The sequence below is a fragment of the Cannabis sativa genome, chromosome 8, assembly GCF_029168945.1.
Source record: "Cannabis sativa cultivar Pink pepper isolate KNU-18-1 chromosome 8, ASM2916894v1, whole genome shotgun sequence".
NCBI lineage: Eukaryota > Viridiplantae > Streptophyta > Magnoliopsida > Rosales > Cannabaceae > Cannabis > Cannabis sativa.
Genome location: NC_083608.1, coordinates 37,644,419 through 37,716,025, shown reverse-complemented (window position 1 = coordinate 37,716,025; position 71,607 = coordinate 37,644,419). Strand labels below are relative to the sequence as shown.

The following is a 71,607-nucleotide window of genomic DNA, read 5'->3' as shown; positions in this document are numbered from 1 at the left end:
TTTAATCGTATCAATTGAATCAATATTCAGTGAGTTATTGTTGTTTTATTGAAGGTAGTACATGACCCAATGCCTAGGGGTGAGCAAAAAATCCAAGAAGCTGACAAAACCGAGTACACCGACCGCCCGAACACTGAAAAAACCAGCACCAAAAAACCAAAAACCGAAAAAACTGCCTTCGGTTAAAACTGCCTTCGCACAGTCAGTTTTACTATCAATGGCAAACCTACCGATTAAACTGAGAATCGACCGAACATATATATTATACACTATACATATATAATATAATTATTTTTGTACAATTTTAAATTATAATTTTATCAAACTAGTTTTACTTCTTATCTTTTTTATTTAAAGTCTCAATTATTTATTGTTTTATTTTATTCTAATTTGATGTATTTACGTATTATATACAAACATTCATAAAATAATACGAGTTTTTTAATATAACTCATATACCATATTAGTAGCACAAATAATTTGAGCAAATTTACAAAAAAATTATTTTACATTATTTATTTAACTAAGGAAGTTTTTGTTCTTAAATTTTATGATATGTGATACAATACTCTAATTTTTTTTAGTTTTCAAATAATTATAGTAAATTTAAAGACTTATTTTTTTAAAAAAAATGAAGCTCGATTTGGTCGGTTTAAATCGACCAAACCGTGAATTAAAACGGTCGATTTTCTTACATTTATATAATGGTCGGTCAATTTTTGGATTATAACCATGAAAATCGAAAACTGAATTTTGGATTTTCTTTTTTGGGTAAAAATCCCACCAAACTGACTGTTGCTCACCCCTACCAGTGCCTAGGTTGACTCCAGCGCCCAAGTTGACATCCCAGCACCCAGGTTGACATATGATGTCAACCTGAATGCTGGATAAGTGTAAAAACTTCCAAGGGGTGTACTTTAAGATGCCTAAGTGATATTTTGACATCACTTAGTTTGTTTCTATGTTCTAGCAAAGTTGGTCATCAATTCTCAGAGATGTTGCTATTCTACAGAAATGAGAGACTCGAAACTTTTCATTTCCAAGAGAGTTTCCCATGTTGGAAATGAGAAATGAGAAGTTGTGAATTTGACTTCTCTGACTTCATGGTCTTAGCTATTGTGAAAAACTAGATGGGCAGTCGAAATGGAATTAGAATTGGATAAGCAGAACCCAGCGCAACAGGTCATTTGTCAACCTGTGTGATGGGTACCCTATTCACAAGCTCCCGGGATCTCATTTTTATACTTCTAAGATTGTTGAACTTGAGGACGAGGTCTCCTTTCCCATTTTTGACCATTTTGGATTCATTGGTCGAATTAGATTTTGCATTTGAGTAATTGAAAGCACCGCGCGCCCCAGATTGATTGTCAACCTGGGTATTGGGCCCAGCACTAGGTTAACCTGGGTGCTAGCCCTATTTCCAAGAGCTTGGGTTTATGATTTTCTCCCCAAGTTTTTCTTGAATATTCATTATTTCTAATTACAAAAAAAAATCCAGAACACATTTTCATGAACTTGATTGGAGACAGCCCAGGTTGACAATATGTCAACCTACGCACTGGGCCTAGTGCCAGGTGTCAACCTGGGCGCTAGGTCCAAGTTATGGCCCTTCAAAAAAAATTAGTCTCTAAAAATAGTTGAATCTCAATCTTTTCTGAAAGTAGAGAAGATTCTCGGAAGAGTTCTCAGAAAACATCAATGAAATCAGCCCAGGTTGACAAAATGTCAACTTGGGTGTTGGGCCAGCCCCGGCTGGGCCTTATTTCTAACACCCAAGAATTGATGTTTCTTCCCCAAAAAGACCTATTTCCCCATTTTTGATGAAGATGAAGAAAAAGAAAAAAGTCAGATTGTCAATCTGATACCTGGAAGGTGCCCAAAGTGACAAATTGTTAACCTGGGTGCTAGGGTGCCCAAGGCCTTGGGTGCTCGAAAATGAACTTGCTCTAATTTTGATTCTGATGCCTCAAATATGTCCATCGTATGTCTAGTTGATGTCCAATGCAAGTTTTGACTCACTTGCACTAAAACGATCCCGGAAATTAAAACCCTAGTTAGGAATATCAACTTGGGCGCTAGGTGAAACCCTAAATGCCCAAGTTTGCGAGTTGCAAGTTCATGTAATTTTTTCTCCCAAGGCTTGGATTAGGTTTCTCCATGTCTTTATGCAACTGAATACTAAAAGATAGTGAGTTTGATCTAAGTTATTGAAGTCCGAGCTTCCATCCCGAAGCTCCCAAAGTCAACCTAGGTGCAGGGCTAGGGTCCCCTCCCAGGTCGATAGCTATGGCTTAGGTCTACTCAACTCAGTGACGTCATCCTCCTTGTCGTGTGTTAAAAATTGATGTCCACGTCACCAGAAAAAGTTTCCGGGTTAACATAAGGATTCTCCTCTAGTGGTGGTGAGCATTTGTTATACAAGCTTGAGAAGTTTATCTATGGATTAAAACAAGCATCATGCTAATAGTAATTAAAATTTCATGATGACATCTATTCCTTTGGATTTGAAAAGGAGGTCATGTATTACTGTATATATCTGAAGGTTAGTGGAAATAAGATTTATTTTTTTATGTTATATGTGGACAATATTCTTCTTGCATCTAATGATAAGGGATTGCTACATTAAGTGAAATAATTTATTTCAAAGAAATTTGAGATGAAAGACATGGGTGATGCATCCTATGTCATTAGTATTAAGATTCATTGAGATAGATACCGAGGTATCTTAGGTTTATCTTATGAAGCCTATATCAATAAAGTTTTAGAAAGATTATGGATGAAAAATTGTTCACCAAGTGTTGCTCCATTTGTTAAAGGTGATAAATCAAATTTGAACCAGTGTCCAAAGATTGATTTGAAAAGGAAGAAATGAAGAACATTCCCTATGCTTTTACTGTTGGAAGCCTAATGTATGTTCAAGCGTAAACAAGACCAGACGTTGCTTATTCTATCAGAGTGTTAAGAAGATTTTAGGGTAACCCAAGGATAGACCACTAGAAAGGTGCAAAGAAAGTTATGAGGTACCTTTTACTAAGGATTACAAATATATGTCCAAATGAATCGAAAGTCTAGAAGTAGTTGGCTACTTAGATTCTAATTATGCTGGTTGTACCAATTCACGTAAATCAACATCTGGTTATGTGTATACATCTGTTGGTGGAGTTGTGTCATAAAGGAGTAATAAGCAAACCTTGATTGCTACTTCTACTATGGAGGGTGATTTGTTTCTTGTTTAGAGGCTATATCAAATGGTGTATGGCTAAAAAATTTCATTATGGGCCATAGAGTTGTTGATTCCATATATAGCTGTTAGGCTAAAATTAGTCTAAGTTTCGGGTTAGTTTTCGGTTAGTTTTCACTCTTTGTTTCTAGTTTTAGGGCTATATTACGCTTGATTCTTTTGTTTCAGGTCCTCGGGCATTTAAAGAAAGTATGTATAAGAATTGAGGAAAAACGGTGAAAGAATCGAGAAGAAAAACCAAGATTGGTGTCGCTGCCTGTTCCCGTCGCGACGGGGAATTTGCCAGTCGCGACGGGAACTGGCAGGAAGTTTCAAAAATTCAATGCTGAACTCCCGTCGCGACGGGGGATTTTCCAGTCGCGACGGGAACTGACAGAAAATCTTCAAAAATTCGCTGCTTAACCCCGTCGCGACGGGGGCTTTGCCAGTCGCGACGGGGACCCTTATGACGGGATTTTTGGGCAGTTTCGTAATTTCACGAATTTTAAAGATGAGAATTGGTTTAAATAGCAAGGGTTCGTGAAAATTAGAGGGGATTCAGAATTGGAACCCTAGAAACAAAGGAGGAGGCTAGAAGAGCGGCTTGTGGCGACCCGGATCAATATCTTCAACTAGTTCTTTCTCTTCTCTTTAATTTTTCTATGTTCTTTTCTATTTCAATGTTAATTATGGATTTGATTATGGATGTTTTGAACTAAACTCCTATTTAGGGAGAATGATGAATGTTGTTTAAGTTTTTCTCTAGTTAATGAATAATTGCCATTCCTCCATCTTGATTGTGAATACTATTCATATTTGTGTTTAATTTCCATGTGCAAGATTGATCACCTTTTACATGTTTTATGATCTCAATTCAAAATCTGAAAAGTGAGAATTGAGAATGCTAAAATTGGATAGTCTAGGTTTTGATGTGAAACGAAAGTATTTACATAGCCTTTGTGACATTTAGATTATTGCTTAATGTTGATTTCATGTTATTTTAATTAAGAGATTAATTAGAGAGCATGAGATTTAGAACCTAGAAGATCTGAAAAGAGCTAGGTTAATTCATAATCTGTCATTCACTTCAAGAGAAGGATAGCAATTAGACATTAACATTGGTAACTTAACAACAGGATTCGTCTCCCTATTTTCTTATCTTGATTAATCTTCCTTTTGTTAGTTTTAATTTTCTGCATTGTTTTATTTAATTCATAAAAAGTATTCTTTTACCAGATAGAATTAATAGTATAATTTAGTAGTAATTAGTCCAATTCCCTGTGGTTCGACCTCACCTGTGTGAGTTTACTACTTGATTGCGTATACTTGCGTAGTGATTATAATTTTAGCAACAAGTTTTTGGCGTCGTTGCCGGGGAATTGTATAAAGATTGATATTACATAAAATTATACTAACTTCTACTTTGGTTAATTCTTTTTGCTTATTTCTAATCTGTTTCTTTTAGATTAAATTTTGTAATATTATTAAAAATTAAATTTTGTTCTAATTTGGTTTTTCTTTTTAGTTTTAGTATTAATTTTGTTGTTTCAAATTTTTATCTTTTAATTACTAATTTAGTTTTATTTTTTTTTTAATTTTACTAATGTTTTACTTATGAGTTTGACCTGCAAGACAAATCCAGATGCTATATCTTGAGGATTTTGCCCAACAACACAATGAACCATTCTATTCTGCTTGGAGGAGATTTAAAGAGCTTGGAGAGAGATGTTATCCCACTTTTTCAAGTGGATGTTTTACGTGGCTCTTTTATAATGGACTTGATGATGAAACAAAAATTTGGGTGGATTATGGAGCAGAGGTTACTGGAGAGCCTTTGTTAAGGAGAGGCCATGAAACAATAAATCTGTTGAATGATATGGCAGATTTTGATTATGATTGGCATTGGAATCCATCACTTCAAGGTTGGAGTCACCAATACCCACCTTATTGCCCAAATTCATCCCAACAAACAGAAAAAGAGGAGCAACTACTATCACTTCTACAATCACTTCCAGGAGAGATTAATCGCTTAACTGACATGGTGAGATCTTTATGTGATAATTCAATGACTCATGATTCAGAATGTAATAACTCCAATGATGAAAGTTACGAGAGTTGTTGGTACAATGAAGAAGGGTCATTATTTGAATACAAGGAAGATAATGAGCCTACAGTTGAAGATCAAGATCCTTGTGAAAAGGAAATCATTGAATATGAAATCATAAGTGAGGGTATGGATAGCCAAGTGAAGAGTGAGCAACAAGAAGAAGGATTGTTAGATGAAAGTGTTGAAACTGTGACATTGGAGGATGAGGAAGAACATGACATCATTGATTCAACTGCATCAATGATATTGACAAACAAACCACCAATGGATCCATATATTTCATCAGCACCATATTATATCCTCTACGAGCTTCGAAAGGCTTCTCCCCAAGCTCATCATCGAAAGTCTTGTGTTGTTGGTGTGGTTTTTGGTTCAAACTCATTACATGCCAAGCTTGAGGGCATTTTTAAAAACAACTTTCAAGTTGTCCAACATGATGCTTATTACGGGCGTCAACCGCTTGTTGATGTGGCCTCAGGTAAGTTTCCTTTCCTTTTTCTTTAATGTCACATTGGGGACAATGTCATATTTAGTTTGGGGGGAGAGACTTAAAATTTTTAAATTCTGCATTTTAATTATCTGTTTTAGTTTTTTTTGTTTTAGTTAAGGAATGGCAATAAGCTAGAAGATAATTGTGTGCTGCTGATTAGTGTGATGTGATCTGAAATTGTAAAATAACTGTGTGCTTGATTCTGTTAACTCTTTGGATTAGTTTGGATGCTTAGAAACCTGTGTTTATCTGCAAATATTCAATCTGTGAAAAATTGTTATAATTGTTCTACGATGGTTTGTGGTAAGATTGACAGGATAGCTTAGAACTTGCATGTTTATTCTTTTGAGACGAAATCCTTGATAGTGTTCAATTGGAATATGATTTAGGCATTTGTTGGATAGTTTGAGCCTTTCAAGCCTACCGTAATAAGATGTATCCATAGTTAACCTTTTGAGCCTAAACCTATTATGTTTTTCACCCATCGATTTAAAAAAATTTGTAACCACACTATTAATTTTTTTCTTCACCCTGTTATCCATGATATCATAAGCTACATAATTAGTTTGGGGGAGGAGAAACATTTAGTGTGAGGAAATAGTGAGAGGGAGAAAAAAACTTGTAAGATTGAGAAGAGGAAAATTGTGTAATTCAATGTCACTGAAAAAAAAAATGAAATATGATGAAAAGAAAAACACAATAAAAAAAAGTAAAAATATGTGTGAAAAAAAAAAGAAAAGAAAAAAAAATTCAGTGATGTTGAAAAATAATAGAGATGTCTTCTATCAATCTTGGTAAATTCGGGAATATTATGGGATCTTAGAAAAAAAAAAGTAAGAAGCTTGTGGGTTCTGTTGTGTGCTTATGATATCTTGAGCCAAAAATTGTCTTTTGCCTATCCCTGAATATCTGAGCCATATTACCTAAAGCATTGAAAAGACCTAAGGATTCCAAAGAATGTTGTCAACATTAGTGGAGAAAGGTAAGCATGCAAGCTTATGAATTATCGGGCTGTGGAACTGTTGGAAAGAGTAAAGCTTTTATAACAATGTTTCACATTTGAATAAATTTATGCAGATATACATAGTGTTATAAACTGAGCATCTAAATTAATTGTTAGAGTTGGTAGAATTGAAATTCTAGTTTGCGCAATAGAAGAGTACAACACATGAGGCAGTAGTATTATGATTATCTGATAGCGTAGTTAGTAGTTAGTTTTTTTTTTTTTTATCTTACTCGAGGGCGAGTAAGAATCTAGTTTGGGGGAATTTGTTAGGCTAAAATTAGTCTAAGTTTCGGGTTAGTTTTCGGTTAGTTTTCACTCTTTGTTTCTAGTTTTAGGGCTATATTACGCTTGATTCTTTTGTTTCAGGTCCTCGGGCATTTAAAGAAAGTATGTACAAGAATTGAGGAAAAACGGTGAAAGAATCGAGAAGAAAAACCAAGATTGGTGTCGCTGCCTGTTCCCGTCGCGACGGGGAATTTGCCAGTCGCGACGGGAACTGGCAGGAAGTTTCAAAAATTCAATGCTGAACTCCCGTCGCGACGGGGGATTTTCCAGTCGCGACGGGAACTGACAGAAAATCTTCAAAAATTCGCTGCTTAACCCCGTCGCGACGGGGGCTTTGCCAGTCGCGACGGGGACCCTTATGACGGGATTTTTGGGCAGTTTCGTAATTTCACGAATTTTAAAGATGAGAATTGGTTTAAATAGCAAGGGTTCGTGAAAATTAGAGGGGATTCAGAATTGGAACCCTAGAAACAAAGGAGGAGGCTAGAAGAGCGGCTTGTGGCGACCCGGATCAATATCTTCAACTAGTTCTTTCTCTTCTCTTTAATTTTTCTATGTTCTTTTCTATTTCAATGTTAATTATGGATTTGATTATGGATGTTTTGAACTAAACTCCTATTTAGGGAGAATGATGAATGTTGTTTAAGTTTTTCTCTAGTTAATGAATAATTGCCATTCCTCCATCTTGATTGTGAATACTATTCATATTTGTGTTTAATTTCCATGTGCAAGATTGATCACCTTTTACATGTTTTATGATCTCAATTCAAAATCTGAAAAGTGAGAATTGAGAATGCTAAAATTGGATAGTCTAGGTTTTGATGTGAAACGAAAGTATTTACATAGCCTTTGTGACATTTAGATTATTGCTTAATGCTGATTTCATGTTATTTTAATTAAGAGATTAATTAGAGAGCATGAGATTTAGAACCTAGAAGATCTGAAAAGAGCTAGGTTAATTCATAATCTGTCATTCACTTCAAGAGAAGGATAGCAATTAGACATTAACATTGGTAACTTAACAACAGGATTCGTCTCCCTATTTTCTTATCTTGATTAATCTTCCTTTTGTTAGTTTTAATTTTCTGCATTGTTTTATTTAATTCATAAAAAGTATTCTTTTACCAGATAGAATTAATAGTATAATTTAGTAGTAATTAGTCCAATTCCCTGTGGTTCGACCTCACCTGTGTGAGTTTACTACTTGATTGCGTATACTTGCGTAGTGATTATAATTTTAGCAACAATAGCCCATTAAGAATGGTCTGTGACAATTCAGTTGATGTTTTCATAGCTAAGAACAATAATAGTGGAATTTGAAGCAAGCACAACGACATTAAATACTTAGCTGTGAGAGACGTGTTAAAGAAAATAAAGTGGTCATTCAACACATTAGTATTGAATTGATGATTATTGATCCTATGACAAAAGGCTTGTCATCTCATAAATTCAAGGATCTTGTAGTGAACATGGGACTAGGTTCCCTCATGTAATTTATCCAAATAAAGTTATTATTAATGGAACTATTATTTTTATGTTTTCTCGTATTTATGTGCATCTTAATTTTTATTATAGAAAACTTTAGGAGACCAGAATAAACATAGGATTTATTTTTTGAAGTACATTGTTATATAATAAATATATCGTAATACATGGAAGATAATACTCGCCATATAATGAGGATCTATCGCTATGATTCATGTGTTTATTATATAATAAGAATAATTATTGGGTTTAAGAGGTAAATTTAAATTCTAATCAAGTGGAAGAAGATAAGAATATTTTATGATTCTATATAATAAATATAATCAGTACAGTCAATATGTGTAAATTGTTTATACGTAGAAAATCAATATTGATTATATTTGATCAAAGATTTTATATAATTGATTATTTGCTCAAAGGTTTTATATAATTGATTATTTGATATTGATTATAAATAATCTAATTATAGTTAGATTTTAATTTCCCAAATATTGTAATTAATCCATTTAATTTTTTGAAATAATTGTCAAAATATTGTAAAAATTAATATAGCACATATGCTCATAGAGTATCTCACCTATAAATATAGGGTACCAGTCTCCAAGCTCACAACTCAGTCTGTGTATACGGTAAATCTATCTAAAAGAGTTAGAGAGAGTTTCGAAGTATGAATACCCACACTAACACTCTTTTCAATTTTCAAATTATAGACCCAAAGCTCGTGGGATCAAATCTCAAAGAATTAATAGCTGTAGGCATTTCAGTCATTTTTTTCATCGCTCAAAGAACCATATGCTGAAGTTTACATTATAAATTCCTTACACAATTGTAAAAAAATAAAGTATAAAATTTTACTGAATGTCAAAGCAAACAGAAAGTGTATAGAACAACCTTATTGGGGATGTACTATAAGGATGTGCTAAATTTTTTTCAAAACAATATAAATTTTGAAATAACCTCAAAGAAAAAGTTTCAAGTCAAAATTGGTAAAATTTGACAATGTTCGTCAAGTTTTTTATACCTTCTTGTATGTATATTTTATAAATTGTGGATGTACTACAAAGTACTTTGTATTTATTGTGAGAGTTATTTTATACAGGAAAAAAATGATTGTAGTTTGTGATAAGATAACAAGTTTTCTTTTAAATAAGCAATTTATTGTTTTATTATATTGATTTTGTTCAAAATTGGTTCACACTAATTTTAAATGACAAATTTAATAAAACATGCTTAAATTAGATAAAAAAAAAAAATAACAATCTACACTACGGTTAAATCACTATTGACAATTTAAGTCTATTTTTTATATCTCTAAAAAATACCCCTCTTATATCAAAAGCTTTACCCACTCTCTCTTTCTTCTCTCGTCTTCTCACATTCTCGACAAAAGCAAGACCCGAATTGCACTTACTTCCAGACCCATCATTGTCTTCAAACCCACGACTAGTGGGAATCAAAGAAGAAAAAGGAATGGAAGCTTGGGCATGCGCGAATCGCGAACCCCCATTCACGATCCAAAAAATCGATAAATCAAAGAAACCACAGAGACCCTTTTCGCTATTGTTGTTTAGATTTGTGGTTTCTCTGTGTTGTTTTTCTTATTTTTAATTAAAAAAATTGAGTTTCGGTAAAATTTGTATTTTCTATGATTTTTTTGTATATGGTACAATAGGGTACGATAGCAGAATGACGGTGGATATAATAGTATTGTAATCTAGAGGTTAGGGATGAAGGTTTGATAGGGTACGATAGTAGTACAATGGGATACGATAGGGTAGAATATGGATTAAGTTGTTTCTTAAAATTTATGACATAAATTTTAAGCATCTATTGTATCACCATCGGGTCATATCATGCATTTATCAAATATCGTACCACTATCGAACCATATCATACCTTTATCATGGCGTAAATTTTAAGCAGCTATTGTACCACCATCGAACCATATCATAAATGTATTAACTATCGTACCACCATCGAACCATATCATACTTTTATCATAGCATAAATTTTAAGCAACTATCAGACCCCTATCAAAATATTATTATACCTTCATCACTAACCGCCAAATTACACTGCTATCATACCCACCATAGGACCACCATCGTACCCCATCGCACCATATACAAAAAAAAAATATTGAAAATGCATATTTTACCCAAATTTGATTTTTTACCAAACAATAAACAAAAAATACAAAGAAACCATAGATTATTTATATGTCCGTTTGACGGTGGTGGTCGTGGGTCGTGGGTGGTCAGCCATGCACTAGAGAGCACTAGAGAGAGGGAGGGTCATGGGTCTCTATCATGCAATAGAAAGAACTAGAGAGCACTAGAGAGAGGGAAGGTCGTGGGTCTCGATCATGCAGTAGAAAGAACTAGAGAGAGGGAGGGTCGTGGGTAGTGGTCATCGAAGTTTGAGTGTGGTTTCGGTGGTAGAGTTTGGTAAGAACCAAATAAAGGGGAAGAGAGAACGAGCTTGTGGGTGATAGAACTTTCTTTAGACCAGAATGTTTCTATCTACAATTCAACACGCTAAAAAATTAATCCCTCAAAAAGATTACTTTATTGATATTAGTAGCCAACATTACACCTAGCTTTCAAGAGGCTGGTCTCTCCAATTCAACCATTCGAGACAGTTATCTCTCCCAATTAAGTCATAACTCATCTAAATCCCAATCGTCCCAAGTTAGATTCTCAGCTTTCTATTTATAGGATTTGGCCAATAATTGAATTACAAGCCTTGCCCCCCTTATTACAGCCACCACTAAAACAAATAAGAAAATTAAAGGATAAAAATACTAAAAAACCCTTACATACTTAACAAGCCATTTTAACAAATTAAACTTTGGACTTATACTCATCACGTGGCCTCCTAGTATATACTAAGTGTACCGAAGGTTTATCAATACCCCCCAAAATACCTTCACCTTGTTCTCAAGGTGAAACAAAGGGAATTGATAATGGATGGTAGCAACCGGCTCCCATGTAGCTTCAAAGGCTGGTAGGTCCTTCCATTTAATGAGGACTTTAGAGGGAGTAGTAGCAGCAGCAATAGGGAAGCGGATGTCCAAAATAGTTTCGGGTTGCACTTTAAGTTCCAAATTAGCTGTTAATTGAGGGGGAATAGTAGGTGTGGCTTGTGAGGACGTGATGGCTCGACGAAGTTGAGATGTGGGAGACAGGATGAAGACGAGCCTGGTCCAAAATTTGGAGCTTGTAAGTGACATGACCAACTCGTTGAATGATGGGAAAAGGTCCATAGTACCTTACTGAAATTTTTTCATTGGAGCATTGGGCAAGGGACCGTTGACGATAGGGTCTTAACTTGAGATATACTTGCTCTCCAACAGCAAACTCATCTAGTAAGTGCTTTAAATCAACTTGTAGCTTCATTATGTGTTGAGATCGAAGGAGATGCATTTGGAGATCATCGAGGATGGCATCACGAGATTCAAGTAACTCGTCAACTGATGATACTATGGTGGTACCTTTTTGCAAGATAGGAGAGGTAGGGGGTCAAGCCCATATAATGCTCAAAAAGGGGTACTCTTTAGTGAAGAATGGTAAGAAGTATTGTAAGAGTACTCAGCCCAAACAAACCATTTAGACCATTGTTTTGGTTGTTGGCAAGAAAAACACTATAAAAATGTCTCAAGGTAGCAATTTAACACCTCGACTTGTCCATCCGCTTGAGGGTGGTAAGCAGTACTCTTTTTTAAGATAGTTCCTTGCAACTTAAAAAGACGACTCCAAAATAGGCTAAGGAAGATCTGGTCTCTATCAAAAACTATGGATTAGGGAAGTCCATGTAATCTAACCACCGCTCTCATGTTCGAATCAGCTACTATTGGAGCAGAAAAATGGTGCTTTAGCTTGATAAAATGGGCATATTTTGAGAGACGATCTAATACACCATTATTGTATTCCAACCTTTAGATTTTGGAAGACCCTCTACAAAATCTATTGTAACCTCATCCCATACTTGGGCTGGAAGGGCTAGGGGTTGGAAGAGACCCGCTAGTGAGGTTGTGAGCAATTTATTTTGTTAACAAACGGAGCAGCGTTGCACAAACTTATGAATATCCTCCCATAAACCCTACCAAAACAACTCAGCAGCCACTCGCTTATATGTTTTAAGCTCACCAGAATGCTCATTAAATAGGGCAGTATGAAATTCTTCTAATATTCGTGGAATCAAGGTGGACTTCTTGGGAATTACTAAATGATTCTTATAATAAAGGAGGTCGATGTGGACTTGGAACCCGTGATGTGGTTTGCTGCCACTTTTCACATCCTCATGTAATTGGGATAACATTGGGTCAGATGCTATTTCTCTTGCCAATTCATGCCATAATTGTCATTCCATAGTAACCATAGTGTCAAGGGTGGTTGGTTCGACTCGCCTAAAAAAGCATCAACCACTTTATTATGAGCTCCGGGCTTATATTCAATGTCAAAGTCCATTCCCATTAGTTTCAAAACCCATTTTTGATATTCAAATCTGATTACTTGTTGTTGCAAGAGATATTTCAGGCTTTGTTGATCAGTTCTAACTACGAACTTACGGCCTAATAGGTAAGGATGCCATTTAGCTACTACATAGACAATGGCAATAAGTTCATTTTTTATATATGTATTTCTTTATTGTACTCCCAAAACTTAACTGAAATAGGAAATTGGACGCTGGTTTTGTAAAATAACATCCTCTAATCCATGGCCCAATGTATCTGTTTCAATGGCAAATGGCTAAGTGAAATCGGGTTAAGCTAAATGGGCACCTTCATCATGGCTTGTTGAAGTTGTTGGAAAGCTTGCTCGGCCTCAACACCCCATTAAATTGGTCTTTCTTCAGTTGATTAGTTAAAAACTAAGATGTACGGGCATAATTAGCTACAAATTTGCAATAATACCCAGTGAGACCGAGAAACCCTCGAGGGCCTTTGATGATTTTAGGGGTTAGCCACTCAAACATGGCAGAAAATTTTTGGGGGTCAGTAGCTACCCCTTACTGAGAAATGATATGTCCCAAGTACTCTATTTTTAATTGACCAAAAATACATTTTTTCAGTTAGCATAGAGATGGTGCTTTCAGAAGAGCTCAAAGACTAGTCTTTAAGTGCTACTGATAGAGTTCTTGGATCTTGCTATACACCAATATGTCATCAAAAAATACCAACACGCAATCGTGTAGAAAAGGGCAAAACACATCATTCATGAGTGATTGGAAAGTGGCTGGAGCATTGGTCATTTCGAACGACATGACTAGAAATTCATAGTGGCCATCATGTGTGTGAAACGTTGTTTTATATCTTCTTGCCAGACTTGGATCTGATGGTAACCAGATTTGAGGTCCAATTTAGAAAAAATTAGAGCACTATGAAGTTCATCTAAAAGCTCATCAATAACAGGCATTGGAAACTTATCTGGTATTGTCACTTTATTTAGAGTGTGGTAGTCCACACAAAATCGCCACGAACCATCTTTCTTTCTGACAAGAAGAACGAGGCTACTGGTGGTGGGTTGAATTATTCCCACCGTAAGCATGTTAGACATTAACTTTTCAATATAATCTTTTTGAGAATAGGCATAGCGGTACGTTTAACATTGATTGAGGTTGTTTCGGGCTGTAGGATAATGGCATGCTCATGGGAACGGTTCAGGGTAGACCTTTACACATTTCAAACACATCAGCTGGGATTTGAGAATATTCTGGTACAGTTTGACCCACATTATCGGTATCATGGCATGTGTAATTGAACTCTAAAATGATGCCTTGTGGCTTAACTTGAATCTTTTCCATTATTTTGAGAGATACCAAAGACCAATCAAATGAGGGGTCCCCTTTGATTAGAACCCTTTGTTTGCCAAGATAAAATTCTATGGTTTATAACTTCCAGTCCACACTACTCATACCAAGTGTAGCTAACCATTGCAGCCCTAAGATGATATCGGCACTTTCCAAAGGCAAAGGCAAGAAATCATCCCAAACATTAATAGCCTAGAAGTGTAGATTCAGATTGCAAATTCCCTCACATTTCATCGAGTCTCCATTCCCCAAAGTAACTCTGTAAGCCTTAGTTTTCGAGATGGGAATGTTCAAATTGGAGACTAAAGCCTTAGAAATAAAATTATGAGTAGCTCGTGAGTCAATGAGAATTACCTCTTCTTTAGTATCGAGGTGTCCTTTGAGTTTCATGGTAGAATTTATATATAGGCCAGCCACGAATTAGAAAGAGACTTCAATTTTTTTTTTTTTTTTGCACTTTGGTGGATTCCAGCCCCACAGTCCCTTCCTCTTCCTTCTCGGAGTCTTGTGTTGACTCATCTTCTTCGATGTCTTTGGGTATCATAATCATGTGGCGTTCTTTCTTCTTACAACAATGTCCTAGAGACCACTTCGCTTCAATTAAATCTCAAAATCAGTAAGTTTGCAAATTTTTGTTGTAGAATTGGCGAGTGAAATTTGGGTTGAGGGTCTTTCATCCCTTGTTGCAGTGTCAGGAATATTCAGGCGGCTTGAGCTGGGGTAGTGCTACCATGTTTTCCTATTCTTATCCTCAATATCTTGGACAATTTCCATGGCTTCATTCACATTTCGAGGCCAATTGATTCGTAATTCGGCTTTCAACGATGGAAGTAGGCCATTTATGAATGTACTTAGTTGCACAGCTGGATCCACAACTCTTATTGGTGCCAGTTACTTGATAAATTGTTTCTTGTACTCTAAAATTGTCCCTTCTTGTCAAACGGTCAAGAACTGGTCAAATAATGACCCCTCGTGAGAATCTCAAAAATGATGGAGTAGTAATCTCTTCATTTCCTTCCAGCTATGAATCGTTCGCTTGTTACTTTCATATTGGTACCAAAGAAGGGCATCACCTGAAAAGGAGATGAACACTGCTTCTATTTTCTCATCATCTTCATACCCATGGCAGGCGAAGAATCTTTCAGCCTGTAGTATCCATCCATCTGGGTTTTCTCCATCAAAATAGGCATTTTAAGTTTTTTCAGTCAATTCTCATGATGATATCAAGTATCGTTATGATCCTTCTCTAAAGAAATCTTGGTAACACCTTGTTGCAAACAGAATTCTGATGTCAAAGGTGTTCCCATGGTTGTGCGGCAAGGTTCATGGAGACTAGTATTTTTTGAAAGTTCCAATTTGTTCACTGACCTTTCTGTCTCATCTTTTTGCTTGCTCCTAGCAGTTGCTAGTCCTTCTTCTCTGGTTTGTTAGACTGTTCTTGATCTTTCTTGAACTTCCAATAGCGCTTTGAACTATTGTTGAATCATTTCTTGAAGCAATTCTTGAAGTTGTAGTTGAATTCACAGAGCTAAACCCTTAAGCGAATCATTGAGACAATCCTTGAGTCCTAAAACCTCTGACTTTAAGGCCTCAAATCCTCTTCAAACACCATGATTGTGTTGGTTTCTTAGGCATCGTGTCCGCAGTCACCGCACCGAATTGATAGAACTTTCTTTAGACCTGAATGTTTCTATCTACAATTCAACACACCAAAAAATTAATCCCTTACAATGATTACTTTATTGATATTAGTGGCCAATATTACACCTAGCTTTCGAGAGGCTAGTCTCTCCAATTCAACCATTCGAGAGGATTTTCTCTCCCAATTAAGTCACAACTCATCTAAATCTTAGCTATCCCCAGTTAGATTCTCAGCTTCCTATTATAAGATTTCGCCAATAATTGAATTTGACCCCTGCCCCCCTTATTACAGCAGCCACTAAAACAAATAAGAAAAGTAAAGGATAAAAATACTAAATGACCCTTATATACTTAACAAGCCCTTTTAACAAATTAAACTTCGAATTTATGCTCATCACGTGGCCTCCTAGCATATACTAAGTGGAATGGAGGTTTATTAGTGGGAAAGAAAAGGCTGAGAAAATTTAAGTAGTATTTTTAAATGAAATAAGTAATTTAGGGTATACAATAAAATGTGAATATATTACAAATATTGAACAACTTAGGTTTAAGTTTTTATTCTTAACCTATAACATGAATAAAATCAAATTTCTCTTTCAAACTCTATTGGAACATGTCCTTGAATAATAATGTTAGTTCGAACTTTAAACTTGAGTTGGGGGTTAGTGAATGAAAGTAAAATTATAATTTTGATATGGTTTGAAATTTGAACCTACTTCGCACTTCACCACTGAGTTCCAAAAATGCTTGAATTACTTCTATACTTATTTTTCAAAACACAACTTTAAAAATAAAATCAAATATTATTGTCAACCAAAGCTAAAATATTCACATGCTTATTAACGAAGATAGTGTTTGGTAATACTTTTGTTTTTAAATTTTTTTAATCACACAAATTAAATTAAATCCTTTAAATTTATTTTTGAAAAACAAAAAATATGTTTTATAATTACGTTTATTTTTCAATTTAAAAAACAAAAACAAAAGTGTCCTAAAAATATCATTTTTATTTGTTAATTTTATTTAAATCGCATCTGGGTTCAGATTCAGGACCAAAGTTAAATTCGAGCTTGAGTCCGAATCTAAATCTAGATCTGAGTCCGAGTCAAAATTATCTAAGACCCGAGTCAGTTACAAAATCCGAATCCGAGTCAGGGTTCTAAAATATTGATTAAGGAAAAAAACTAATTAAAAAATTTTAAAAGTGATTTTTTTTTTCAAAATTTTAATTTTAATTTTAATTAAAAAATGAAAACAATTTTATAAAATATGATTTTACAAAATATTCACCTTTTTTTATTTTAACAATACATAAATATATAAACGCACCAAAGAAAATAACAAAAAAAAAACCATTCAAATAAAATGTTAGTATGGAAGGAAAAACATAATAATTATATAGTATGAGAATATGAGATGGAAATCAAAATAGCCCATGGTGCTTCACAAAAAAAAAGACTATTGAAAAACGATTATGTATGAGCACCAGAAAATAGATAGTATAGGAAAACAATGATGTAAACGTGGAAAGGGATACACACGTTGCCAACCTCATAAAGAACAACCTTTTATGTAAACGAAACAGTTTTTTGTGATGTAATCATTTAGTCCTATAACATAACGGGCATGAAGACAAGGGAACATATTGAAAAATGCATATCTTTTTATTCTTTTCAAATAGCTCTTCGTTAAAATGGGGTCGTAATGTTCCACTAACGAAAAAAAATCTTGGAACATAGAAGTAACGATCCATATTGTTCTAGGTCACAATTGCAGAAACATTGGTATCTGCATTTTCTTATACGCAATATCAAACATCGTTGGTTTATTAATCATATGAAAGTCAATGATACCAGAATAACAGGCCAATGATACTAATGATATGAATGTTCAAGCCGAGCGGGCAGTCTCTCATTCATTAGGGGTTGCATCTTCAGATGGAACACTTGCTCCATCTACAAAAATATAGCAAAAGATTGCTTCAGTAATTTCTGAGATTGCAGAAAATAAAAAGCTTATAGCATCAGTACTAACCAACAAGATTTCTAACTGTTATACCTTCATTAGCGGTTGCATCTTCAGATGGGGCACTTGCTCCATCTACAAAAAATAAAGCAAAAGATTGCTTTCAGTAATTTCTGAGATTGCAGAAAAGAAAAAGCTTATAGCATCAGTACTAACTAACAAGTTTTTTAACTGTTACCTTCACCTGTAGGGGCATAAGGGGACTTTCGGTATCGTGTCTGTTGTTGTGTGGGCTGCAAACACAAGAACACATCACAATTTAGTGAATCGAATAGCATTAAACCACAAAAAGCAAGCACTTCATCTTTTTCCTATCCTAACCAGGAAGGTAGGAAGACACACTGCTGGCAACGGATTGATTTGCATCGAGCAATGAGCATTCTTTTCACTTAAGGAATAATTGTGAAACTAAGGTCATGTTCTGTTCTATAACTGAAATATACAGTTGTTTATCAGAACCTAACTTCCAACACGGTTTGCTCTGATATGATAAAGAATAAGATTTACTGCACCACCTTAGGATGACTGGATGGCACAAAATCAACTATTCCCCTTAATACTCTGAATTAACTATATTCAGGCAAACAGAAATCTGATCAAGACTCTTGTTTGCTATCTAAAACAACTGATTAGTTCACAGCTGTCTAGGTTAGCATTACAGAGTTTGTAATTCTTTTTTATATAAGCCATGCTCAGTAGATGCTACAAATTTGAAACTACTCTAAGAAAGTAAACTACCATGCCTTGTGAAATGTAGCATGAAAGCTTATAAATAGCAATAAATAAATATATTTGCAACATGATATAAAACAGCTCAGAGGACTGTTATTTTGACAAGGGAATGGAAGAATACCTGCAATTTTGGCCTAAGGGCTTCCAGTGGTCCTTTTGGCTTCTCAACACCTTGCTGTTATCATAGAAAATACGGGGTAATTAACCTACTAGGTTCTTTGATTCTGCAAAAAAATCAAGTCCCTATATAATGTTGGTGATACAAGAATGATACCTTTCCAAGTGCCCAATCAGCAGAATCAAAGTACGCACGTTCATGGTCCTGACACCATTCCAAAGTCTTAGATGAAGCCAAAATAATAAGAGAAACTGTTTTAATCCATTAATACCAGAGTTCAAAAATCACCTTTGAGATGAGTGGTGGTTTCTTGGGCATAATTCCACCATACTTTTTCTTTACAGCTGCCTCCTACAAGAAGTAAGAAGTTAGAGTTAAATGCAAACTTTGAGAAATTTATAGCAGCACCATAACAATATAATTTCAGCATGTATTTCACTAGTGGTAGTTTCCAATTTAATCGTTCAAAAGAATCTCAAATATGAACCCAACCTCTTCTTTTGGTGATGGCATGACTTTTTCAGACTCTTCTTGTTGCTGCATTTTTGTATCATCTTCTCCTGACATAATGTCTTTGTGCCACAAAAGCAAGCAGCTTCAAAATTAAAGAAATGATCAGTATTCCATGGATGCGACTACCTTCTTTCATGGATCTCATTTAAACATAAAAAAAAAGAACAAAATGAATGATAAACTTATAAATCCCATCTACAACTTGATGTGACATGCTTTTGTAACCACAGTTGACAATGAAGTATAAAAAGCTAAAGACATAATTCAACAGTAGTATTAGTTCAAGTATCAAAAATGTGAGAATAGAGTAAAAAGATAAGAAGATGGGCCTAACATAAGAAGATGGGCATAACTCATTAGTTCAATCTTCCAGCTTTAGAACAGAATACCCTCAAACCACTATTTTTCATATTCCCCAAGAAGCAAACAAAATAACAGTAACAGCCTAAACATTTGAAAAACATATATAAACACTCAAACAAATCCAAGTATTCATATCTTGTTTATGCCAAAAGGCATAACTTTCTTTAGCTCTGTATATCTAGCAATAACATGTCAACACCATAACTTCCTTTTCATTTGAATTTCCTGAAAGTTCATATATATTAGATATCTACTAGCGTTGTAGCTCCATAAATTATTGCCAACATGTTCATAGATAGTAGATTCGAGAGTTTGAATTAAATCACAGCTACTTTTCTTTATTATAGCTGCTGTTTGTTAAGGGGAAAAAAAGTACTCTAATGAGGGTTTTCTTATTTTCTGGGGAGTACTTTTACGTTCAAAAATTCCAATCTCCAATCGCTTATGTTGTTGTTGTTTTCTTTTCCCTTATTATTTCTTCACAAGTTTTGTTAAACCAATTATCTATTTTCTATGTTATATTCAAAATATGTTCAATACAATAAAAACCTTTTTAAAGCAAAAAACAAAAAAAAAACTTGATTTTAAACAGCTATAGCAACATTTCACCAGCATTCATCTTGAGAATAAATCATAATTGGATAAACTGAACAAATAAATTACTATATTAAACAACAAAAAATCCACGAACCATCGATTTTTCATCCCAACGAAAGAAAGCTAAATTGATTAAAATACATACATATTGCAAATCAGTGAACTACATATAACCTGAAATTTGGTTAAAAACCTAATTGAAGCGAAAGAACGCAAGATCTATAATGAATCATTTTAAATATATGACTACAAATAAATTTCAGAGCCAATTACGAATGCTAATCGAAAACAAACCGAAAATAAACAGTAAGGTCCTTACCAGCAACAGATCGAAATCAGAAACAAAGGGAGAATGATTGATCAGAAGAGAATACAGAGATTGAATGTAAGAGAGAGAGAGAGAGAGAGAGAGAGAGATGGGGTTTGTTGGGGGAGAAGACGTGACATGGTTGTGGTGCAATAACTATTTATTTAATATCTTAAATTTTAGGGTGCTTATATGATACAACCCTTATGGTTGTATTATAACCTTAAATTTTTATATGATAATGTATTATAGTTATTTATATCATTGAGACATAAGACAATAGCCAAAATATATGTTTCTCTACAGTTACATAGTCATGTGGCTAAATACAATTACGAGGAATAAAACTAGTGCTCCAGTACTAGTCCCACTCCAAGAACAGATTATCATAAAAGCCATACTATACCATACAAATGGCAATCCCATACAGATGGAAGATATAATAAATATGGCATATCATCATATCATCAAATAAGAACGTAAATTTAAACATAAAACAAAAGAGAAAAAGTAACAGGACCATAAAGTATTCTTCAGTATTCTACTATCATTTAAACAAAAATATTATCACTTTCTAAGGACACCCATTAGTCCCAAACCAAATATGTCTTTATGGAATAAGAACATGTAAAAGTTAGTACTGCCCATGGCTTTTCATTGCTCTAATCAAATCCACTCTTTCTTCTTTCCTGGTGTAAATAGTTACTGCCCAATGCCCACCTTCACCTACCTACTATAAAAAAGATAGCCTTACCAGATTTTTAGACTTAAATACGAACACAATTCTGACAACTGAGTAAATAATCTGACAGAAATACACCAGAAAAATTGGCCACAGAAAAACAGAGAAAAGTAATGAGACCCATCAAGCGAATAAGAATGATTTCAAAATTATATTGATGAACCCAAAAACCAAACCACAACCAAATCAATTGCGCAAACACACTCATACAAAAAAAAAAAAAAGACCCAACAAATTTCTATGGAAGAAAAATGACCAAAGAGAAAAAGAGAAACAACACAAAAGGAAACCCAACAAAAGATACAAATAAAAATGCAACAATTTCATGTAAACAGCTTCAGATTTCAACTTGATTAGCATGAAAGTATTCTGCAAACATATCGATAATCAAAGACAGTGACTATGTCTTCCCTTCATTATATGCAGGGACAGATAATCAAGTTAAGATTCAAAAGAACAAATTAATATTCAAAAAAAAAAAAAAAAAGTCTCAATTAGCTTATAAAGTTCTCAATCTTCTTCTCGTAATACCAAGAGCAAAAAAAGACTATGGAGATGAGGAGTTCCACTGAGAAATCAAATCAGTACTTTCAAAGCTTCTAAATCAGATCCAACAATATAATTTCAGACAAACAAACTTTACCAAAAAAAAAACAAATAATTTAAGAAGCCATGTATACCTCTGATTCTGAGCTACCTTTGAGCGTGAGAGAGAGCTATGGAGATGAGGAGTTCCACTGAGAAAACAAAATCAGATCTAAATCCAAAAAAAAAACCAGTTAAATAAATGTGTAATATAGCTAGACACACACATACCAGACGAATTAGAGAGAAAGAGAGAGAGAGAGACCACATACCAGACGAATCTGAGAGATCGATCTCGACAGAGGGCACAGTGAATTAGGGATAGATCTGCCGGAGAAGATGAAGATGCTCTTCACCGAGAAATTCAGTACCGAACGGAAAAATAGAAGAGATTCGGGTGAAGGAGAATATCGGCTAATACGCCAACCCCCCAAAATAATACAATTTATCCTTATATACTTTTTTTTACTAATAATACAGGATAGATTAATAGATTGTATTAAAAATTAGAATAATTAGCAATTTTATTCTTTTATTTTTGACTTTACTTTTTTTTTTTTTTAGAAAAATCTGTTAATATTAAAAATAAGAGTCATTAATAACAGCAGAGTAGATTGTAGAAGGAATTTTCCCAACTAAGTAATAATTTCATTCAATCGAAGAGCAAATTTAACTAAAGCATGAGTTGCTTTATTAGCATCTCTTTTAACATGAGATACTTTTGCTCCAGAAAAAGAGAATAAAAGATAAGCAATATCATCTACTAAATCATGAAAATATATTATAAATCTAGTAGAAGACATATGATTAACAGCATAGGCATCTAAAGGGGAATCTGTCTTAAATTTGCAGCTGGTGCTCAATTGCCCATTTCACACTATAGAACATAGCAGCAGCCTCCATTTCTTTGGGAGAAAAGCATCCACGGATAAGCTTTGAAAAACTAGCAACAATAGTGTCATCGTGGTCACGGATTAGAGCTCCAACACCTATGATAGCCCCTGCTTGATCCCTTGCTGCATCCATATTTAGCTTGAAAAAATCAGCAGCTGGTGGCTGCCATTTAGGCAAAGACCTTGCAGCCACAGATAGATGTGCTTGAACATTGTGACAATCAGAATCAGTTACTGTTGGTTTATGAGTTGTGGCCTTGTGATATTGATTCAAATGAGAAGTAAAGAAAGAACAGATAATATCTGCTGGTTTGGGCTTCGTACCATGTATTTCTTTGTTTCGTTCTGACCAAATACACCACATTAGACATATGATCTTCTCTAAATCAGCATCATTGTGAGCAGCAGCAATGTGGGAGAAGATATCATAACCTTTAATGTTACCAATATTCGGTATAGATACATGGAAATTGAACTTTCTCCACACAACCTTAGCACGATCACATCGAAATATTGCATGTCCAACTGATTCCCACGCGCACTTACAAAGTGCACAAGCCGTAGAAGAGGTGATCTTTCGGTGATAAAGATTCACAGAGGTAGGGAGAGCATCATTTATGAAGCGACAAGCAAAGATTTTAACTTTTTTGGGCAGCCTTAGGGACCAAAACCTGTTCCACCATTGACGGTTGGAAGATGATGAAGAATGTACATTCATAGATTCCAAACTCTTAGCTAAGTGGTAGCCAGATTTGACAGTGTATAATCCCATGTCAAAATGATGCCAGATAAGCATATCCTCTCTTGGAAAAGGACTTAGAGGAATTGAAAAGATACGTTTAATATAAATAGCTCCAAAATGATGTTCTAAGATCCTTGCATCCCATTGCCTATCAGTTGAGATATAGTGGGCTACCGTGAAAAGAGGATCACCACAGTATGAGTAAGGGGTAAATGTAGTATTGCCAGGTAACTATGGGTCCGAAGCACATCTAATCTTATTCTCTGTGCCAATTTTCCATCGCAGGCCTTTCATCAATAGATCTTTACCATCACAGATACTTTGCCAAGTGAGGGCAGGTAAAATGTCTTTTTGAGCCGAAAGGAAGTCACCATTCTTGAAGTAGCAGGCTTTGAGAGCTCTTGCCAGTAAAGAAGAAGGATTCTCCAATATCCCCCATGCTTGCTTCGCCAAAAGAGCCTGATTAAAGTAGATGAAAGAACGAAATCCCATACCACCATCAGCTTTCGAAGAACACATGAATTTCCATTTCTTCCAATGGATCTTAGAGTTGTTCGTATTAGATCCCCACCAAAAATTAGCCATCATAGATTCCAGTTGGTTAAATATTTCTTTGGAAGGCTGAAACAGCTCGTGGCATATGTTGGAATTGATTGAACCACTACTTTTAAAAGTACTTCCCTACCACCAATTGAAAAAAGTTTCGCATGCCATTGATTCATAAGCTTCCAAATACGATCTTTGATTCTACTAAAAAGTTCCTTCTTGTCTTTTCCAGCATACGAGGGAAGACTAAGATATTTTTCATGCAGAGCACAAATAGGCATACCCAGTACACTATTGGATCGATCTTGGATGACTGAAGTAACATTTGGTGAGAAAGACATGACGGTTTTATCAGTGTTGAGAAGTTGTCTTGACGCTCTATGATAAAGATCTAAGGCCATGTTGACTGCTTGGCATGAGTCTTTGGTTGCTTGACAAAATAGCAAACTATCATCAACAAAAAGAAGATGAGATACAGCAGGGGCTCCTCTAGCTATTAATAATCCATTTAGATGCCCCAAAGTTTCCTCATTCTTTAACAAAGCTAAAAGTCCTTCAGAACGGATAAGAAATAAGTATGGTGATAACGGGTCTCCCTGACGAAGACCTCTTTTAGGAACAACAGAACCTTTGACCGCACCATTCAGATTGAAAGAAAGCTTCGCTGATGAAACACATTTTAAAACCAGATTGACCCAACTAATTTCAAAGCCCATCTTGATCATAACCGCTTGGAGAAAGTACCATTCCACTCTATCAAAAGCTTTACTCATATCTACTTTTAGTGCCGCGTAACCCATTTGACCTCATTTCTTGTTTTTGAGACAGTGAACCAATTCAAATGCAAGAAGTACATTATCAGTGATGAGTCGATTAGGGAGAAAAGCACTTTGATTTTCAAAAATAACATGAGGAAGAGCCTCCTTGAATCTGGCAGCAATGGCTTTGGAAACCAACTTATAGAGCACGGTATACAAACTGATAGGTCTATAGTCACTCACAAATTTAGGGATCGATCTTTGGAATCAATGTAATCAGGGCTGAGTTAATAGCTTCCATATTATCCCCCTCATTCAAAATTCTAAGAGTACTTTGAGTAACCAATGGCCCAACTATATCCCAATGATGCTGGGAAAATATGGCAGACATACCATCAACTCCTGGAGACTTGTCTGGAGCCATAGAATTGAGAGCAGATTTAACTTCAATAGCAGTATAAGGCTGAAGCAAAAAGTGATTCATCTTTGGTGTGATGGCAGTATTAATCGTGGCAAGAACAGAATGCAAAACATCATCATCAACGCCATTAGAAGAGAACAAATTAGAGAAATAATTGTCAATTTCAACAACAATTTCCTCCTCTGTTTGCACCATACCACCACTGCTGGTTTGTATTTTTTTGATCTTGTTTGTAGCATTTCTAGATTTAGCTCGAGAGTGGAAAATTTTGGTGTTGGAGTCTCCACTTTGGAGCCAATCCACACGAGCACGTTGATGCCAATAATGCTCTTCTTTTTCTAGTTATTCATCCAAAATTTTGTCAACATTCTCCACCCTTTGGATATGTTCAGATGAGATGTCCCTACTGTTATGCAAAGTTGCAGAAATTTTATGTGCTTCAGCAATGTCTCGGCTCATGCTACCATACTTAGAAGTGTGCCAGTTTTGTAAAGCAGTAGAGCATGCTGCAATATTTTGCAGCAGGGATACCGATGGTTGGCAATGAGAAGGGACATACCAATTCGATTGGACAATGTCTCGACATTCCGAGTCTTTGAGCCAGAATCGCTCAAAACAAAATCTGGTTTGTCTCTTGTGATTAGTAGCAGGCAGATTAGGAGTAGAGACGACATATTCAATCGCTCTATGATCTGAGTGATAAAAATCAAGGTGAGTAACACGAGCTTCGATGAAAAACTCAAACCATATATCATTGAAGAAGCCTCTATCAAGCCTTTCCCGAACAAAATTCCCATTATGATTCATATTAGTCCAAGTAAATTTGTCACCATTGAATGGAATGGCCCGAAGTTTACAAGTATCTATGGTTTTCCGAAAATTCCCCATAAGAATATCACTTTGTGGAGGCCCCCCCTCTTTGTCCTCATTTGAAAGCAACTCATTAAAATCACCAAGAACCAGCCATGGTATGCTAGGATCATTTGAGACAAGACTACTCAATAAGTTCCAAGTATTGATTCTTAAATGAGTTTCAGAAGCGTCATAAAAGGCTGTGAAATGAAATTGGTGGCAATTATCCGACGAAACAAAAATATCAAAGTGGTTCATTGAGTAAGAATTAAGAGTTACATCTACATTCACCATCCATAACAGCAACAATCCACCCTTTAAACCCATCCTAGGGACTTCAATTCTATTACTAAATTTAAGAGAAGAATGAATACGATCTATAGAATTACATTTCAACTTTATCTCCATAAGAAAAAGCAAATCAGGACCCTACTCTTTGATTAGCAGCTTTAGATGCCTGAATGCCAAAGGTTTCCCAAGGCCCTGTTATTCCAACTTATTATTTTCATGGATGAGGGTGGGGTTGCTTAAGTGCAACCTCCGCTGAACAAGATGAATTCACATCAGTTGAATATGTGGACACACTAGAAACATGCTGAAAAGAAGGATCATCAACACTTGAACTCTCTTTTTTGTTGCTGCAACATCTCTTGAGAACACTTCAAAAATTATCAGGGTCCACTTGCCTCTTAAAAGATTTGCAAGTATCATTAATATCTTCACTTGCCTCAGAAAAAGCAACTGTTTTTCCTTTCTTTTGTGCAACAGCAGTATAGGCATCAATGTTATTGGTGAGTGGATCATGAAGGGTAGGATTAATGGGAGGATGGATAGTTTCTTGGGTATGAGATGTTGGTATCACAGGAGTCACCTCAGGAGGGAATGTGGTGGGAATGTAAGAGGGAAATGGCAAAGGTAATTCAGGACATTTTTCTTTTTGGTTAGTAACCGTAATTTCTGGTTTAGAGGATTCAACAATGGTTAAGGATTTTGGTTGTGGTGAGGTTCCAATAGCCAAATTTCGATGCGTGTAAAGGGAGGGAATAGATGAGGCGATAGTTTTCCTAGTTAAGCGGGTTAAAAGAGGATAAGCATTGGCCTTTGAGAAATCGTTTCAGTATTGATCATATCCTGAAGTTGGGAGTTTGTCACCAATCATTTGTGGGCCATATGGGAGTTCAAGATCCACTCCATTATCCACCAATTCCATAAAAGCCAAGCATTTGTCAAACGGGTGACCAAATATACCACAGTGAACATAGAACACTGGGAGGTTTTTGTAGCAAAACTCGAGCCAATGTTCATCTTCTACCTGAGGCAGAGTAACCATTTTCCCTCTCATTAGAGGTTGAGTGACATCAATTCGGACTCCGGTACGCATGAAAGAACCTCAACCCTCATGGAGTGAGTCTTCATGGACATCTATGAATTCTCCCACCCATTTTCCAACTTTCTTAGCCAATGCTCTAGATTTGCTTAAGAAAGGAAGACGATGGGTTTGAACCCAGAACTGAGCATGACAAAGGTCCTCCTTGGTAACATTCTGCAGAGATGAATGAGAGTGCAGCAGTATAAGTTGATTAAAGAAATGTCATGGTTCACCAGAGAGCACTCTTTGTTGATCGCCTGTACATGCCAAAGTTAAAAGAAAAAGGTCAGAATGCATTTTCGAAACAATGACTTCAAAACGACACTTATTGCTCCAAAATTCTCCCATCTTTTTTATGAAGGTCTTCGGGTTGACAGAGTTAGAAAGGCATCTAGGCACCAAAAAGAATTTAGATGAGTGATTAGGATCATTGAGATCAGATTCAGAAAGGGTATGCACTATTCTCTCTTTCTCAGATAGGTTAAGAGTTGAATTCATATCTTTAATAATAGATTCCATACAAGGCCAAGAAAATGAAAATAGAAAGCGCAAGAATAGATCATAAAGGTTGTGGTGGTATTTATATATGGGTTTATGACACAACATGTAGATCATGGAGTTGGTATAAACTGAAAAACTTAGAAGAATGAGGGTGGGAAGGTGGGTAGTTAACGATGGACATGTGAGAAATGGAGAAGAAGAACCCAAAAAACTGAAATAAACTACTACAGAGGAAAACCCCACTCAGGCACTTTTTTTTTACTTTACTTTTTTTAAATATACTAATTGTTAAAAAAAAAATAAATTTTTATATTTATAGAAATTTAGTTTTCTGTTAGGTTCCGTCCTATTATTTTATTTAAATGTTAAGTGTCTTTATAAACTAGCAACTCTACCTCATAAACTTTGACGATTATCAAATTATACTCCTCAAAATAAAAATGAGAAATATTCAACATTTTTTTAATAAATCTTAAAAAATTAATTTAGATCTTAAAATAAATCATTTTGAATGATTAAGAAAATTAAGAAAAATTAAAATTTTAAAACTAATTAAATAATTTAAAAATTATTTATTTTTTATTAAAAAACTCATTAGATATTAAAAAAAATACATTAAAAATTTAATTTTTGTAAAAACTAAATTTTACGGGAACAAATTTGAGTCTATTTTATTTTTCTGAAAAAAATGTAGATTTATTTAAGTAAACATAACATTTTTTAGATTAATTTCTAACTTTTTTTTAGAATAATTTTATATTTTTATCAAATTTTTAATTAATTTTCTTTATTTGTTAAGATATGAGTTTATAAAAATAAATAAGTTTGATTTTTTCTTCAAAAAATCTTACTTTATTTAAATTATTTATTAGATTCTCAATAATTTTGGTTTGATTTTTATGATAGGTGTTTATAAATAAAATTAAGTTTGAGAATATTTTTTTAGAAATAATTTAATTCTTTATTAAAATAAAATTAATATTTTTATCAAGTTTTTAATGCATTTTATTATTTTTTTTTTCAGAATTAATAGAATATTATAATTTTTAAATTAATTTTTTTAATAAAAGGGGGCAAAATTTTATATTGGTCAAAGTTCGGGGAGTAAAAATATTAATTTTTGACGGTAAAATAAACGGAACCTAACAGAAGGGACATAATTATGTAGCTATTATATTTTAAAGAGAATTTTGAACAAGTCATAGATTTTAGGAGGCAAAATCACATAGTACCGAAAGTTTAAGAGACAAAAATGCTAATGATTCTAAAAATTATGGATGCATTTTGATAAAATAAATAAATAAATAAAATTAAGAATGTATTACAATACAATGGTATTATAATATACTCCAATCGAAAATTAAGAGGGTATTTATATATATAAAATTTTCTTAAATTTTCTATTATAAAAAAAAAACTTTTTTCATGTATATACTAAAATGGCAAAATTATTACACAAATATATTGTGCAGACCCTAAAACATTTATATAGTCCAGCAATAAAAATTTACAAAAATACTTCTTGCTCTAACCATTCAACCTCACGAATCACCTTCTCTAACAACGACAACTTTCAACAAACAAACCAGTAGGCCAACTAAAAAAAAATCAAGCCAGACGAAGAATCACCATAAATTTCTTGAGAAGAAGACCGTAAGAAATCTAAACACATACAATTTCGAATTTATGCAAAATTGGGCAAAAAAACTAGTTTGAAACTTAAATTCAACCCTGATCAATCCAAATCAGGTATAAACTGGAAAAAAAATATTTCAATACACTAGCTAATGTTTCTCCTATTGCATTAATGTTGTTTTTCAAATTTTCAATGGTAGATTTATTCATGTCAAATCACAAATAACGAAAAAAAATTTCATTTATCTAGAACCACGTACATATAGAAACATTGTTCTAGTAGTTTTTAAATTCATGCGCAGTTGCATTGCAATTGCATTAACATTTTACTAACGCTTTGAAACTACACATATCAATGATTATAAACTATCAACTAGAGTTGTACAAGAACTTTTATAAACAGCCCAACCTGATTAACCCGCCCAAACCAGACCGAAAAAACCGATTAAAAATATAAACCGAAATAATCCAACAAAATTCTAAACCGCCAATCAGTTACTTGGGCGGGTTGAAAATAGACCCAACCCGCCCAATTAAACCGACTAAACTGATTTAACCTGATTTTTAGTTCTTATATATATAACATTAACATTAATATAATAATCATTTAAAAAAACATTAATATAATATATATATATATATATTAAACAAACAGGCCAAATTAACAAATAAACCCTAAAATCCTATTTCTTCACAATCAAGCCACATCTTAGTGAAAAATTCATAAATAAGACATAGTCTATTAGAATTATAATTGATTGATTAAAATCAATTAACTGAGTCTTATAAGCAGTTTGTCTCAACTAGTATGGGGACCATGGGCCTATATAACCGAGCTTCTAATAAGCAGATCTAGAATTTATCAAGTAAATTCCCTAACTTATTAATTCCTCCTTGCACCATTATAGATTTGGAATTGCACTCTCAATTATATAGAACGCTCTATATGTTCCACGATATAGATACGTTATGAATTATCCATTTGTTATAATCTTAATAATCAATGATTCTCTATAGATGATCTACACTGAGTAGGAACAAATTTATCGTTACACCCTTCAATGTATTTTATCCTTAAAACACTTAGCTACCTATAAATGATAATTCAGTGAACTAATATAATCACTGAAATGAGCGCTCAATCATTTATCTTTATTAAGCCAAGCTCGAAGGAAATCATCATTTCACTTCTATGTCTAGATAGAAGCTATAGATTCCGTATCTATGATTAGCGCTTCCACTCAATTAAACTACCATGTCCTTAATTTATATGTCACGAGAAGAACTATTGGTCGACTTTAACGAACAGATTGAAGAACACAAATAATGCAATCGAACTAGAACCTAACCATCTCAGGATTGAGATCATTTGATCTAAGATCAACTAAGTAATATTGAATTGAATAAATATTACGGTAAGTTTATTATATCTGACCCAAGTTCAATATCGGTCCCTTCCGATGCATACTCCATACATCCAACCCAAGCTTACTTTAACCAATCCCCTGAAAAGGACAGAACACTTATCCAAGGTGCAAGTAAACTACATTGTAGATTATCCTATCAGTTAAACCCTGTGTACTGGTAAATCATAGGAATACATTTAATCACACAATCTTGATTACTTTCCACTGTGTTGACAACATAATAAACAAGAATATCAATGTGATAAGGATTTGGATGAATTTACAAATCAAATAAATAAATAAATGATCACATGAACCAAATAACACATTAAATAAGTAATGAAAATAAATACGTTTCTTTATTGATAAATGAATATAAAAGATTATATTGAAATAAAATTTTATTTAGAGCACATAGCCCAACAATAGGGTCCTCACTACCTTCTCCTCTTTTGGGGCATGCACTGGCTGGTCAGTCAATGATTGTAGATCCTCCATTGAGGAGGACTCCACCTCCACGCTAGTCTTTGGGCAAGGGGGCCCCAGAAGTCTGGCCGTGGAGCATGCTCAACCAGACTATTTCAGGAAAGCATGGCACTAATTTCTCATTATGGTCTTGTGTTATATCAAATGGATTAAATTGTTGTTATGACAAAAGTTATGTGGTTCAACCAGAAAACTTTGTGTCTAAAGATCCAAAGAATATGATTTGCGTATTAGGAAAATCCATGAATATACTCAGGTAAGCTTCTCGCTAATGATAACACAATTTTCATTAAGTACTCTCATTTGGTTTTGAGATAGAAACTTTTAATGATTGTGTACACATCATGAAATCAGTAGGAGTAAGAATATAATCCTAGTATTATAAATTGGTGAAAAATTACTTGCCATTAATGTTATACCCATTTTGTATTAAGGATTCAAATTATGTTGAGATTGCTCTTGAGATATTTTTGAATTATAATAAAAGAGATATATCAATAAAGTATTCAAGACTGTTGGCATGAAAGATACTATACCACGTGATAGACTTGTAGCTAAAGAAAATAAGTTGTCTAAGTTATTGCCCTAAAAGCAACCTTACAATTCAAGAAATATAGGAGATTTTTTATTTATATAATCTATTATATGCTCAAGCATGTATACAAATTTTTATTTAACATACATATCAAGAATGTTGGATAAATATTTAAGTAATCTTATAAATAACTTTTGGTATGCAGTCAAATGAGTTATAAGGAATTTATGGAGAACAAAAGACTACATGTTCACTAATCAAAACTTTCAAAATTTTGGAGATCATTAAGATTTTTGATTCCGATCTTATGATTTTAGTAGTGAGATTTTTGTCACATATGGCTGCAAAATTAGAAATGGTATTGAAAACTATTAACAATATATGTTGTGACAATAAATCGATCAAGTTGCATTTTAGTAACAACATAAGCTCTACAAGGTCAAAGACACATTGACTTTGAACTAATTGTTATTAAAAGATTTTTTTGCGGTAAAATCCTCCCAATTATTGTTTCACTTGCATTTAACCCTCTAAACTCAAATTTTGGCGGTAAAACCCTCCAAACTACTGAACTAGTATCAAATTTAAGGTGTCATTCGGTTAACTGTCACTATGGGCTGCTTATGTGTACACTCTTGTACACATATTACGCTTATATTGGTACACTTAATATTATTATTTAAAAATTATTTTCAAAATTCATTTTAAAATTAAATAAAATTATAAAAATAAAAATATTATAAATTTTGAAATAATTTATATACTTTTAAAATAATAATATTAAGTGTACCAATATAAATTTGACACATGTACAAAAGTGTACACATAAGTAGTCTATATTGGCAATTAACTGTAAAAAATAGATGACACCTTAAATTTGCATGCAATTTAGTAGTTTGGAGATTTTACCGTCAAAATTTGAGTTTAGATGGTTAAGTGCAAGTGAAGTGATAGTTGAGAGAATTTAGCCGCAAAAAACTCTTATTAAAATAAAGTTCAGAGTAATAATGTGTCTATAAAACATATAAGGACAAACTCCATGTTTTTAGATCTAGATCATTAAGGATATACAACTTAAGACTTTTCAGGAGCTTGTTGCTCGTATATAGATGTAGTATTATTTAAGATTGTGCTAGTTTAGTAGGAGTTTGTATTTAGGGTGTTTTATCAAGCAAACATATATTTATAGTTTAATTCTGCAGATAAGTATAGATTTAAGTTTTGAGTACGCTAATTGTATTCTTTCTATTGATGTTTAATATAAAGATCTCCATTAAGGAGGACTAGTTGGATATTGGCATGCTAAGATCATATTTACATGTAATTTTCATGCTACGCATTCATAATTGATCTTTGTCATTTGGTTATATTGATATGTGTGATCATTTATTGGTTTAGCCACGCTAAATGTGGCGAAAACTGCTTTGATCATATCCAGGGCCGGCCCAAGCATTGGGCAGTTTGGGCCATTGCACAAGGCCCCCATTTTTTTAAGGTCCATTTTTTTTTTTAAAAAAAAAAAAGCCTTTTTTCTTTTTTTTTTACTATTATTTATACATAAATAAAAAAAAATTGAAAATTTATGAAGCAATTTTTTTTTTTAAAAAAAAAAAAAATACTAATAGAATTGTAGTTTTAATGTACATAGTTTTTTTTTTTAAAGGGCCAAATTTAAAAATTTCGCACAAGGCCCCCAAAATGCTTGGGCCGGCCCTGATCATATCTTAGTATAATCAATGGACGAGATTATTTGAAAATACCTATAATTATGATAGGAAAATTAAGCGCTTATAAAGTTACACACTATAAGAAAAGATATATAGCTCAAGTGGGAGATTGTTGGATTGAAATCTATAATGTGAGCTCATATGTATTCGTGTGTATTGCTATATAAAGTTTAACCCAAATAAAGTGGTCGTTTTAGTAATTATAGGTCATTAAGTATTAAAGTATCATGGGCTAAATGAATAAATATCTTAAGGGATATTTCTAATTTATTGAAAAACTAAATTATAAATACTAAAATTAATAACCTTTAAGGTTATATAATGATAGTTGTCCTTAAGAAAAAAGAGCAATTATATTCTCATCTTCTCTCATCAAGAGAGAAAATTTAAAAATTCTAAGTCTTGTTTTTTTTAGAAAATCATTACTCAAAATTACCACAAAGATTATTTCTATTAAGATAGATTAAAATCATCACTATTTATGAATTAAGGTACGATTCTGTTATTCATGTTCTTCTTCTCCTTGAATCAATAAAGATATTATTTAAATCTATATTTATATATTTATAATTATATGTAATATATTATTGGTGAAATTGAATCTTATTATTACATATTTTTATGAGTAATAAAAGAATTATAACATCTTATCCTAATATAATATTCTATCTATTAGAATATAAAATTTTCCAACAATAAATATGTATTAGTGTCTGAATTATTCACTTTCCACTTGTTGAATTACACTTTGTAAATTACACTCATTAAAACTTAATTCAATTTTGTTTGATTAATAAGAATTTAATTAATTTGATAATATAATTAAGAGTGCCCTAACACAGTAAAAATAACAAAAGCATATGTTCCCATAATTAAGTATTAAACAAGGAATAATCCGAAAAACAAAATACAAATACTAATTTTGCTTTACCTGCTATCCACGTAAGTTTGTTTTTGGCATGTTATGCACTTGTAATAATAATAATAATAATAGAAAATGGTTTTGGATAATCCCACACTGAACTGACTGTGTAGTACCTCTCTTTCTCACTCTCTCTCCTAAGTCAAAAGAGATGAGATTGAAGAAGTGGAAATACCGCGTATCCGGACAAAGCAGGAGACAACAGGATAATAAAGCTCTCATATCATATCTGGACCCAATTAATTCCGCTACATCTTATTCCACGCGCTCATTCACTCACTCTCCTCTACTAACACGTAACTATCTTCTATTCACGTGGTACGGTACTACTTCTACATCTACTACAACAATCTACTACATACTCAACTATTACCCACCTAAGTCTCTCTCTTTCTCTTAAATATAACCAAAAACCAAAAATCTTCGAGTTCAAGAACTATCACAGAAAATAACAATCCAAAGGAACACAGGAAAACTTTATACATAAATAAAAATACCTAAAGCATTACCTCTTCAGAGAGCGAGTTTTAGCCACGGCAGCGTTAAGCGCGTAGCAGAAAATGGCGATAATGGCCATCGCCGCCGCCACAATCAACGACCTACCGGAGGTTATTCTTTCGGTTATCTTCTCCTTCATTTCTGACGTCCGGAGCCGAAACCGCCTCTCCTTGGTCTGCCAAAGATTCCGGGCATTGGAAAGAGCCACGCGCACCTCCCTCGCGCTCCGTGGTAACGCGCGCGACCTTCACCTGATCCCTCGCTGTTTCAGCTCCGTCACCCACCTCGATCTCTCCCTCCTCTCGCCGTGGGGTCACGCGTTGCTTTCTCCAGTCGCGTCCTCCATCGACCCGAATCTCCTGGCGCGTCGCCTAGAAGTGGCGTTCCCTTTGGTGACCTCACTCGCCGTCTACGCGCGATCAGCAAGCACGCTACAGGTTTTGATACCTCAATGGCCTGGATTGCGCCACGTCAAGCTGGTCCGGTGGCATCAACGGCCGCAATCACAGCCCGGCGACGACTTCGTCCCGTTATTTGAGCATTGTCATTCGCTAACGACTGTGGACTTGTCGGAGTTCTATTACTGGACGGAGGACCTCCCTCCGGCTCTACAAGCCTCTCAAACCGTAGCCAAATCCCTCACCAAGCTAGATCTTCTGACGACGTCGTTTACGGAAGGGTTCAAGGATGACGAGATTCGTGTGATCACGGAGGCTTGCCCTAACCTCAAACAGTTCCTCGTCGCTTGCAGGTTCGATCCCAGGCTGATTGGTTTTGTCGGCGATGAGGTTCTCCTCACCATAGCCGCCAATTGTCCCAACCTTTCGCTTCTTCACGTGGCAGATACTTCATCGTTCTGGAACACGCGTGGCAATCCCGAGGACGATGGGTTTACCGCGGAGGACGCCAGAATTAGCCGCGCTGGCTTGGTTGATTTCTTCTCGGGGCTTCAATTTATTGAGGAGTTGTTTCTGGATGTTTGCCAGAATGTCAGGGACAGTGGATTAGCTCTGGAAGTTCTTGCTCGGAGATGCCCTAGGTTAAAGGTTCTGAAGCTCGGCCAATTCCATGGGTTGTGTGCAACGGTTGGATCGCAGCTGGATGGAATTGCTCTTTGCCAAGGGCTGGAGTCGCTATGGATCAAGAACTCGGCGGACTTGACGGACATGGGGCTAATTGAGATAGCTAGAGGTTGTTGTAGGTTGAAGAAGCTTCATATCTATGGGTGCAAGGGGATTACAGTAAAAGGGTTGAGAACACTGGCTTGCTTGCTCCGGCGGACCCTCGTTGACGTTTCCATCTCTTGTTGTAAGAACCTCGACGCCAAGGGGTCGTTGCAAGCTCTGGAGCCAATTTGCGATCGGATTCAGCGGCTCCACATCGATTGCATCTGGGAAAATTTGAACGATTCTGATGGAGGGTATTATAATTTTGATTTAATTGACTCTATCGAACATAATAAGGGCATTGACTACGACGAGTACGAGCAGAGAAGCAAAAGATGCAAGTTGGATGGAGACGCCATGGCCAATAGCTCCTATGACGGCGATGGGTTTTGGTGCAGCAAGAGCTGGGATCGTCTAGAGTATCTCTCTCTATGGATAGCCGTGGGAGAGCAACTATCGCCACTAACAATGGTGGGTCTGGAGGACTGTCCAAACTTGGAGGAGATTAGGATAAAGATTGAGGGAGATTGCCGGAGAAGAGCCAGACCAAATCAAGAATTCGGGTTGAGCTCCCTCACTATTTATCCAAAGCTAACTAAACTAATTTTGGATTGTAGGGACACCATAGGCTACGCTTTGACTGCGCCAGCCGGTCAAATGGATCTAAGCCTTTGGGAGAGGTTTTTTCTTAATGGAATTGAGATACTTAGTCTTGACGAACTTGATTACTGGCCGCCTCAGGACCAGGATGTGAACCAGCGCAGCCTCTCTCTACCAGCTGCTGGGTTGCTCGCTGAGTGTATCACGTTGAGGAAACTCTTCATCCATGGAACCATTCATGAGCATTTCATGAATTTCTTTCTCAAGATACCAAACCTCAGGGATGCGCAGCTCAGAGGAACTTACTATCCTGCGCCCGAAAACGATACAAGTACGGAGATGAGAGTTGATTCTTGTTGTCGTTTTGAAGATGCACTCAATAGTCGTGTCATTGAAGACTGACAAAGAAAACTAATAACAAATCCTTGAAAGTTTTGCCGGGAAACTAATGAATGTGCAATGTAATAAGTTTTGAGAAATTTTCACAATACGATATATTATTATATCTTTTTTTTAGTTGTCGAGTTCACACGTACTAAATCCAATTACAATGAAGCTGGCTAAAAATTGCATGTAAATTTCTTTTTTCCCTTGTGGGGTTAAGGAAAATACTCGTGGAGCTTGAGAAAGTGTGGAAAAGAAATTGAATTCAACTTTGCATATAAATTTCTCTTCTTTAATACTAAAAAAGAAAATACTCGTGAAAAAGAAATGGAATTCAACTCAACTCTTCTTGCTCATTCAACAAACTCTGATTTGATTGCACAAAAAAGGATGGATGGGTTTGCACCATTGGAAAGGGGAAATGAAACAAAAAAGACAACACTTTATGATTGTACAATGGTAAGAAAACTCATGACAGTGTACAACTGAAGCCGAGAATACAAGACAGTACCTCCCTACCCAAGGTTTTCTATACAAACAACAGGCTCTATCAGCAAAGAGAATACTCGCAGTCCAGCAATCGGGTGAGTATCTCCTCACAGTTTGGCCTTTGATCTGGTTCTACCCAACAATCTGTTCAGTAAAGGAAAATAAAATGGTTTTAATTTTTATATACTGAACACATAAAATGAGAGTAATTTAAGCACCAACTCCATTAAAGTTAAATTATCCATCTCTAACCTGAAATCAGCCTGCCTAGTGGACCTTCAGGAATCTCCAGCCTGGACCCCTCATTAGCAACAGCATAAACTACCTGTAGAACGGTAGATCATGCTCAATTCACCACTCAACAATTCGAATATAGTTCTTGAAGAATAAGAAAAGTAATGTGTTATAATCAAAATAATTGAATGGACAGTATATACTGCTGGCATATACCCTTTCTGGTGGTACACCTTCCCACGGTCTGCTCAGAGTACAGAGTTCCCACATTATGACCCCTAGACTGAATATATCACATTTTTCACTGAAGGGTTCATTTCGAATTAGTTCAGGTGCCATCCATTCTGGAGTTCCTGCAGACGAGGAGTCCTTAATGGGACTCTCAGTCATTATTCTTGATAGCCCAAAATCACAGATCTTGACTGTCCAATGCTTATTCACAAGACAATTTGCACTTTTTAGGTCCCGATGAACTATCTTCATTCGGTGTATGCACATCAACCCCCTGTTCAGAAGATATTAGTCAGCACACGGTAGCATTCCTTGTCAATTAGAAAATGAATGAAAGAGAAAAAGCTCATAAATTAGCAAGTTCATTTTAAGTAGTCGGTAAACAACAGATGATATCAATTATCATCTGAACTAGACGTAGCATCGCCTGCACCCGACTAATTTCATGCAATACAAGAAGATTCAAAAAAAACTAATAACTTCCAATGATATGTCTAGGAACAATAATTACTAAAAAAGGGAAGAGGAAAAAAAGAGTACACAAAGAGAGAAAATAAATAAAATAAAAGGTACCAAAGGTTCAAGGAAACGAGGCAATTACATGCATGAAATTGTAAAGTTAAAAAAAGTACAGCAGATTTAAAAGAAACACAGCCCAGATTCTTGGACCGTTCAAAACCTACAAACTATATACCCAACGTGGGAGGAAAAAAAAAGTAGGACGCTGGACAGACCTGCAAATGTCTCGCAACATTTTTAACCTTCTACGCCAGCTAAGCTTCTTCTTTTGACCACTAGAGTGAATAAGATAATACAAGGATCCTGTCTCCATGTACTCAGTAACCATTGACAGACGTGGAGGCTTCGTACACGCACCCAGAAATAAGATAACTGCAGATACCAACACCCTCCATCACAAATTGTTGAAAACAATGTGAACTAGATCAACTAGGTATGCTACATCCAACAATTTAAATAACATATAGAGATTAAAAACTTGAAAAATAGAGCCGTCAGGTAAGTACCATTTGGATGTCGAAGTCGGCTTGATAACCACACATACCAACATAAAGAGCAGGATGTTAGAAACAAGATAGTAAACAAAATATACCAAAGAACATAACATATAAGATAAAAATTAAGAACGCTATAAGAATAAGTGTGCTCAGTGAATACCTAAGAATGGATATCTCATTGCAGAAATCTTCCATGTTTTCGGCAGTTAAATCTTGCTCTAAGAAAACCTTAATTGCTACATCTGTTCCATTCCAAATGCCGCGGAAGACTTCTCCAAAGAAACCTAGATGTGAAAAATATACAAACATCAACAAAATGAAAAGACTTGACCTTGAGTAACTCCTTTATATGAAAAGGAGAAAACAAAGTATGTTGCCCCAAGATGGATGAACTGTTTTTGTCATGTCATTGTATATAATGTTTGGGTACATATTTAGGATGTACATATCATTGCTCTAAACCAAGTTGTTAAAGTTAGTAAAATGTTTTACATAAAGTGGCAATTATGATTCCCAATAGTTCGATTAATGATGGAAATACAGATAGGAAAGAGAATAATGAAGGCCTAAACTATTTATAACAATTTCTAGCTATCATCCATAACTTTCCAATAAATCTATACAGTATACTATTGACCTTCAACATTCATTATAGACAAATTCATTTTATTCACCAAAGATTTATATGTAAATATCTAGTCCATACACCCATTTCAATTGCTCAATACATTCTCACAGAAAGCTTACAATTTAAAAAGTCTGGATATATGACGAGGAAAACAAAAAGTGGCTTCAAGCCAAAATTGCAGAAAGTTCTAAAATTATACTTACCAATACCAACACGTGTTCCAACAGTCAACTCTGAGAAATCAATATTCCATTCATTGTAAGGTAATAGAGGTTGGTTATTAAACAACGAAGACTGAAGAACTCTATTCCATGTTGAGACCAATTCCTCATTTACTACATAACCAGAGTGCCCACTTCTGTTGGAATTTTGACTTCTATAATCATGGGGAGATGAGGGCAGTGACATTGCCTTCTGAGAACCAATTGTGTCCTGAAATATAGAAGAAAGAAAATTCTTCACTGATAACTATCATGTCATGAAGATACTTAGCATGAAGTGGCATGTAAAGAAATTAGCATTCAGGAAAAAAGCTAGAATGCTTAAATCAGTAGCTTATCAAAATTTAAATATAAAGAACTTCAAAAAAAAAAAAAAATTGCCCTGCATAAATCAATATGATGTCATGAAGATACTTGCAGCATGAAGTGACGTGAAGAGCAACTAACCTTCATGAAAAAAGCTAAAATGCTTAAATCATTAGCTTACCGAAATTTCAAAATACTGAATTTTAAACAAATTTGCCAAGTAAAACAATATTATAACTTTTCATTTTCCAATAAAAAAACTTAAAACTACATAAATATACATGTGAACATCAAAAACTTCATTTGGCTCATACTAATAACTCAAATTAACATAGACAGCATCACAAACCAAAATTAAAAAGTACATGTTAATAGTTAATACTGCTCAACTGATTGCAACCACCCTCCCAGATTCCTTAGCAAGTGTGCCAAACAAATCTCAGTATACATATACAAAATGAACTAGCTATTAGCAATGATGATAAATCAGATTTTCCACATCCTGAGCTTATCCACTATACATATAATAATTGAATAGACATAGAGGAAAGGCATAAGATAGACTTCTTAGCAAGCGTGCCCATTATATAGGTTTACACATACACACATGAAACAATCATTAACATAGAGAACAAATCAAATATTTCCACGTACTACAATTTTGCAAATTAGGCTGTCTTTTGCTACCAAAGTAAAAGAAACATACGTTCTGTAGATTAGAAATATTTCTGTCATCTGAAGGATGTGAAAACGATCCATCCTCACCCCGCTCTCTCAAAATACGATTTTGCTTCAATGTGTCATTCATAGCCCGCACAGCCCTTTGATGGTTCAATAAAATATTATTATTCTCCACAATTAAACAAGATTACAATATGTAAAAAGTAAAATAACTCTTGCCAAATATAATTTTAACATGCAACATATACCTAAAGATTCCAAATCACGACCAAGACAAAGACACTACTAAAACAGAACACGTTGTCAATTATTATAGAATAATTTTTACAGTTATCCATAGCAGATGCCAAAGCCCTAATTACGTATACAAATATGACTATTTTGAGACCATAATAACTAAAGTCAATCTCCAACCCCAACAAAGGAAAAACCCTCCACCCTTCAAATCTTTAAACCCATCAATAGCAACATACAAAACATGAGGAAGACAGAGATACTTAAAAGGCTACTCCATCAGTCCATTGTATGTGTAACTAAATTTCTTTTGACATTATTTCCCACACTAAATGCTCTCCAATATTAGTTACCTGAATACTACAGAATCACAACTGAACAGAACAGAAAAAGGAAAAAAAGATCTATAGCATATACTTAGTTTATTAACCAATCATTATTATTTTTCCAAAGAAAACTCTCTAGCTCATTAACCTCCTTAAAATATCTAGAATTGAGGTAGATAAAAAGAAAACAGAAGACTTCCTTTTTCGAAAGAGGGAGAGGTAGGACAGAAAAGAGTGGGGATAGAGCAAAATCCATTTTTTGGCAAAAGGGAAAGCGGGAGGGAGATGAAAGATAGAGGGATGAGGCTGACTTCCAAATCTGCCAAAATTAATCCCTCAAAAATATGGAAGGATGAGATTACAAAACAAAAAAAAAATAATAATAATAATTACTCTCTGAATAGTTTAAATATATATTTTATGATAAGTAGTGCAGTAATTTTCTATTGAAATATTGTATCCAACCTTTCCACTCTCCTCCCAACATGAAACGACATAGAGAAGAATTATTATCTTCTCAATCCTTCTTACCAAACATAGTGTTGCAATGCAAAAAAAAATTAGCTGATTCTTCAGTATCCCTTCATACATCTCTGCAAACTATTCCTATCCAACCTTTCCACTCTTCTCCCAACATATGAAACAATGTAGAAAAAGAGTTACTATCCTCTCAATCCTTCTTACCAAACATAATGCTACAGTGCAAGAAAAATTAGCTGATTCTTCAGTATCCATTTATCGATCTCCTCAAACTATTCCTATCCAACCTTTCCATTGTCCTCCCAACATTAAACAATGTAAAGAATACTTATCATCCTCTCAACCATTCTTCCCAAACATAGTGCTACAGGTACAAGAAAAATTAGCTGATTTCTTAAGTCTTCCTTTATCCATCTCCTAAAATTCCTCTCCATAACAAAATCAACAAAGATCAATTGCATGATAAAAAGCTTTCTAAGAATGAATTTTTAAATTGATTCCCTGTTTATAGAAGAATTTACAATAATTTCGCCACTCATAAAATACAAGAATGACATCTGAAATCTCCTTGACTGCTGTACACCTTCCTTCCAAGATTCAAATTTTGCTCACCTAAATTAATCATCCACTTCTGACCACCTAGCATTCTTCACTTTTTATGACCACTAACAGCATTGTCGTATCTTAATAATGTTAGTAAACAACCTCTCTTGATCATGTCCAACTTTCAATTTGCTATTCTTACCAAAACCATGTTAGTATAACAATCTATTTCAATTATAATGCACTTCTTATTCCCATTAGTCATCCCCTACCCCCACCAATAAACCAAAGCAAACAAATGTCAAGAAGAGACTCTTCAGAGAAACAGATAAAAGGATTATTGAACCTGAACTAAATAAAAATTTGTGTAGAAAGAATGCAATCAATGCACTTTGTCCAATAAAAAGCCGGAAAATTCACTATTAAAAAAAATAAATATAACTAAGCATAATGAAACAAACACCAACCTCACTATATCATCACCGATTTCTGGTGTGATGCTAATGCTTCTCCTTCTAATCCTACGAGCCTCTGATGTCGATGCACCATCTGACCTGTAACTACAATCAACAAAATGAAGTTTCAGAAAACAAATAATTTATAGCAAATACCAAATTCAATGATGAAATAAAGCCCCAAGATTAACATTCCTCCAAATACCTATACAGAAAAAGTGAATCAGACAAAAAAGAACCTAGTTAATCACTTCATGCTTGTGTACCTGCTGCTAAAAACGTAGCATATATAATAGAATTTAGGAGTATAATAATCGTAATGATATGTGCACCACTTTTTACCCCAAAACACTAGGTGTTTGGTTTGGTGGAATGTAATAGTCATGGTTATAAAAATGGAATAATGATAGTAACGAGAATTGATTACTATGTTTGGTTTGTTGTTGGAATAAATATAGAAATTAAAATTGACAAAATTCTCTCTCCACCTTAATTTTTATATTTTAAAAGAGAGGGTAGTAAAATCATTTTAGCTTTATTTGATCCTTCATGATGTACTTCTCATTACATTAGCTATGTAATAAGCATTCACGTATATAATGTAATTATCGTTACAATGTTATCCCATTACAACACTAAGTGAACCAAATATTGTAATGGGCAGTTTGATTCCATTACAACACCTATAACAACAAACCAAACATGCATGGCGAATTTTCAAGAAATTAAATTGATTTAAGATGTGTCCCACTAAATTAAAACACATTGTCACATAGGCAAGTAAAAAGTGTGTACATATCATTACTAGTATGATAAACTATCATTGTAAAAGATATAACAGGATAAAAAACACAGATAAAGACCTTGATGCAGACATGTCATCAGCATAATCTCGAAATGATTTTCTATCACCACTAAGCATGGACCTCCCACGGGCTCGAAAAGATGGATGTTCTGGACTGCAAAATTATAAATAGATTAAAGTCATTCCAAAGGTAAATCCATTTCAATAAATAACTGAAATGCATCTTGATAAGTAACATTTAACTTCTAAAATGCATTATGATCCCATTTTGTAAAGACGAATCGCATATAAAATCCAAAATTAGAAAAAACCTTGAACTAGCAGTCCGCTGTTCTGCAATGACCTTCCTCCGACTACGCCGCCAAAATGTAGTTGCAATGTTAGGTTCGCTATGAGATAAACTGCTAAATTGAAGAAATAACTTCAATAAGGATCATAATATGTACTTTCAGGGAGTATAAAGTTAAGAAGAATATAGAAAGGTAATCACAAAAATCATTATACATGAAAATGTAAAGGTAAAGAATGAATAATATTACTTTAATTTCCTGTCAATAGAGGTAGCAGATCGCAGCATCATATTTCGCAATGACAGACCTGGTACATTTGAATCAAGCCTTCTTTGAAGTTGAGCATTTTCATCTTTTTCAGCACTGGTGACAAAACAATAACTAATTGTTATCAACTTTATGAAGCAAAGACAAATATTGACTAGAATCATCAGTTTGAATGAAGTGAATCACATGTAGGTTCAAGATATGCAACCATCTAACCTATCAGGATCAACCCTATCTGAGAACCCATATAGAGGACTATTTGGTTCCATTGGTGAATCACAAGAGTCATTTTCGGCAGAATCACTTTCCCCAGCTGCAGAAATATGGCTCATGAAAATTGCCTTTGTTGACCGGCGCAGAAGCTGGCCCGGAAACCGCATGAGATCAACCAAGTATTCAACAGAATTCAATTCAACTATGACAGACATATGCTTGTATGAGTCTGAATACTCAACAACCCCATCACTAGGCAAACCCTGATAAAAACATAACCTTCAAATATTAGCTAAAATTATCAGCAATTAATCACACAGGGCAAATTTGTTTTCCTCAAACTGTAGTCAAAGTTGCACTGATACGTGATAATACACAAAAGCCAATAAAACAAGGAAAAAAAAAGTAATACCCCACCTCACCAAACAAAGTTTAAACTCACCACAATGATCGTACTTTCAAGTTCTACAGTATCCGCTAAGACTTTAAATAAAATTGCCCGAGGACGGCATGAACCATGCTTTATTTGCCCCAACAGCTGCAGACCACGATTCTCAAACATATGGGAGGTGTCTTCTAGTGCAGCTTTTGCTGGACTTTCTAAATTTGGTCGTTTATAGAAATCAGAAACCTTCACATAAAAACAAGCAAAACAGAATTTTAAGTAATTCTTCCTTAGTAAGTTTTCAGAAAAATGCAAAAGCCTAAAGTTATCTGTCTGGATTGAGAAATAAAAGATAAAACTCAGCTATAACCAACAAAAGAAACCTGATGAGACAAATATATTGGCAAGTAAAGTAAACATGTTGTACATTTATGATTCAAAAAAAATTGTAACAATATCCCACAAACATAATGCGTCTTTGCACAAACTACATAAATAATGTGAGAAAGTTAACCGTGCCTAAACTAATATTTCTCCACATGCAGCCTCATTAGCATCATGACAAGAATATCACATAGAATAAACAAGTTGTGTGGTGGATTGTGTGCCATATGATATAACAAATTAAAATCATTTCTTCGTCTTACACTATATTTGAAAAAACGTGAAAAACTAAAATGTTACTAATAAATTCTCACCAAGACTGCAATCTTTTTTATCATGGCAGCCGGATTTGAGTTTAATCCTTTCACTAGGGCCATGATTAGTTGCTTCAGCATAGAGAGTTTCTTATCTTTAGAAGCATCTACAAGAATGATATCAGCTTTATAACCTTCTCCTCTCAATGCATGAAGCTCATCAAGAGTAGGAATATCATCAAAAGTATCCTTAAGCCTTTTCTCCTGTATATCGTTGCATAACAATAAAATCAACAAAATTATATTACATATCTGCTTTCATGATTTATAGCTTTTAAGCACTAGTTCATCTAACAAATTTAGAAGATCTAAACTAAAGAAAATCTACATTTAGTGAATTATTTATGCCAACATAACTACCAGCAATCCTCACCGGAACAACAGAATAGAAACCATTTGGAATTGGTTCAGAAAGCATTCCACTGTGCCATAGAATTTGAGATGCTTTCTGAGATGATAATACATCTTGATCAAAATGTCTAGGTGATTCAGTATTGCTCAAGGTCTCTTCCTGGGATCCCAAAGTAGCAGATCCAAATTTATCGATGAAATCTGATGGCCACCATGAAGCATTTGAAGGCCTATGCTCAACTGGCCCTGCGTCATCTCGTGTCTCCTCCATGTCTTTAAATATTTGGAATGCAAAACCATTTCGCCCCCACTTCTCACCCCATAAAAGATTTCTCAAGCGAAGATTAATTCTTAGGCAACGCAACAAGACTTGACAACTTTAATCCTACTGATTTCTTCAAGCTGGAGGCCATAGGACCTATACAAGACAAGTTCACATCAAAACAAATAAATAAATAAAAACAGTTAAAAATGAAGCCATCAAACATTTCTAGACTGAAAGATACTGTTTAGGATGAACAATATACCAGACTATTGCAAGATCAATAAAGATATGCTACAAGCGCATTACAGCAATAAAATGATATTGAATATTTAATATAAGAAGAAAATAAAATACAAAAATAAAAGTAAATAAAAAAGAGCAATTAGCTCTTCGTATCAACAAATCTAATGGCTCAATCTTGATATAATACATCTCAGTGAAATTTGATAGCCTAACATGACTACAATAACACTAAAACAAACCTTTAACCCTTTTTTTATCTTACTTATGTTTAGTACCCTCCCTTTCATGGATCTAATTGAGGACAATTGTCCTTCATTATAGTCACTCGTTAAATTTTTATGACATAATCAACTTCACCCATTTATCATCAATCAATTCCACAAAAAATAAGCAACTTATATCATAAATCTCAACAATAATGTTAAGCATAAGAAAAAAGTGGGAATTGATGGTGTGCCCATTGTTAGTGAAAGTACAAACTTCTTTCCTGGTACAAAAGCGATGTACACAAAAATACATAACTGTTAAATACTATTGACACGTTGGTACTATTCCGAAAATGTTGAACATCATTCATTCAACATCACATAAATGACCGATAGATAGACAAGTTGGTACTATTCCAAAAATGCTCAACATCATTCATTTCAACATCACATAAATGGCCGCTAGATAAACAAGTTGTAATAAAAATGGCTAACTTTCACTTTTCTTCATGAGAGAGAATAAGGTGACATTTACTTGTATATTCATGAGACAGAACAAGGATATTATGTTTCCTAAAAATTACAAACAATCAGTCTCGTACTTAGCTTGGCACAAGTTGTGCATAACTAATCTTCATTGCTATTTAATCATGCAGTCATTTTGAAGTTTATAAGTTCTATTTTATTATTTGTTATCAAACAATTATCCACATGTTCTATACTTCAGCTATGTATGTAACCCACATACTTTTTTTTTTCTTTTAACCACACATTTCATAGTTTTCCATTGGCACATAATGCCTAAAACACAGTTTAACTGCTTCTTAATGGCTTAAAGCTTCTACATTTCATTCCACCCTATCAATTCTAGTACTTCGTGTCATCAACTAACTGCATCTTTTGAAACATAACAACTCTCTGACAAAATATATAAGCAACAGATAAACTAACAGTGATCACTTTCCAGCCCCAGAAGTATCTCGTTTAACTAACCAAGTCCCAAAAAAGCACTTGAGATAAGCTTAAATCCTCCAATTCATGCTGATGCCAATGCAGCCAATGAAAACCAGTACAATCACAATTGGAACGACTTCCCACAACTAGGTCCAACAAATGTCCCGGATTATCAATCACGCAAGCTCAAATAACCCAACATAAGAAATGAAACCTAAATTAGAGTGAATTCCCAGATCTCTAACCATAACCCATTATTCCTAATTTAAAATAATTTAACGCCGATGCCTCCATACCGCAACACATTACGATTTTGACACCGAATTTCTATGCAAATCTACATCTTAGCTTAATTAATCAAAATGAGAATCATATCAATTAAAAGTAAATAAACAAAATCAACCATCATCACAATCACAACAATAAGTAATTTCACCACGGAAGCAATCGCTAATACAGAAATTGAAACAACTAAATTGAACAACACGATTACCGCCAGCAGATCCAGGCATTAGAAATCCAATCTGGTTTTGCACACAATAGCATTTGAATCTCATTTGGTCCGCATCCGAAGCATCATCCAAACACCAAAACCCCTAACATTACGAGCAAATCCTAATACATATAACACAATACGATATATACGTCTGTGTGAAATGTATCGAAGAATGAGGAAAGGAAAGACTTGATGAAACAATATAAGAAGAAAACCTACATAAATTATATTTATATGAGAGAGAAAGAGAAGAGTGATGGAAACGAGGAAGAGAGAGGCAAAGAGGGAGGGAAGGAGGGAGAGGGATTTGATTTTTTTAGGTTGTTTGGATTGATATAATTGATCGACGAGGAAAGCGATGGCCTTTTAGAGAGAGAGAGAGAGAGATGAGGAGTGAGGTGGTAAGTCACGTGCAGAGCGAGGGGGAGAGGGATCTGGGGACCTCCCCCCGACAGCCAGCTGGCAAGGGGTGGCTCACCAACATCCACACACCTTCATACGCGTGAAACACTACCACCACCAGCCCTTTTTTTCTCTCTTTTCTTTAATGTCCCTCCAACTAAATAAACTAATGCTCATAACACTAATCTAGTAAGGTAAATTCTTTTAGAATAAAAATGTGCATTCAAATTCAAATTCATGTTCTTGCTGTTATGTAGTGTGTGATATGAATTAATGACCTCAAATCACAACCACATAAATATTGTGCTACCAAGAATAATTTTTTCTTTTTTTTTAGTACACTACCAAGAATAATTAGACTCGTAATGCTATAGAACCTAATTTTGAAGGTTCACAACAACTAAAATCAAAGAGTATGTTTGTGTCCCGCTAAGGAAAGATGTTGGGGTATCACCAATGACCAATGAGTGAGGTACCTTTAAACGTAGCTCGTCAAATGTGTGCTAAATAATGGTTAGGTGGATAAGAGTTAATTGTTTGTGAGATAATTATGGAGATTTTTACACCTCATGTCAAAATTGACACCTTTTTTACATTTTTATCCTTACACGGTTTTTTAAACATTTTTAACTTTTACATTTTTCAATTTTACTTTTCAAAAAGTTTAATAATTATAATTTTACCTTTTCCCTTCTTCCTTACACACGTACACGCACGCCACCTCATAAATCCTTTCTTTTTTTTTTTTTTTGAATTTTTCATCTACCTTATTCAGCCACTCTTCAAACAGAGCTTCCCACGATCACCATTATCAAGCCCTAACCAATTTTTTCTTCCCACGATCACCTTCTCCAAGCCCTCACCCACGTTTTCCTCAACCTACATTGTCTTCCTCCTCTATTTTTTCTCTATATAAATGGCAACCACTAGAAGTGGTTCGAAATCACCATCTCCGGCGAAGAAAGTTTCTAAAAAATCGAAGAAGGCTCCAGCTGTTACTTCCAAAGTCGAACCTAAAATGGGGTTAAAAAAAATTGCTAAAAATTTAGTGGCTGATGTTCCAGAGACATCGGCCTCTAAGAAAAGAGCCCTTCCTGTTAAAGTAGATGCTCCTAAGACTAAGAGAGCAAAAATTTCCAAGTCTGCACGCGATGTAAGTTTCTCTTTGTTGTTTTTAAATTTTTCTTTAGTTTTTTTCTGGTTGTTTTATTTCTGGTGTTACATTTGATGATTTAAAGTTTTCCCCATTTTTTGTTCTAGGTTTCCTCAGATTCCGATTTTGAGGATGAAGTGCATGGTGAGGACCAAAAGCCCAAAGTTGAATCAAAGGTAATTTAAATTTGCTTGGTTTCATTTTATTGTGTTAATTTTTACATGAGCTTTTTAGGTCACTGGTTTAGGTGTTTATTAGGATGTTTTTATGTTTTTTTGGTGTTCTTTATGTATTTCTGTCATGTATTGTGGTTGATGTTGTTTTGTTGTTTTTATTCAGTTGTTGTTTGGTTGTTGAAAAAAACCCGGTTCAATTCGTATTTTGTCACAGTTTTGAATTGCTTTTCCCCATTGGTTGGTTATATGTTTTTTGTGAATTTGTTTTCGGTTGTTTTACACACTATTGGTATTGAAAAGCATTTTACTAATTTCAATTGCAACCAGATCTTTCAGTTTATTCTTTAGTTTTGTATATGTTTATTGTCAGTTTTTTCTCGGTTGTTTGTCACACTACTATTATCGACTACCATTTTCGAAATTTCATAACAACGAGTTTGTACAGTGTTGTTTTTATTTTAGTTGTTTATATTTTTTTGAAAGTTGTTTATCTCTTACATTTATCATACTGTAAGGGTTTAGGAAAACGTTGTTTTTAGGTTTTTTATTGGCTGTAATTTGGTTACTACATTTTCATATATTCATTGTTATTGTATCTAAGATTTGTTGCTTTTGTTTTTCTTTTTTGTTGCAGGTCCATGCTAGGACCTCAGTGAAGGTTGAAGGATTTGACCTACCAAAGAAAAATCCTGCTAAGGTGTCTTTTTTTTAAAAAAAAAATATTATTTTTATTATTTGTTTTCTATTTTTTTTTTAGTTTTTTTTGTTTTTGTCCTGATTTATTTTGTTTATATTGCTACAGGAATGGGATTATATATATGACCAGAAGAATCGTTCATTGCTAAAGCCTTTTCCACTGCTACTTTCCGAGTGATAGAGAACATTAAATCTTGTCTTTCAGATGTACAGCTTGAAATCTTTTCAAAAACCTGTTTTGGTCATTTCCTTGACCTTCCCGATTTTAAAGTTCAACCCCAAGTGTTTCATGGGTTGTTGCTCCGAGAGGTTCAGCAACCTAATGATGCTGAGTTGTGGGTTATGATACGCGGTGTTAGGCTTAGGTTTAGCATTGAGGAATTTGCATTGATTACTGGGTTAGACTGTGAAGGTGACTGTAGTGTCTTAGATTTTAAGCAAGAGGTTAATAGTCTTTGTGAAAGATATTGGCCAACTTCGTCCTCTATCACTAAGGAATCTGTTAGGGAATGTTTTACCACCAAGAGGTGGGGTGATTCTGATGAGGATGCTGTGAAGTTGGCAGTTTTGTATTTCGTGGAGTGGTTCTTGCTTAGTGGCACTAAGCATAAAAATGTACCCAAGTCTATTTTAGATGTTGTAGATAGTGGGAGGTACAATGAATTTGCTTGGTAGGAGTTCTTTTGAATTGACTATTTCCTCATTGAAGGGTAAGCTTGATAGTTGGGTTGAGGGGGTTAGGAAGGCAAAGAGTTCGGGAAAGAGGCCGAGTGTTTTTTACACTTTGATTGGTTGTCCTCATGTTCTTCAAGTTTGGTTCTACGAGTGTTGTAAGTACATGAAAGGTAAGTACTGCCAAAAGGAAAGCTCTCGTATTCCAAGGATCACTCAGTGGACATGCAATAGTCAACCTACTTTCAAAGTTTTGAAGACTACTATCTTTGATGTTTCCAAAGATAAGGTATATCTGTTTGTTGTAATTTGGTTTTTCAGTAGTTGTTTTTGTGTTGTTTTTTATTATTATTAATCTTTATAATTGAAATTTTAATTTTGGTGTTTTTTGATCGAGTGCAACTTTCAAATATGAGGCCCACTACCGGTGAGTTCAAAGCTTTGAACCGAGCGGTTTCAAGTTCGACACCGACTTCAACTCTTACAAGAGTCTTCCCGTCCCCGAAGAGCCAACTCGTTGCTCGGAGTGACATTTCTGTCAAGCTTGAGGCCTTTTCTGAGAAATTTCATGGGTTGGAGGTCAAGATCGATTCGTTGCATACTTCCCAACAGAAGATTTCATCTGATTTGGTTGAGTTGAAAGAGTTTGTGTACGCACGGTTGTTTCTTTTGGTGCTCGGATGGCTTCAATGCGGACACGAGTTTTCTCTTGTTTTTGCCAATTCCTATGCCAAGGTATTTTAGTTTTTCAATAGTTGTTTTTCGGTTTTTTTTAAGTTGTTTTATACTAATTTAATATGTAATTTCAATATAGGAAAAAGGCAGTGACTCTTCCAATGATGATGATGGAGGTGGTGATGAAGCGATTTTGATTTAAATGAATGCAAGAAACCGATGAAAATGAAGAAGAGAATGTTATGGGTGATGACGAAGGGGAGGGTAGTGAAGGTGAAGAGAAGGATGATCAAGCCGATGAAGATTCTGACTCAAAAGAAAAAAATGATAATGGCAGTGATGATGATGCCACTGATAGTGAGGAGAAGGTAGATAAGTAGACAATGTAACTAGGTTTTAGTTACTTTGTGTGGTTTATTTTGTTGTAAGTCCGTTTTAGGTAGTGCTCTTGTAATTCTATGTTATTGTTATGTCTCTTGTTATGTTTTATTTTTCGAAATTTGCAACTATTTTCGTACTATTTATTTGTATTTATTATGTTATTTATATGGTCGTGTTTGTAGATTTTGTTGTTCGGAATTTATTGTTGGTCTTATTATTTTACTTGTTGTTTTTATTTTGTTATGTAGTTTTTTTTTAGTTGTTGAAGTATTTCACAAAAAATAACTTCACTTTTTTCCATTTTCTTTTTCCTTTATTTTCTGTATCAAGAATTTCGTTGATTTCAATGACGGCCCTACTCAAATAGATGTTGAGGCTACTGTTCGATCGGGGTAAAAGCAGTTGAGCTTATGGTAATGTTGCTTTTGTGTTGTTTTTTGGTTGTGTAAAGGTTGTTATTTTTTAACCATGCTCTAATTCCTTTTTAATACCATATATAAACAGATGTCTTCAGATGGAATTGGTGGTGATCCTTGTAAACAGATTTCAGTTTCTGAAAATGTTGAGGTTACGGATCGTCGTCTTGTTTGTTTTGAGGTATATTTTTTTTTTTTGGTTGTTTTTTAGTTTCTTCATACTTTTTGTGTTTAACACTGTCTATTTTCTTTCATTTTTGTGGAAAAAATATATTAGATGGGTGCAACAGGTCTCAATGTTGATTCTAACATTGAACTTGAAGATGACCCAATTCCCGTTGAAGAAACTCCTCTTGTTGACAAGAGGAAATCTAAGAAACCCATAGCGGCGACGTCTCCGTTTATGGAGTATGACTCTTCCATTTCTAGTTCTAAAGATGGTTCGGTTATGGAGTTGTTAAGTATGTGGCTGGGTTGTGTCCTCTCGATGATAAGATTGGTGAAGATGTAGAACATAAAGACGAGATTGATTTTGACTTGTGGCTTGGTGAAGGACGCCGATCGAAGAAAGATCCGTAAGTGTTTATTTTCAGCACTTTTGTTGTGTTTTTGTATTTTTTGTTTTTTACTTTACTATTTATGTTTCACTTTTTTTTTTTAAAATGTTAGGCATGATAAGGAGAAGGTTTACTTGAAGGGTAAGGATAAGATTGTTCCCCCTTTTCGTTTTGGCGTGGAAGATGTTGCAACCAAGATGTGGTTCCACAAGCTTGCATATCCTGGCCAATGTTTGACTAATTACGTAAGTTAATTTATTTTTTCTTTTGATTTTTTTCAAAAATTTCGGTCTATAGTTTTATTCATGTTGTTTGTTGGTTGTTTTTTAGTTGTTGAAATATAATTCATTTTCGATTTTCCAACATTTATCATTTTTTATTGTTCGGCATACTGGACATCATTTTTTACTATCTACGTAAAAAAGGAAAGTATGCAAAGGAGCCAAAGGTTAAGTTCACAACCACCGATTGCTTATTCTTCAAAACCATTCATGCTCTGTATGAAAAATTTATTGCACAGGAAAAAAATCTTTCTTTGATAACTGCCCAGCATGCCATTGCTGATTATATAAGAGGTAGAAAAATGTTATGTGGTTCCCCTTGGCATTTGTGCGATCATGTTTTCTTTATCATCCATATGGAGACTGAATCACATTGGATTCTTGGTCGATTGAATATTGAGGAAAGGCGTGTGTACATGTACAACTCCTTGTCGATCGCTATGAAAGATAGTCTTGCTATCAAAGCTTGTCAGCCATTTGCGGTGTTGTTGCCCCACTTTTTTGCTTTGTTTGATGAGTTCAAAAAGGAAAACAAACCGGTTTGTTTAGACCCTTTCGAAGTTGTTAAGGTTGATGGTTTGCCTCAACAAACCTCGAAGTAAGTTGTTTTTATTTTTTATTTTCAAATGTTTTTAAAATTTGTAATGTTATTTTCCTTTTCTAAGTTTTTCTGTTGTTTTTTGGTTGTTTTGCGGTATTTGTGGTTGTTTCGTTGCATCGTTCGCCGAATACTTTATTGATATGAAACCGATTCCTCCCATATTTGATGTTGAGAAACACCGTGATAGGCTTGCTGTGTTGTTCTATAAGTATGCTCGCATGAAAGAAGTGGAATTTATTGATAGTGAAGATGAGGCTCCTCCAAAGGGTCCAAAGAAGAATTTGTCTTAGTTATCTATTGGTTGTTGTTGGAAATACTACTTTTTTTATGTAGCTTTTGTTTTTTCTATTACTGCATTATGTTCATAATCATAGACAAGTTGTTGTTTCTATCATGTTTTTTTCTTAATTGGAATTGGTTTTTAATTTGTTCATATTTTTGGATTTTTAATCTTTATATTTACTCTTACTCATGACAGCATACTATTAACAACCTTATTACAACCATCTGATAAACAACTAAATTGCATTTGTAATCACTTTATGTAGTTTATTTTTCCTTCTTATTAATTTCAACCTTCTTCCACTCATTTAATTAGTTATCTATAATATTTGATGTTCTTTTGTATATTAATGATAATAATACCAATTCCCTATTATCAATATCTCTCCACATAAAAAATCACAATAAAAAAATGTATGTAACAACCAATCGTAATATGCAGTATGTGTTTTCTAAATGTTTTAATATAGTTGTTTTTTGGTTGATGTGTAGTTGTTTCCACTTCTATCTTTGTAATTCTTCTGCAGTCTTTTTGTTATGTCCCTTTTGTCCACACTTGCCACACTTGTTTTGTTTCTTTGTTTCCCAAGTCGCCATTCTTCTTTTCCTCGGCCTTCCGTACTTGATTCTCTCCTTTGGAGGCAACACTATGATTTCTTCAAAAAAATCTGAAGTTCCCATTCTCTTACGTTTCCAACCGGGTATCTTTGTTTCTTCATATGTTTGCGGCCATGCTTTTGATGTGTAGTATTGTGCACGGTAGTTGTATGTGTTTATGTTCAAGTCCTTCATGACGGCGATCGCATGGTTACATGGCATTTCATCTTTTGAAATCTATTGCATGTGCACGTCTTCTCCTTCAAGTTTACTATTCTTGTTCGTCTTCATCTATCACCTCAAACGGGTTCGGTTTCTTTGGTTTCACCTGCAAGTTTTAAACCAACTTTTAAACAACCAAAAAACTATGCAAACACAACTGTTTTAATTTTACTTTATGCGAACGATAATCTGAACTTACTGTTAGTCGCAATGACTGTACATAGTTCCCTATGAGTTTTTTCTCAGATGATGGTGTCGGCCTTGTTGTGCATTTTTGTGCCTCCTTTCTATTATTGTATGTCCACTCTTGCATTTGTGCCCTCGAAGCACTCCATTAATGTTGTCACCGGTGTTTCCCTTCTTTGCTAAATTTGCCGAGTTCGGTGCCTCGGCTATGTTTGATGTCATGGTAGAGTACCTACAATTTGGACGGTTCGTCATAGTTCTACTTTTGGAAAAAAACTCAAACGCAACGCAAAAACAACGCAAATACAACGCTATAAATAGGTGAACATATCATTAATTTTATCCTCCTTATTAGTTTTCACCGTTGTTTTACGAATGATACCTTGACCATTTTTCATGGCCAATTTTCTCCGAGGTACGGTCTTATGCGCTTATCCAAGTTGTCTAGCTCCCACGATATGGAATTCAAACTCCATTTCGTGTAAGCTTTTGCGGTACCAAAGAATGGCACTACGAAATGCTTTGCATTTTTCTTGAATTTTGTTTTGAGGTTCGACAAGAGGTGGAAGATGCGGTAGCCATGTGTTATTTCGGGGAACAACTTTCCTAGTTGCTTTGATGATGCTTTCATGTCTGTCGATATTAGGCATTGACATTCTCGAACCCCGAATGCTTCTCTTATTTTTTTTAAGAACCACTCCCACGATTTATCGTTCTCGAATCAACTATGCGGTATGCTAGTGGAAAAATTTTAGATTACGCATCTTGTGTGTTGGCGATGAGCAACGTGCCTCCATACGCGGCCTTTAGGAATGTACCGTCTACCACGATGATTGGTTTGCGGTTTGGCCAACCTTTTATAGCGGCATTCAATGCAACAAATGCATATTTGAAAGCTGTCATCATCATCTTTCTCTATGTCTATTAATGTTCCCGAATTTTAATCAAACAGATTGTTTCAAACAACATGTACTCAACGAAATAACAACTCAAAAACAATCGTTTTTCCACAAATATTATCAAAGTAAAATTTTTAAATTTTTTTTTACTCTGGATTTGTTTTCCGTAGCATGTACGGTATCTAGGCAAGAGATTGTACGACTCTTTAGCATTTCCATGTAGCCGGGTTTGTGCTCGCTCTTTACTACGCCATGCTTTCATGTAATTCATCTTTATTCCGTATTTGTCTTTCATTTCGTCTTTATGTACGCGAGGGCTGCACTTTGTTTTCGGGTTCAAGAATTTTGGTTTTACAAAGTCTGCTATCAACTTTGATGTAGCTTGTCGTTGATCTCCAAATCTTATTGTAATCGCACATGTGTGTTCTTCTTCGTAGCTCCTTATTATGAATGTTTCGTGTTTCCATTTTTTGTAGCCTTTAAACTCCATTTGCGGTTGTGTCCAAACACACTATGTTGTATTCTTTTGTGCAAGATTTCACTACTTTGTATTGAAATGTCTTCTTGATTGCAAAGTAGCATAGTGTACTTATCAATGTTTCTTTGTCCTTGTAAATTTGCCCCTTCTCTATTGTTTCATGTCGTTTGTCATTGATGATCATCATTTACGTGTTGTCCACTTCCTCTTCTTCTTCTGGTTGTTTTCTAGTTCTTTGTACCATTTCTGTGACCACAAGCTTTGCATAGTCGGTGAAGTCAAAATCTTCATCTACTGCTGTAGTGTTTTCTCTGTTGTTGTCTGGTTGTTGTATGGTTGATTCGATGACAGCATTCTTGTTTCTAGGAAAAATGCATCAACTTCACCGCATCCCATCGTCTGCGTTGAGATAGTTGTTGCTTGGAAGTTGTTGCCGTGTTGTTTCCGGAGTTGCTTTGCAAGTCTTCTCGTCTTTGCGTTGTTCTCATACGATTCCATGATCATATTGTTCCACACCATTGTTTGGTTAGGTGGTGCCGTGTTACTTGGTTTTGTTCACACACAATGGGTACCTTGTGAAATCAACCTCCTTCGTTAATAGCTTTATGTAGAACAACGGACTTTTGTCATCCTTGATTTGTAGTGGTTGGCCTCCTTCCTTCGGTTGATATTTCATTGTAGTTGTGTTGATTCATGGTTGCATTGGAGTTCTTCCATCATTATTCTCATTAGTTCCTCAAAAGTGCACTTGGTCGAAATTAATTCTCCACTTGATTCATAATCAACATAGTTTCTGTTGTCATCCCAATGCCCATTGCTCTGCACCAATATTTGTAATGGTTCCGTTTCGTGAAATAATGTAAATTATTTACTTGGTTCAGTTTTTGTAGTTGCAAACAACTATTTTAATCTGTCAAAACAACCAATAAACAACTATTTCCAACAATAACTTATGCATCTAACACTTTCATCTGACCGACTATTTATATAGGTTAAATCAACTATCAAACAACTATTTCAAAACTGATCACCAATTAATAACAGTAGATTCATATTTTCCAGTTTCTAGATCCCAAACAACTATTATTCCACTGTAAAACAACTTGTAAACAACAGTTTCAGAATAAAACACTGTAGCAACTATTTATATGCCTTAATGTTTATTTTCATGCAAACCGTTGTTGTTTTTTTCTCAGATTCATCAATATTTCATTATTTTTTCAATTTAATCCGGTTTTCATCAATTAATATCAAATTTCTATTCATCTACACTAAAATTTTTTTTGCACGTTCATGAAAAAATTTGTTTACCTTCAATTCTCCTTCTGATTCAATCATGGGTGAGTTTCTTTGATTTCCAGCTCTCCTTCTACTCGGTTCTTCTCCTCTGATCGCGATTTCTTTGTTCAATGATTGTTGTTTTTGAGTTTTTTTTGTACATCAATGGAGGTTTCCTGGTTTTTTTTTTTCCCTTTTCGTTTTTGATTTTGGATTTTCGGGATTCAGCTGGTTTCCTAGGAGTTCTACATTTTTTTAGATTTTGATTTTGCTGGATTTGGAAGAAAAATGGTTGAGATTGGGTTGTTGGGGTTGGATCGCTGGGTCACGAAGAAGCTGCGGCTGTTTGGAAGAAAAATGGTTGAGAATGGTGGTTTCCGTTTTCTCAGCCGGTATTTTTGTAATTACCAACTTTTTAGTTTCCACTTTTGTTTATTTCCTTTTTTAGGGCCATAAATGTAAATTTCATCTATTTTTGGTCTATAATAGAAAAAATCTCATAATTATGGCACCATTCTTATCTTACTTATAAACAACAGTATTAACTTATTTTTTTAAAAAAATTATATTTATATAATTAGCTCAAAATTAATTACGAAGTCCACTTAACAACATAAGTCGTTGCCACCATTAAAAGTGGCCTTATAAATACCTGATAGTATGATACAATTTCCAAAATATATATATATAATTAGCTCATTTTGTGCCCATATGTAGAAAATACGGATTGCAATCCGTTGTACGGTAGGTGGGTCCCACAGTACCTTTAAATATTTTTTAATTTAGGTGGTCACCGGTTGTTGTAGGTGTGTTAACCGGTTGTGGATTTATTTTTTTAATTAAAAAATAGTAAGGTACGAAAAAAGTACAATCATATTATTGTAAGTGTTAGTTATAGTACGAAAAGGTACAACATACTTCACTGTTCCTGGCAGTTAATGGTACAAAAATATTGTAGGCAATGGGTCCATGTTGTCAGATTGAGGCTATTTTGGTATTTCCTTCCTTCATATCATCTATGTATTTGTGGGATGGTAGTTAAGTACATTATATCAAGTACCGTGTATATTACTTGTTTTTGCGTGATGTTTAGTAAAATTAGTGTACATAATATCACGTACCGAGTACGTTCATTTACGTTTCGCAGTATATTGTTTAGAAAATTTTGTTTTAAGTCCTGAAATTATTTGTTGTTGTACATCGAGTTTTAAGTTGGTGTAATTTTTTTATTTTAATTATTTCGTATATTAAAAATTACCACAAAAATATATTTTTTCACCTTATAAGATTCAGTTTTTTTTTTAGGCACAATTTAGTTGTTCGTCAATAATAATTTTGAGATTTGTTGAAGATGAGAAAATTACCTTAACCACGCCAAACATAACAAGAAGTATATAAATCTAGAAATTTTGAAGCAATAAATAGAGTCACAAACGTTAAAGAAGTATATAAATCTAGAATTTTTGTAGCAATAATTAGAGTCATAAACGTTAAAACAACAATGTCTAAAAGTAGCTAGTTATAAGAATGACCATAGTAAGACTCTTGTGTGGAGGAAGGCGGTTCCGGGAAATACGCGTTGGAGTGGTCATTGAATGAGTCAGATGTTGGTTGATTGTTTGGAGGTTGTTGCCCCTGAGATCTAGTGTTATGTTGACGATTTGGGCACCGTCGATAATCATGGTTTGATGAGCGACAAATGCGACAATGTCTTGAGTTTCTTGGGATTTGCTCCCCATTTGGTCCTTCCCTTCGATTTCTCGTACCCTTTGTTCTCACAACTTCAGGGTCTTTAATAATATTGGGGTTGTTACGATATCTTCTTGGTTGTGGCGTCTCTCCTTCCGGATTAGAATTCAACTCAAATTCTTCCTTGAACATTAGAGTTAGCCGTTCAATCTCTTCATTTGCACGGTTGTACGAATCCTCTGATTTTTCTGCATAGAAAGTGAAGTTATAAGTTAGTGAACTGAGAGATCCAAACCTAGCCATCTCATAAATGTGCTGTTGTGGTTGTGCTGGCGGGTAAAAATGTAGGTGGAGATTTGTCTTCGCGGATTTGCTCCATCGCTTCATGAGAAGAGAATTATGTATTCTTCTCATGTTTAATCTTTTCATTGTAGCCTATAAATGTCTACAAGGGTTGTTGGGTTTTATGCCCTAAATAAAACTCTATTTCAATGTAATCCAGATTATTCAATATCAATAAAGTAACAGAAGTATTTTTCATTCAGTTGTGTATGTTTTGGTTCAATTAATCAATTGTTTGTCTATTTGATTTATAAATTCATCTAAACCCCTTTTCACATACTTGATCATGTTTATTGTGTTGTCAACACAGTGGAAAGTAAACATGACTACGTGAATAAAGTATTCCTAGATTTATCAGAACACTGGGTTTTACTGATATGACAATCTACAACAGAGTTTACTTGCATTTGGAGAAATATTATGTTCTTTCCAGAACATAGGTTAAAGTAAAGCTCAGGTTGGATTCATGGAGTATGCATTGGAATGGACCGATATTGAACTTTGAAATAGATTTTTGAAACTTACCGTAAATATCTATTCAATTCAATATCATAAGTTGATCCTACATCACATGATCGAAATCCTGATATGGTTAGGCTCAATCTCAAGAGTGTTATTCGTGTTCTTTGATTTGTTAGTTAAGCCTAATTTTTGGTCAGGGCAATACATACATTTTGGGAACACGGTAGTGCGATTGAGTGGGAGCGCTAACATAAATATGGAATCTATAGCTTCTATCTGGCGAATAGTAAGCAAATGGTGATTTCCTTCGAGCTTAACCAAACGAGATAAATAATTGAGTACTCATTTCACTTAGTTGAAATATCATTTATACAGGGTTAAGTGTTTTAAGGATAAAATACATTGTAGGGTGTTACGGTAATTTAGTCCCTTTACAGTGTAAATCATCCATATAGAGGATCATTGATCACATTAGGATTATAACAATGGATAACTAATGATGTATCTATATGGTGGAACATATAGAGCATTCTATATACTGAGAGTGCAATTCTGAGTTCTATGTGTCGATTCAACGAAGAATTAATAAGTCAGTGAATTTAAGTGGTAAATTCTAGATCTGCTTATTGGAAGCTCGGATATATAGACCCATGGTCCCCCCACTAGTTGAGATAATATTACTTGTAAGACTCATTTAATTGATTTTAATTAATCAATTAAAATTCTCAAGATAGACTGTGTCTATTTGAGAATTTATCACTTATTAAGGGCAAAACAGTAAATAGAGATTTTGAAGGGCATATTTATTAATTAGGAAACTTTAATTAGTTTTATTATTAATAAAATAAATGACAATATATTATTTGATAATTAATTTTAATTATTAAATAATTAGATTTGACATTTATGTGGTTGAACAAAGGAATTGGCAGTTTTTGACAAAACAAGAAACTATCAATGTAGGAAAAGGAAAGTTGGAAAAGTGGCAAGCCTTGTTTCCACAATGCCTAGGCCGGCCACTTAAGCTGTTCAGCAACCTTGTGGTACATAGTTCTTGTGTAGAATTCAGCACATTGGTTGTAGTACGTTGTCAAGCATGTAGGATTAGGTGGGTGAGGTCGAGTGCATCTGCTTTTGAAGTCATTTGCAGTCTCGTTGTGTCTGAGCTTCGAGACTGTCATATCTATGGTTGTTACAAATTCATGCAATCAATAATTCTTCTCTAAAAAAATTTTTAGAGCGGAGTTGATCGATTCGCAACGTTGTGTGGTTCTCATTCCTGCAACGAATGAACCCCTTAAATAAGTTTCTGCCCATTGTTGTCTTGACTCGAATGTTGTTTGATACCATTCATTATCTGTTAGTTGTTGGGTTTAGATGACGTCTAACCATCTTGCTTCAAATTCTTCCTCCTCGTTGTAGTTGTACATTAGATCCTTAAATGTTTTTAAGAAGATCGGATCTTTAACCTTTTTGAAAGCATTTGTATTGGGATGCCAAGCGCAGAGACAGTGTGTAACATCGGGCATGTGTTCTATGATAGCCTGTTTCATGGCCACATCTCCATGGCATTCTAGAAATTTTTAAAGTAGCCAACAATATGATGGAAGCTTCTCGTGGAGGAGGAGAGCAAACCCGAAGATGCATGTGTTGAAATGGTGGTTGACGCCAATGAGAAAAGTGAGGGGCTTATTGTACTCATTTGTCATGTAGGTTGTGTCAAATCCTAGTACATCCCCAAAAGCCACATAGTCCATGCGTGAGTTTCCATCTGTCCAGAATAAGTTAGCCAATCGATTCTCCTCGTCAACCTGATAGACAACGAAGAAATTTGGATCCTTCTCTGCGAGACAATCAAGAAATCCCAGCTCCCCTTCTGAGTCCGTCTCTATCTTCTCTTCTTGCTTCGAACCAGCAACCCTGTTGTACACATCTCGAAGTTGACATGGCATTCTCTCGTAACCTCCACTTTGCAAAGCAACATGAGACATTATATTGGCAGTTTTAAATCCTACGGAGTTCATCGACCTAACTTGGGAAAGCAACCCATCGGACACAACTCGATATGATCTCAAAAATTGTACCTCACTCGATGTAGCCAGCTCGTGATTATGTATTGTGCTGAACTCTTTGCATTTCCAAGTGTTACACGGTTATGTGAGTAAAACACGCAATGTTGCCTGACATCCGGTTCTAGTGACATCATGAGGTCTTTTTTTTTTCTTGGTAGGTCCGGTGATGCGATTTTTTTCGAACCCTCGGAACAACAAACCCACCTCCGCATTACAATGAGCCCATGAGAACGTCGTACATCATCTTTTCTTGTGCCGAAACCCATCCGTTTCGCGTACATTTCGTAGAATGTTTCCCATTTTTCTAGTTTGTCGAGACTCTTTCCTAGCACGTCATGTATTTCAATCTCATTCACTGGTTTTGTGATGTTTAGCTATGATGTGATGGTTTCCCATTCATAAGTTTGTTCGTCATTCATGTTGGCTTGTTATTGATTTCTAAGAATTGTAGATGAAGAATAAGGGAAAGAGAGTGCTGAGGGGAGTGAAATTAGATTTTATGAGTTTAAAGGCTTGAGATAATAGAGTTGTATGGAGTTGGTGATCACATTTAAAGCTGTTGGGCTGATATTAATGGGCCTCTAAAATATTAGAAACTGAATTCAACTCCTCTCGTACGTCAGAACAATACAATAGTACAAATTGATTTTTTTAATTCCAAATGTAATTGTAAAATTAGGTTATTTCATGAGTGTAAAGGCCTGATATTATTGAGTTCAAAAGGTTGGTTGTGGGATTTAAATAGATTGGCCTTATGTTAATGGGCATTCACCTAAGTTTTTCAATGAGTTGAACCATTTTCGTACGTCCGAAATGAAACATTGTACTTTTTTTGTTTTTGAAAAAAAAATAAGTTAAGAAAATAAGGAAATTTAATTAATGAGTTTAAAGTACTTAGATTTTTGAGTAGTATGGGTAGTTGGTCCCAGTTAAATCCATTGGGCTTATATTAATGGGCCTATACCAACATCTTTTAATGAATTCAACCATTCTTGTACTTTACAAAAATACCGCAGTACTATTAAGAAAACCCCCTACGTGTACACGTATATTAAATTTGGAATTCATAGTTTTTATCACCCATTTTTTTTGACACATCAGATGTGGCCAATGGAGTACAACTAAGTTAAAAACGTACTATAACTTATCCTTGGGACATTATATAACACACTTGAGAGGTGTTGCAATCCATCATCAATTTTATTTAGCAAAATAACTTGTAATTTAGTTATTCATATCATTACAATATAATCAAATATGAGTTCTGGTCCTCACTAGGTTGTTTTCAATGGCCCGAACGAAGGTATTTATAGTAGCTACGAAGATGATACGAAGAAAAACCCTAATTCAGATTCCACAATCAAAATATGTCGATATGATTATTTCATAGAAGCCTTTTTCTACTGCATGTCTACATGGACAGACGGGAGAATGCTTCACTGGGCAACAAGTTAGAGAACTTTGTTTGTGTTAATGATTTCCCATGCATGTGGGATTCAGATGATGATAAAGATGAGAAAGCAATACTTAATTGTGTTTGCTCATTGTTTGATGAGGGTGAGAGCTCTGGTGTTAAAAAATCACCCGAAGAAGAGAACGTCAAAGATTTCAGTGAGAAAGGCAATGAGCCAAATGGAGATGACATTGAAGGGAGAGACAAAGGAGAAATGGATCCTTCTCCCAAAAACAGTAACTGATGTACTCTGTTGATTTTTATTTTATGTATTTGTTCAGGGTTTTATGTATTGTACGTGTTTGTGGTAAAATCTTGAATTTGGTTTATTTTGAAGTACTAAAGTCACTTTCCTTTTTAATTAATTTTGGAATCAAAACTTAAGTAAATAATTTCGACATAACTACTAAGTTGAAAATGAAAATAGACTTGTAAAATTATACTACTATAATAACATTTACATTGACGTAATAGTAAATTCAAAATAGAGCAAAGTTGTTACATATCAATAAATGGCATAACAAAAAATTATCCAACAGCCACATGATATGAGTTCTAAAATAATACAATATATATATATATATATATATATATATATAAAATACCACTAAATAAAACTCAACGGATGTTCAATCAAGTTGTATAACTTGAGGGATCTTCCGTTGACTTGGAGGGCTAACGTCTCGGTACGGGGACTTGGGTTGCGAAGGACTTCCCCTTGGATTGTTTGATGGTTCTTCCTTTGGATAGACTGGGTAATGGGGTATGGAGACCTCGGTGTAGTCGAGAATGTCGTCCATGATATTTTCCAATTTTTCTCTTGAAGTGTTGGCATATTGCAATGCTTGGGCGGAATGGTAGAGATGCTCCGCCAGTTTTAATGACTCCTGCTTAGGCTCTGTTGCTCTAACATGTGCCTTCCTTATGAGTTTTTCGTGCTCATGCAGAACACCCTCGAGCCTAGCACAGTTCACACATCCTGAAATTGAAGCTGGACGGAGTCTAGGACTCCTTGAAGGTGTACCTACGGATCGTTTTGAAGAATATGGATGAGGTGGGGACTTTTTCAGGACTTGAGTCGAAAGGGTTGAATTTTGGGTAAGGGTCCATGTTTAGTAGGTAATTTTAATACGGGGTTTCAATAAATGGGTTGTTGTAAAATCCAAACCTTTACTTATATAGTGGTTGGGTGGGTTGATGTACACGTAATGAAAATCATGTACACGTAATAATATTTTTTTTTTAATTTGACCATTTTATAGTTAAACAATGTGTGTAATGGAAATAAATTCTATTATTAATATCTCATTTATAAAAGAAATATGATGTGACATATATAATTAAAACAGCTCGAAGTACGTTATTTTAATAACATAATATTTTACATATTAAAAATAAAAATAAATGCATTTAAAATTATGATGTGAGGGAGGAGAAACAATGGGATAAGTATAAATTATGAGAGGACAACATGTCACTTAATAATTCACCCAATTAATTAAAAATTGTAAAAATATTCGATGTGGTGAGAAGATTAACATTTTTGTGGTACATACTGTAAAATCCTTTTTTGGCAAGTTAGTTGACAAAATAATTTTTCCTTTTATGGTAAGATTGTTGTGCATTCATACCCGAATTCTTACCTTATAAATTCGGTTTTTAGTTGCTCTTTCCCTTGTTAGGAAAGTTGCACTTTCAGCTGAACTTTCCTTTGTTGAAAACTTCTCAAAAGAGAAGCAATTCTCTTTTGAAAAGTTGTCCTTTTTAGGGAAACTTTGATTATTGCCTTTTCCTTATTGATTTCAATTGTATCTTGATACAATCAGAAGATCTAATATGTTTTTGGCAGGAATCAAGCATTGATAGAGGATCAGACCCGATTATAGCAAGTTTCCCGTTTCTGGTCTGATCTGCTGCGTCAACATCCGAATCTGATGCTGCAGATCGTGTTTTTTTAGGAAAGTTTTTGTACAGCTGTAGATTCGATCTTGTGACTGTCTCTAAGGTTTCTATGTTCTATAAATAGAGCCTAGAGGGCAGCCATTCGAATCAGCTCTTCCATTAATCATTTTTTGCACTTATCTTATTTGAGAGAAGAGAGTTTTTCTTTATTTTGTGAGAGCCTTGTTGTTCATCTAGGTTCTAGTTGTTTATTTCTGTTCTTACTCTGTCCTAGAGGTTGTGAAGAACTACTTGACTGAACAAGAGATTGGTCTTCGGGAGAAGACTTGATAAAGCCTTACTTCGGGAGGAAGTAAGCACTTGGTCTTCGGGAGAAGACTTGTTGAAGCCTTACTTCGGGAGGAAGTAAGCACTCACACTTCAAAGACGAAGGGAGTTCGGGCTTGAAGGTGTTTCAAGAAGTCAGATTCATAAAGTGGATTACAAAGGATCGCGGCAATACTTTAGAGCGAGTCTAAACTTGTTTAAGTCAATTGTCTTTGTAATTTTGATACTTTATTAATTGATTTCATTCTCTGGGAGTGGCCCCGTGGACTAGGAGTGTTCGTGAGAACACTGATACCACGTATAAATCTCTTGTGTCAAGTTATTTATTTTTCTGCTAATATTTTATATTCTGCCTGTCTTGTTTTGCTGTAGCAGAATTACTTTCTGCTTCTGCAAACACTTACAGTTTTGTATTTTCTTATATATAACTGACATTTGCAAAAACACGGTTTTTCACATACAAAATGTATTATTTAGTATTTACAACTTCTTAACCAAACGTTCACAGTGGCTGTTAAATAAATGTGTCCACATAGTTTGGTTAATCCTTTTTCATACTATGTGTAAATTTAAAATAAAATCCCACAATATATGGATGCCATCATTTAGTAAAATTGATTTGACCTAAGACTGTAAAAACGCTGACGTACTTTACTGAAAATTTACTTACTTAATAAATTGTATTTAATAATACTATTTTTTACAAGAACCAGCTCAGTTAATAATGGGTGCGTGTAAAAAATTAGTACAAGTTGTGAGGAAATAATTGTTTTTAGTTTTTATTGGAATACTAATTTCCAATAATCAATTCACATCGGTAGGATGTACTACCTTGTTTAAAAACATAAAAAATACAAATTTAGGGATAATATTATAACACAAACCTGTGAAGTAAATATGACAGAAAATAATGTTTTAATTTAAAATCAAATCTCATAATATCTAAGTATGCAATTAGAGGTGATGCCTGACCGAAAGTTTGATGGGAAGTACACTGTATAAACATTGAAGTACGTTATTGTAAGTCTTTAACGTGTTGAAATAGGGAAGATCCACTTTATGACTTATCCTGCAATCGGTTCTTTGGAAAAATAAATTTACATTTTGACTGAGTTAATATCAATGAAACTTTGATTACCAATGTTTATTTTTTGTTTTTTGTTAATAAAAACTCCTACACTACATATGATGTGACATATATATATTTAAAACTCAGCGAAGTACGTGTTTATAATAAAATAATTATTTGTACACTTAAAGTAAAAAACAAATTCTTTAAAGTATAATCAATAAAATCTATTGATTTGACACGGTTGGAAAAAAATCTTTCATTACCGTATTGAAATAATTATTATGATATGACATCCACTTATTATATTAGCGAATTATTTAATAAAATTTGACATTCCAATTTGTTGTTGGTAACTTATTTGAAATAGTGAAACTCAATGCCTCATATTCGGTTAACATAGTTTGTTCAATGCCATTGGTTAATATACGTTCACAAACAAATTGATTTTTACAATAAAAATGGAGTGATATCTAAATATTCGGTTAAGAGGTGATACCATACTGTATTTATGATTTGACGTAGTCTGTATAACTATTGATGTACTTTATTTTCAAACTTTAACTTATTGAAATATGTAAGATACAGCTTGTGATATCTAAATATTCGCAATGAAAAACACCTCTAAAGACCTTCCGTTTCCAATAAAGGGTTTAAATAATGCAGCTGATAGTGTTTGCGGTTTTAAAAAAAAAAACCCCTAAAGTACGATTTTAAATAAATGACCAGTACCTTTTTAGTTTTTCAAAAGAAGTAACATTTTGATAATATTTTCCTATCAATCCACATAGTGACTCAAATCACTATGTTGTACTATCTACTTCCATAACCTAAAAATAGAGTCACATTATTTTCAAATATTCAGTTAATAGTATACTTATGATGTGACGTACTCTGTAGAACTATAAATGTACGTTATTTTCAAATATTCATTTAATACTGTATTTGGAAATTGATTCTTTCATTAATAATCTACATGTAAGAGATTGAACATTGAACGTTGTATTCCAAATAAAATTTAAGTTTATAGTTAAAAAGACATACCCAATAGAACACAATTTGTACATAACCTTTAGTCAACTTTTGCTATGTATACCCTTGGAAATGAAAAACACCTCAAAATACCTTGTGTTTCCAATAAACTTTTTAAACAATGCAGCTGATAGTGTTTGTGGTTTTTAAAGAAAACCCTAAAGAACGATTTGACCATGACCTTTTTTATTTTTTATAAAAATAAACATTTTATTAATATTCTCCCATCAATCCATATATGGTCAAATCAGTAGGTTGTACTATCTACTTGCATAACCTAAAAAAAATACTTACTTAGAAATATGTTATTACTATAAAGAGACCTTCATTATTTGTTAATTAATTATGATGAACTATTTTTTAAATAATACAGGTATATTTTTTGTGTACAGAAGGGTGCAAAGATATGTGATGTTTAATTTGAGGTATTTAATTAGGATGTTTTATTTGACACTGTAAATATAGATTGTAGTGAGATAAAGTTGTATGTATACTATAATATCAGCACTGTTATTACATTTAATATTTCTAATTTAAATAAACATAAGAAGATAGGGCAAAATAGTGATTTCTTAACAATGTAATGAACATTACAATTTTTTTAAAAAAATAAAGCGACCAAACAACTAACATTACAAAATAGCAACTAGGGACCATTAAATGGAACTCAACGCTGACGATTTCCTCCCGCGTCTCGGTTTTGTTCGAGTGTCTGGCGCACCGGTGGTTGAGTTTGTCAAATATCAAAACACTCATCCCGCGATGGCCTTGTGGACTGTGAGAGGTAGAGGCTCAGTTGGATGGCAGTTTTGGCTGTGTTAGAAGTAGTTCCACCTACCCTAATCCACCCATTCGAAGCCTTTGTCAACATTTCCTGAATATACATATAGTACATACATAAAATTTTTTAGAAATAATTTCTAATAATATAGCATTGAAATAAATACGTATAAAGAGTTGAGTTTTTACCCGAATTTTTTATGAGATGATTTATTGGATTGCTGAAATTCCCTTGATGCACCTACAACACACGGTTGTAGTGCATACCAATCCATCTGTTTACACATCTTCACTTCAGTGCAACAACAATACATAATTTATTTTTTATATATATTATCCCTATACATACGTCTACAGATAGGGAGTGACTTCTCTAGGAAACAAAACAATACTAAATTGAGGTGTGAAGGAGTAAGGAGAGGTAGAGGAATATATAGTACTTGTAGATGTGATTGTGTTGTGTAATCTTGTCAGAAATTAAAAAATAATAATTAATATAAGTGGTAGGACTAAAGAAGGGGTGATATTACCCCAATGTAAATCTGATTTTTTTCAATCCCTTGAAAAACGTAAGTTGAACAAATCCAACCAACTATTAAATTTTCCCTTTGAACACGTAATTTGAACCAACCAAATGATCGGTTTCGTTAGGGTTTGGTTGACTTTGATTAGAAAAATTCTGTATTTAAATAAGTGAAATTTTGTTCCCATCCGTAAACAACAACAATGGCCACATAAACTTCTCACATGTAGCAACAAATATCCTAATATTATGTCCAAATAAACATGTGTGCCCAAATGAATAAGATATGAGAACTCATTATTTTTATTAAATACGATTTTAAGATTTCATTAAAATTTTATTCGTTGGAATAAAGATTACAATAATTTTTTAAAGATTACATTAAAGTATTATTCGTTGGAATAAAGATTATAATAATTTTTCGAATAATATACAAATATAGATATTTAATAAAAAACAGTTTAATGTTCTGAATACAATAGTATTATGAGACACAAAGTGTGTAATAAAGCTAGGTCTAGTGACTCCGGTACACTACATCTAACTTGCTACATACTCAGCCCAAACCACCTACAGTGATAGTGCAACTGCTGCCATTGTGCATCGGCATCACTGAGTAGATCCGTGGTTAAGTGAGTTCGTTACGAGAATAGTGAATCTGGTACACTACAACCAACTTGATTACATACTATGTGTCACGGGACCCATAGATACCGGCAGTGATAGTCTGAGTAGTACCAATGGTTGAGTGTCACTCAGTAGAACCGTAGTTCGAACTACGTTCATTGAGTTCGTTACGAGAATAGTGAATCCGGCACACTACAACTAACTTGATTATATACTATGTGTCACGGGACCCATAGACACCGGCAGTGATAGTCTGAGTACTACCAATGGTTGAGTGTCACTCAGTAGAACCGTAGTTCGAACTACGTTCATTGAGTTCGTTACGAGAATAGTGAATCCGGTACACTATAGCTAACTTGATTACATACTATGTGTCACGGGACCCATAGACACCGGCAGTGATAGTCTGAGTACTACCAATGGTTGAGTGTCACTCAGTAGAACCGTAGTTCGAACTACGTTCATTGAGTTCGTTACGAGAATAGTGAATCTGGTACACTACAGCTAACTTGATTACATACTATGTGTCATGGGACCCATAGACACCGACAGTGATAGTCTGAGTACTACCGATGGTTGAGTGTCACTCAGTAGAACCGTAGTTCGAACTACGTTCATTGAGTTCGTTACAAGAATAGTGAATCCGGTACACTACAGCTAACTTGATTACATACTATGTGTCACGGGACCCATAGACACCAACAGTGATAGTCTGAGTACTACCAATGGTTGAGTGTCACTCAGTAGAACCGTAGTTCGAACTACGTTCATTGAGTTCGTTACGAGAATAGTGAATCTGGTACACTACAGCTAACTTGATTACATACTATGTGTCACGGGACCCATAGACACCGACAGTGATAGTCTGAGTACTACCAATGGTTGAGTGTCA

At 34.4% G+C, this 71,607-nt stretch overlaps 7 protein-coding genes across 15 annotated transcripts; 3 read left to right on the top strand and 4 right to left on the bottom strand.

The window, feature by feature from the left end:
* Positions 1-17,688: 17,688 nt before the first annotated feature.
* LOC115701081 (uncharacterized) lies at positions 17,689-28,637 on the bottom strand. 5 transcript variants are annotated; one of them, XM_030628780.2, is made up of 9 exons: positions 22,300-22,518; positions 22,123-22,199; positions 19,413-19,515; positions 19,209-19,271; positions 19,077-19,124; positions 18,924-18,977; positions 18,249-18,303; positions 18,104-18,145; positions 17,689-18,000 (listed from the first exon to the last, which is right to left on the bottom strand). In XM_030628780.2, the coding sequence occupies exons 3-9, from the start codon at positions 19,485-19,487 to the stop codon at positions 17,957-17,959; spliced, it is 381 nt and encodes a 126-aa protein (XP_030484640.1). In that variant the 5' UTR covers positions 19,488-19,515; positions 22,123-22,199; positions 22,300-22,518; the 3' UTR covers positions 17,689-17,956. The 5 variants fall into 5 exon arrangements, 4 of the variants coding, with proteins under 4 accessions (XP_030484640.1, XP_030484639.1, XP_060958877.1 ...); XM_030628779.2 differs by having other exon boundaries at positions 18,080-18,145; positions 22,300-22,517; XM_061102894.1 differs by having other exon boundaries at positions 18,080-18,145; positions 18,255-18,303; positions 22,300-22,517.
* On the bottom strand, positions 23,894-24,247 carry LOC133030593 (uncharacterized mitochondrial protein AtMg00310-like). Its single transcript, XM_061103385.1, has one exon. It carries the CDS (start codon positions 24,245-24,247, stop codon positions 23,894-23,896), a length of 354 nt encoding a protein of 117 aa, XP_060959368.1.
* A 6,608-nt stretch (positions 28,638-35,245) lies between the features above and the next one.
* On the bottom strand, positions 35,246-49,037 carry LOC115701043 (serine/threonine-protein kinase EDR1). 4 transcript variants are annotated; one of them, XM_030628727.2, is made up of 17 exons: positions 48,483-49,037; positions 46,344-46,739; positions 45,971-46,174; positions 45,330-45,518; positions 44,891-45,150; positions 44,657-44,770; positions 44,429-44,518; positions 44,176-44,271; positions 43,325-43,417; positions 41,300-41,414; positions 40,270-40,498; positions 39,599-39,722; positions 39,448-39,467; positions 39,157-39,313; positions 38,408-38,696; positions 38,210-38,282; positions 35,246-38,101 (listed from the first exon to the last, which is right to left on the bottom strand). In XM_030628727.2, exons 2-17 carry the CDS (start codon positions 46,590-46,592, stop codon positions 38,019-38,021), a joined length of 2,385 nt encoding a protein of 794 aa, XP_030484587.1. In that variant the 5' UTR covers positions 46,593-46,739; positions 48,483-49,037; the 3' UTR covers positions 35,246-38,018. The 4 variants fall into 4 exon arrangements, with proteins under 4 accessions (XP_030484587.1, XP_030484586.1, XP_030484588.1 ...); XM_030628726.2 differs by having other exon boundaries at positions 44,429-44,521; positions 48,483-48,837; XM_030628728.2 differs by having other exon boundaries at positions 43,325-43,411; positions 44,429-44,521; positions 48,483-48,828.
* On the top strand, positions 35,381-37,600 carry LOC115701049 (F-box/LRR-repeat MAX2 homolog A). Its single transcript, XM_030628738.2, has one exon. The coding sequence runs from the start codon at positions 35,381-35,383 to the stop codon at positions 37,484-37,486; it is 2,106 nt and encodes a 701-aa protein (XP_030484598.2). The 3' UTR covers positions 37,487-37,600.
* Positions 49,038-49,129: 92 nt separating the features above from the next.
* LOC133030295 (uncharacterized) lies at positions 49,130-50,397 on the top strand. The gene is made up of 2 exons (XM_061102893.1): positions 49,130-50,040; positions 50,148-50,397. Exons 1-2 carry the CDS (start codon positions 49,804-49,806, stop codon positions 50,223-50,225), a joined length of 315 nt encoding a protein of 104 aa, XP_060958876.1. The 5' UTR covers positions 49,130-49,803; the 3' UTR covers positions 50,226-50,397.
* A 2,637-nt stretch (positions 50,398-53,034) lies between these two features.
* On the top strand, positions 53,035-53,885 carry LOC133030073 (uncharacterized). Of its 2 annotated transcripts, XR_009683970.1 has the most exons (3): positions 53,035-53,237; positions 53,334-53,631; positions 53,726-53,885. XR_009683970.1 is itself a non-coding variant. In XM_061102283.1 (2 exons), exons 1-2 carry the CDS (start codon positions 53,145-53,147, stop codon positions 53,565-53,567), a joined length of 327 nt encoding a protein of 108 aa, XP_060958266.1. In that variant the 5' UTR covers positions 53,035-53,144; the 3' UTR covers positions 53,568-53,885. The 2 variants fall into 2 exon arrangements, 1 of the variants encoding a protein (XP_060958266.1); XM_061102283.1 differs by having other exon boundaries at positions 53,334-53,885.
* Positions 53,886-62,513: 8,628 nt separating this feature from the next.
* On the bottom strand, positions 62,514-62,921 carry LOC115700227 (protein FAR-RED IMPAIRED RESPONSE 1-like). The gene has a single exon (XM_030627793.2). It carries the CDS (start codon positions 62,919-62,921, stop codon positions 62,514-62,516), a length of 408 nt encoding a protein of 135 aa, XP_030483653.2.
* Positions 62,922-71,607: the final 8,686 nt, after the last annotated feature.

Excerpts from the sequence above, each read along its gene's own strand:
- LOC115700227 (XM_030627793.2), bottom strand. The coding sequence starts at position 62,921 with ATGTCTCATGTTGCTTTGCAAAGTGGAGGTTACGAGAGAATGCCATGT.
- LOC133030295 (XM_061102893.1), top strand. The coding sequence starts at position 49,804 with ATGGCAACCACTAGAAGTGGTTCGAAATCACCATCTCCGGCGAAGAAA. Across the intron at positions 50,041-50,147 it reads TTTCCAAGTCTGCACGCGAT|GTTTCCTCAGATTCCGATTT; the intron begins GTAAGTTTCTCT and ends TTTTTGTTCTAG.
- LOC115701049 (XM_030628738.2), top strand. The coding sequence starts at position 35,381 with ATGGCGATAATGGCCATCGCCGCCGCCACAATCAACGACCTACCGGAG.
- LOC115701081 (XM_030628779.2), bottom strand. The coding sequence starts at position 19,487 with ATGTCAGGAGAAGATGATACAAAAATGCAGCAACAAGAAGAGTCTGAA. Across the intron at positions 19,272-19,412 it reads TGCCATCACCAAAAGAAGAG|GAGGCAGCTGTAAAGAAAAA; the intron begins GTTGGGTTCATA and ends TACTTCTTGTAG. Across the intron at positions 18,304-18,923 it reads CCCTTAGGCCAAAATTGCAG|CCCACACAACAACAGACACG; the intron begins GTATTCTTCCAT and ends TTGTGTTTGCAG.
- LOC133030593 (XM_061103385.1), bottom strand. The coding sequence starts at position 24,247 with ATGGCTAATTTTTGGTGGGGATCTAATACGAACAACTCTAAGATCCAT.
- LOC115701043 (XM_030628726.2), bottom strand. The coding sequence starts at position 46,592 with ATGGAGGAGACACGAGATGACGCAGGGCCAGTTGAGCATAGGCCTTCA. Across the intron at positions 46,175-46,343 it reads GTTTCTATTCTGTTGTTCCG|GAGAAAAGGCTTAAGGATAC; the intron begins GTGAGGATTGCT and ends AACGATATACAG. Across the intron at positions 44,272-44,428 it reads CAGCGGACTGCTAGTTCAAG|TCCAGAACATCCATCTTTTC; the intron begins GTTTTTTCTAAT and ends ATAATTTTGCAG.
- LOC133030073 (XM_061102283.1), top strand. The coding sequence starts at position 53,145 with ATGTCTTCAGATGGAATTGGTGGTGATCCTTGTAAACAGATTTCAGTT. Across the intron at positions 53,238-53,333 it reads GTCGTCTTGTTTGTTTTGAG|ATGGGTGCAACAGGTCTCAA; the intron begins GTATATTTTTTT and ends AAAATATATTAG.